This window comes from Rhea americana, unplaced genomic scaffold (assembly GCF_003343005.1).
Source record: "Rhea americana isolate MKP2758 unplaced genomic scaffold, rheAme1 scaffold_132, whole genome shotgun sequence".
NCBI classification, from domain to species: domain Eukaryota; kingdom Metazoa; phylum Chordata; class Aves; order Rheiformes; family Rheidae; genus Rhea; species Rhea americana.
Window position 1 is genome coordinate 401,946 of NW_028185395.1, and position 67,379 is coordinate 469,324.

The 67,379-nt window shown below is 40.4% G+C and overlaps 1 protein-coding gene across 1 annotated transcript; it reads left to right on the forward strand.

Moving 5' to 3' along the window:
• Nucleotides 1-17,986: 17,986 nt before the first annotated feature.
• On the forward strand, nucleotides 17,987-59,990 carry LOC146599789 (amine oxidase [flavin-containing] A-like). Its single transcript, XM_085297894.1, has 15 exons — nucleotides 17,987-18,120; nucleotides 29,997-30,091; nucleotides 31,718-31,855; nucleotides 40,839-40,943; nucleotides 42,079-42,170; nucleotides 46,224-46,365; nucleotides 48,464-48,613; nucleotides 49,974-50,133; nucleotides 51,462-51,558; nucleotides 53,528-53,581; nucleotides 54,504-54,561; nucleotides 54,978-55,075; nucleotides 56,496-56,607; nucleotides 58,084-58,146; nucleotides 58,640-59,990. The coding sequence occupies exons 1-15, from the start codon at nucleotides 18,075-18,077 to the stop codon at nucleotides 58,793-58,795; spliced, it is 1,566 nt and encodes a 521-aa protein (XP_085154020.1). The 5' UTR covers nucleotides 17,987-18,074; the 3' UTR covers nucleotides 58,796-59,990.
• Nucleotides 59,991-67,379: the final 7,389 nt, after the last annotated feature.

The window sequence follows — 67,379 nt, forward strand, 5'->3', positions numbered from 1 at the left end:
ATGGAATGTGAAACTCCACATCTTGCTTACTTTTTCCAGCAGCATTTCTCCTACTTCAGTGCCAGAGCACTTCTTCTAAATGCTGGGGCACACTGAGAAAGAGTCTTAAATTGTTCTTCAGGTCTAAATAGGACTCACAAGGCTTTGCAGCAGGAGTGCTACAATGGAGCAGGGTCCAACCCATTGCAGTAGCACTTCAGTAAGTAATATCATGTTAGGTAAAGACTGGTAGTATTTGCATGTCTTGTATTTCAGCCCTGTAATCTCATATCCTCATAGGAGCATGTTATATCTTGGCCTCCAGTCCTGCAACGGCACCTTGTAGGACCTGGAAGGAGTGACCCAGGTAGATTCTCCCACTAGCATTGTTCAAGGAGCAGATAAAAGACCAGGAGGGAAAAGAAGGCCCAGCTACATAGTTAGCATCCAGAAAGCCCGAGGACCTGCTTGTGCTGTGGTCACTCAGAGACAACTTGCTGTTTGCTTTGTCAGTTCTGTCTGTCTCTGGAAAGTAACACCTGTTTTATAGTACTAGTCTTATAATACCAACACAGTACATTATGTGGATCTTGCATAAAGTATTCACAAATATTGTGTAAATATTTTATATGCCTTATTATTCAGCCTGTGTTGTGATCTGGAAAGAAAAGAAAGCATTAGTTAGGATTGAGTGTTAGTACCCCAAGTGCTGTAGATTAGTACAGAAGGAGATTCATATTTTTAATTGTTATAAAACATCTTGTCTCCAAAAGCTTGTTCCTGGTGTTTCCATACATTTTTATATAAATGATTAGGTTTGGGCAGAAATTGTAATTTCATTTCAGGAAACACTATTTTTTTTTAACAGCTGTCTCAGTCCTAGCTGTAGAGAAATAGAAGCAAAGAAAGTAAACCTTGAAAGCTCAGGGGGTTTCTTCTAAGTGGCATGTCAAAAGTTTTGAGTGCTTTCTGAAAGTTACTACAATTGTTGGATTCTCCAGAGGGGCATACAATTGAGATACAAGTACTGCCTGTTATTATGACTCCACCAAGTCACAAGATGTGTTCTTGAAGCTTTGGATTACAGATTCTGGGGGGCAGGTTTAGCTCAGTTGGTTAGAGCATGCTGCTGCTAATGCCAAGGTCAATCCCTGTATGGGCTATGCTGAGGGTTGGACTAGATGATCTCCAGAGGTCCATTTCAGTCTTACCATTCTATGACTACATGCAAATCTTAGATTATACTGTTTTTAAAGAAGCAGGCTTCTGCCATTCATGACTGCAGAAAAGAAGTTGCAGCTATAATTTTGGTATAAGATAATGAAATAAAAGCAATAGTAGAAATGCCTCTCTTTTAGATTTTTTCCCTTTTTCTAAACCTCATCAATTTTAAGCCTATTTCATGAATTTGGAAGGTCTGTTGAGTGATACTTGAACACCTGTGGGCAATAGTCCTGGGAACTTTGTGAAAATAAGGCTACTTGTGCCCCCTGATTTGAAGGAAAATGCTGCCTGTATGGTTCCATTCTGTCATCTACCTAGTGCCAATGTCTACCCATTGTCGTGTTTTATACATCAATAGACTTTGTGTTACGGAACACAGAGTTGTCTTCACAGGAAAATCCTCTGTGCTCAGCACCACCTACACAAATAGATGTACAGTGATTGTGTAGCCATGGAGAGGTAATTTCTCTCAATTTATAAATTGTCAGAGGGGCGAGAGTACTGGGGCGTAGTGAACATCACATTCATAGATTGTTAGGCTTGAAAAAAGCTTTGGACAAACCTTCTGGGGCACCACAGAGACAGAAGTATGAGCAGATGATGAGTTCATGTATGCAGCATGGGGTGTCTTTGCTCGTTGTTCCTCTCCTCCTTCCCAGTAGGCAGTGGTACCAACCTCAATCCTTGGAGCCTCTGGGAGGAAAAGCAGATACAGGCTCCTCCTTTGAGAAAAGCCTTCTTTGTATTGTATCAGTGTCTTATATCCCCTCTTAATCAGATGAATTGTGACCAGAGATGCATGAAAATGTGAAATAATTGGGGAAAATTATTGCCTTTATCAGGTCAGGTCTCTCTCTGTGTATATATATATTTTGACAGTAAATAAAAGCATATTCCCTGTATTGTGTGCTGTAAATTGCAAGAGAAGTAGTACATTGCTGCCTTATGGCATGGAATAGTTTAAATTACAGCTTTTCATCTCAAATTTGAGGATTAAATTTTATCCTTGCCTGCATAGTCTCAGAAATGAGGCTAGATTAGGGAAAATACATTTTTGTTGATTGTTTACATTTATAGTAAGTGTTGCAGGCACCTAGCTGTTATTCATGAAAATGAGATAAAAGTTCAGTTTCTTCTGAAATCTCTGTCACAGCTAACTACTGCAGATATCCATACTAAAAGAGGCATTCTAGTTTATATTAAAAATTCAGAAATCAATGACCTTTAGGAAGCAAAAAAATTACCACTTAATTGAATGCTGATCAGGTACTCCAGGATCATGATATTTTGTACTCTCATGTAACCTCAGCTGCAAGTCTAAACAAGATAAAAGTATCTTCATTCCCTTTTTTCTTTTTTTTTTTTTTTTTTTTTTTTACAGATGCTTAAAAATATCCACTTCATTCTGGAATAGATTTCTGCTAGACAGTCAGAAAACACATCTCTTAATTATCTAAATATTCTGTTCTTTAATGTATTCGTTATTTTTAATAGACTTTTCCTTTCCTGAATTAGCAGTTTCATTTCAAAAGACTTTTTCAGGTTCTGGTTTATTGGATTGTAAAAGTAATCTTAGCATATGGACTTTGTTTATTCTGTATTCCTTCAAACTAGTGTTGGAGGAGGCTTAAGGAGAGAAGACTAACGTGTGTTTGAACTTTGAGGATTTTGTGTGCTTGTACATGTACACTTTTATGTGTGAATGAAAAAAATTATGTGCGTGCAGACCTCTGCTACAGGATCTGAGAATGATAATGAGTTTTTGACTACAATTGTCACTGTTGAGTGTATGCTAGATACAATCTTATATGATAGATTTTTGGCTGCAATACTAGCAGATTGATGGTTGACAACATCAAAATGTGGGTGCAACTAGAGCCCTGTAAAGTTGGACTGTTACCAGAGCCACCCAAATATCTAAAAATAAAAAAAACAATTCTATCTAATTTATTTAGAAAAACTTGGTGTTGGGCTCAATAAGAAATTACCCAGAGGAAGTGAATAAGGTCAGTAACTCTCTTGGGAATGATACAATATGAAACGTTTCTAATGTAATCTCAGCACTTCCCTTTCCAGCTATGCCAAAGAAGCACAAAAGTACGTGAAAATGTAGTAAAGAAAAGCAAGTAAGTAGAAAGCAGTAGTCCTAATCATGGCTCCTGAGCTCTTGCATCTCACCATCTCCTGTATGTCACCATCTTATAAGCCCAAAGTGAGGGGAAATTTGGAAGTGGTGTCCCTAGGTACTATGCAAGAATTCATCTGTTCCCATGTAATTTCCCTCTAAACTTTTGGTGATGCTAGAAGGAGAGATTATATTTTCCCACAAGATCTCTAGCACAAGTCCAAGCTGCTATGGCTTGCACTAGCAATTGAGTTTCTGGCTTTGATTTTGCTTATCTGCTATCTCCACTCTCCATAGCTGACTTGCTGATATCTAACAGAGAATGTGAGGTGAGGTATCATCGGCAGAAAATTTTTAACACTTATTTTGTATTATGTCTTTGGAGAGATAACACGAACCACAGAGTTGACTCTATCTATCCTTCACTATAAAGTGTGGACAGGTAGATCAATTGCAGTCCTAACTCTTAGATGACAAAAGCCAATGAGGTGACTCCTGTACTCAGACAAATGGGAGGACACCTCTGTAACAGGGAAAACACATTCCACTGTGTACTGTCCTCTGTTTTTTTCATAAGGATGTATTCTCAACTCCCAAAATAACAAGAAAAAAATAACAGGTCAGGTGTGAATAAGTTTTCCAGGCTCATACTGGCAGGAATAACTCTATTTCTGTCACAGACCAGAAAGATCTCCCAGTACAGCGCTCTTGACATCATAACCCTTCATTTTGTAACCTCATCCACATCCAGTCAAAAAGCTCCTGAAAGGCTGTTCCTTATCTTTTAGGTTAAATTTAAAACTTCAGGCTGATCCTGGCACTGTCAAAACTTTGTTACATAGGCCAGAAATGGTGGTCTTAGGTCAAGCACAGGAAAGAAAACATTTTTAGTGTTTTACATAATGTTAGGGTCTGAGAGGATGAAAGAAAGAGAGAGCCTTGCAGAGCCACTGGAGTAAGTGAGGAAAGGGGCTGCGAAAGGAAGAGGAGCAGTAATGGGAGGACTTTATGTTCCAGACCATAGAAGTGGATCTTAATGCCAGCACGGCCTCAAAAATATTTTACATTTAGGATTCCGGTTAGAGTTGAGAGAAAGAGAGAGCACAGAGGCATTGTTAGAGTGTATGTAGAAAGGGGCTGCCCAAGGAAGGGTTGTGGTGCCAAAAGTGCTGTGCTGAGAGGACTTTCTTATCTGGGCCACAAATGTTGGTCTCTTGGTACCAAGAGGCCTGAAATGGTTTTTACGATTAGGATAAGGATTAGTGGTTGTGTTGAGAGAAAAGGAGAGCATACAGGCATCATTAGAGTAGGAGGAAATTGGCTGCTAAAGCACTGTGGTGCTAACAGTGCTGTGCTGGAAGGACTTTTTGATCAGAGCAAGAAATGGTGGTCTTTTGACAGCAAAGGACCTGAAATGAGTTTAAAATTTAGGGTTATAGTTAGAGCTGAGAGAAAGAAAGCGTGTATAATCACCATTGAAGTGGATGTGAAAAGGGGCTGGTAAAGAAGTTATTGTGGTTCCAAGAGGTCTGTGCTGGAAGGACTATCTAGTCTGGGAGAGGAATGGGGCCTGTAGTGTCAGCGTGAATTGGAAAACTTTTTTGACTGTTAGGGTTAGGGTGAGAATTGAGAAGAAGAGAGCGCGTAGAGGCATCATTGGAGTGGATATGGAAATTTGCTGCCAAAGGAAAGGAATTTGGTGCCAAGATAGTGGTGCTAGGAGGACATTCTGGTGCAAAACAGACAATGGTCTTTGTGCCAGTGTGGTGCTAAAAAAAACATTTCACAATTAGGGTTAGGTTTCGGATTAGGAGAAAGAGAAAGCGTAGAGGCACCGTTGCAGTGGATATGGAAAGGGGCTGCCAAAGATGTGTATTGCCAAGGGAGCTGTGCTGCGGGCACTCCTTGTTTAGGCAAGAAAGAGGACTCTGTGTCAGTGTGAACCTAAAAAATGTTTTCACAATTAGGGTTGAGAGAAAGAGGACCATGGAGGTGCCATTGGAGTGGGTGTGGAGAGGGGCTGCCAAAAGAAGGTGTGTATTGCCAAGAGTGCTGTGCTGTGAGTACTTTCTAGTCTGGGCCACAGAGTGGACTCTTTGTTCCAGTGTGAGCCTGAAAAACACTTTCACAGTTAGTGTTATGGTTAGAGTTGAGAGAAAGAGAGAGCATGAGGCATGACTGGAGTGAGTGTGGGAACTGACTGCCAAAGGAACAGAATTTGGTGACAAGACAGCCATGCTGGGAGGACTTTCTAGTGTGAACCATGGATGACAGTCTTTGTGGCAGCATGGACCTGAAAGAGAGAGCATAGAGGTGCCACTGGAATGGGCGTGGAAAGGGGCTGTCAAGTAAGGTGTGTATTGCCAAGAGAGCTGTGCTGGAGACACTTTCCATTCTGCGCCAGAAAGAGGACTCTCTGTGTCAGTGTGAACCTGAGAAATGTTTTCACAATTAGGATTAGAGTTTGGATTGAGAGAAAGAGAAAGTGTAGAGTCATGTGAAATGGTTGTGGAATAAGGTCTTCGAGACAGCATGGTGCTGAAAAAACATTTCATAATTAGGGTTAGGCTTAGGGTTAGAGGAAAGAGAGAACATAGAGATGCCATTGGAATTGGTGTGGAATGGGACTGCCAAAAGAAGGTGTATATTGCCAAGTGAGTTATGCTGGGGGCACATTCCGGATTGAGCCACAAAGGAGTCTCTTTTTGACATCATGGGTGTGAAAAATGTTTTTGTAGTTGGTATTAGGCTTAGGGTTAAGAAAAGTAGAGAGTGTGGCAGTGCCCTTGGAATGGGGTAGGGTTAAGGATAGGGTTAATTTTAGAGTTCAGAGGTACAGGGAGTGTAGAGGTGACATGGAGTGGGGCTGCCAAAGAAAAGGATTTTGTGTCAAGACAGTGGTGCTTGGTGGACATGCTGGTGTAGATAACAAATGGAGGTCTCTGTGCCAGAGTGTCTCAGGTTTAGGGTGAAAGAGAGAGCGTACCGGCGCTGTAGGAGTTGATGTGGAAAAAAAAAAAAAAAAAAAAAAAAAAAAAAGTATTGTGGGAACTTTCCTATCTAGAGGACTATCTATTCTAGACTGGCTGGCACTATATGTGCCAGCAAGGGCCTGAAAGACACTTTCAAATTTACAACGACACTTCAGATGGAGACGATGGAAGCTCTGTTGGAGTGGGCATGTAACGGGCCTACAAGAGAAAGGGACTTGGTGCCAAGAAATCTGTGCTGGGAAGACTTTTTAGTGTGGATAAAAAAAAAAGGGCTGACAGTGCAAAAAAGAGACTGAAAATAATCTTAACAATTAGAGTTAGCATTACAGTTGAGAGAAGTAGAGAGCGTACAGGCGCCACTGAAGTGGGTGTGGAAAGGGGCTGCCAAAGAAGCTGTATATTGCCAAGAGAGCTGTGCTTGAGGTGCGTTCTGGTGTGGAGCCAAAGGGGACGGCTGGTGCCAGCATGGCCTGGAGAATGGTTTCCAGAATGAGGGTTAGGGTTAGGGTTGAGAAACGCAGAGAGCGTGGAGGCCCTGTTGCAGTGAACATGGGAATAGTTTGCCCGAGGAAGGGATTTGGTGGCAAGCAAGCAATGCTGGGACGGCGTTGTGGTGTGGGCCCCAAAGGACAGAGCTGGTGCCAGCATGGCCTGGAGAATGGTTTCCAGAATGAGGGTTAGGGTGGAGAAACGCAGAGAGCGTGGAGGCCCCGTTGCAGTGGACATGGGCATAGTTTGCCAGAGGAAGGAATCTGGTGGCAAGCAAGCGATGCTGGGACGGCGTTGTGGTGTGGGCCCCGAAGGGGACGGCTGCTGCCAGCATGGGCCTGAGGATGGTTTTCAGAATGAGGGTTAGGGTTGAGTAATGCAGAGATCGTGGAGGCCCTGTTGCAGTGAACATGGAAATAGCTTGCCCGAGGAAGGGATTTGGTGGCAAGCAAGCAATGCTGGGACGGCGTTGTGGTGTGGGCCACGAAAGGAGATGGCTGGTGCCAGCATGGCCTGGAGAATGGTTTTCCTAATGAGGGTTTGGGTTAGGATTGGGTAACAAAGAGAGTGTGGAGGCCCCGTTACAGTGGACATGGGCATAGTTTGCCCAAGGAAGGGATTTGGTGGCAAGCAAGCGATGCTGGGAGGCCTTTGTGGTGTGGGCGCCCAAGGGGATGGCTGGTGCCAGCAGGGGCCTGAGGATGGTTTTCCGAATGAGGGTTAGGGTTAGGGTTGAGAAACGCAGAGAGCGTGGAGGCCCCGTTGCAGTGGACATGGGCATAGTTTGCCCGAGGAAGGGATTTGGTGGCAAGCAAGCGATGCTGGGAGGCCTTTGTGGTGTGGGCGCCCAAGGGGACGGCTGGTGCCAGCAGGGGACTGAGGATGGTTTCCAGAATGAGGGTTAGGGTTTGGATTGGGTAACACAGAGAGGGTGGGGTCCCTGTTGCAGTGGACATGGGAGGAGTTTGCCCAAGGAAAGGATTTGGTGGCAAGCAAGCAATGCTGGGAGGCCTTTGTGGTGTGGGCCCCAAAGGACACAGCGGGTGCCAGCATGGCCTGGAGAATGGTTTCCAGAATGAGGGTTAGGGTGGAGAAACGTAGAGAGCGTGGAGGCCCCGTTGCGGTGGACATGGGCATAATTTGTCCGAGGAAGGGATTTGCTGGCAAGCAAGCAATGCTGAGAGGCCTTTGTGGTGTGGGCACCAAAGGGGATGGCTGGTGCCAGCACGGGCCTGGGGATGGTTTTCCGAATGAGGGTTAGGGTTGAGAAACGCAGAGAGCGTGGAGGCCCCGTTGCTGTGGACATGGGAATAGTTTGCCCGAGGAAGGAGTTTGGTGGCAAGCAAGCAATGCTGGGACGGCGTCGTGGTGTGGGCCCTGAAGGGGACGGCTGGTGCAAGCACGGGCCGGTGGATGGTTTTCAGAATGAGGGTTAGGGCTGAGAAATGCAGAGAGCGTGGAGGTCCCGTTGCAGTGGACATGGGCATAGTTTGCCCGAGGAAGGGATTTGGTGGCAAGCAAGCAATGCTGCGAGACCTTTGTGGTGTGGGCCCCGATGGACACAGCTGGTGCCAGCACGGGCCTGAGGATGGTTTTCAGAATGAAGTTTCGGTTTAAGGTTGAGAAATGTAGAGAGCGTGGGGCCTCGTTGCTGTGGAGATGGGAATAGTTTGCCCGAGGAAGGAGTTTGGTGGCTAGCAAGTGATGCTGGGAGGCCTTTGTGGTGTCTGCACCAAAGGGGATGGCTGGTGCCAGCACAGGCCGGGGAATGGTTTTCAGACTGAGGGTTAGGGTTAGGGTTGAGGAAGGCAGAGAGCGTGGATGCCGCATTGCAATGGACATGGGAATAGTTTGCCCGAGGAAGGGATTTGGTGGCAAGCAAGCGATGCTGAGAGGGCGTTGTGGTGTTGGCGCCAAAGGGAACGGCTGGTGCCAGCACGGGCCTGAGAATGGTTTTCCGAATGAGGGTTAGGGTTACTGTCGTGACATACAGATAGCATGGGTATATCGGTGTTGAACCGTAGCGATAGTTTTAGAATTGTACAGGCATTCATTCTGCTTCATACAGAGAGCCATTGAGGTCGTCGCCTTCGATGCCTCCCAAGAACACTACCGGCACCACAGCCAAAACCACACGTCCCTCTCGCGAGATGGACGTAGCAACAGCTACTGCCAGAGGTCTTTCTCCGCACTTGCAAGAACCAGCGGCACCCAGTGCTATGCATCTCTCCAAGTCCAGGTGGAAATCCACAGGCCTCTCCACATTGACAGGTAGCGATGCATACCGAGAGCCAGCTACAGCTAGGTATGTGGTGCCCGTGAAATACTATTGTCATTCTTGGCCACAAGGGCACGTTTCTTGCTCATGGTTAGCTTGTTCACGAAGACTCCCAGGTCCTTCTCCGTAGAGCTGCTTTCCAGCAAGTCAGCCTCAAAATTGTACTAGTTTATGGAGTTATTCCTCTCTACATGAAGGATCTTGCACTTGCTGTTGCTGAATTTCATAAGGTTCCTCTCTGCCCATTGCTCTCGCCTCTCAAGGTCCCTCTGAAAGGCAGCAGAGCACTCTGGTGTATCAACCACTCCTCCCGGTTTTGTATTATCAGCAGACTTGCTGAGATGCATTCTGTCCCATCATCCAGGTCTTTAATGTATATATTGAACAATTTTGGACCTTGTATTCACTCCTTCAGGACACTGCTGGCGACAGGCCTACAACTGGACGTTGTGTCACTGATCAAAATCCTCTGAGCTTTGCCATTCAGCTAGTTCTCAATGCACCTCACTGTCCACTGATCTAGCTGGCACTTCCTGAGCTTCTCTATGAGGATGTTATGAGGTGTGGGATATTTCTGGTTCAGGTGAGAAAATCCTCCCAGCACAGCTCTCTTGATCTCATACCCCCTTTTCTGGCACCTCCTTTCCACATCTACTCCATCAGCACCTCTGTGCTTCGTATGTCTCTCAACTCCAACCCTAACTATAACAACATTTTCATGTCAGTGCTGGCACTAATAGCCCCATTTGCAGTCCAGACCAGAAATTCCTTCCAGGACAGTTCTCTTGGCACAACACCTCTTCCTTTGGCAGTTCCCATCTAGCATGACCACACATTCAGAACCTCCTGTACTGCTTCTTTTCCTCCATTTTGCTCTTTCATTCCTGCAAGATAACGCTCTTGTACTACCTAGCAAGTTCCTGTTCCCTGAAGTTCAGACAAATGAGCTCTGGGGATTTAAGCTGTGTCTGTAGCCCTTTGGCTAAATCTTCACTGCAGTCTCTCCACCACCATTTCTTTATATTGTAACTGGAAGTATTGGTAGAACTAATGATCTAGATGAAATTATTGAATTTCAGCTTGTTGAAATCATTTCAGGGCTTATTTCAAAGCAGAGTCGTATACTTTCTTATGAAATCCTTATTACTAGAATCAGTGAAAATAATTTATTGTATGGTTATATAAAAGCAAAATCCCTTTGTAGGCAAGTGAGTCATGAAAATAGAGAGAAAATAAAAGACTTTACATCCCTCTTATCACTAACAGTTTAACTAATGTACATAATCAAAAGACAAAGGCTAGTAAGCAAAAGGAATTAAAAATGAGTTACCGATATAATCTTTCTAGGCACAGATACTAACTTTAACTTGAACTACCTCTATTTGTTTTGTTAGGTTACGAGTCACATATCTGAAATAATGTTTCTTTTAGATCTAATATAAAATAAAACATAAGGATTGTAAATTTTTAAAAGTGACAATAATCTCTTGTGATCTGCTAGTATAGAACCTAGAGTATGTTTATCAAGGAGTTGTTTGGGTTTTTCTCATGACACTGTAATGAAATTAACTACTTATTAAATGATAAAGATATCTAGAGATAGTTGTTTTCTTTCAGAAAGGCTGTATGTGGGAGAAGGTTGGATTTTTAGGAAAAAATAGCTTTTCATACTTCATCTATTTCTTCTGGAAGTACTGTTTAGATGTATCTAAATACTATGCAGCAAATTTTCCTCACTGTCTCTACACTCATATAGAATCCCCATTTATTTGCTGACAGATGCCTGGAAATATCTGAGTTCTTCTGACTTACTGAGATTTTGGCTTCATTTCACTCACTGATTAAGCCTGTCCAGTATTCTTAATACAGTGTTTGAGTTTTCAAGATCCATTTCAATTAAAAATACTTGAAGATTGTGAATCTTATATGAAGAGGTGATTTCAGTACTGTTACAATGTCAGCAATTTTATAGAGACTGGACAGTCATTTAAGGAAGTGACTTTTTAAATTTTCAATAAAGTAACTCAGTTTCCTTCCCAAACTATCTTGATGAACTTTGGTATCTCACACGGTTAGGTATGTAGCATTGCCATAAAGTGAAATAAAAGTTGGAAGTGTTTTACAAAATTATATTATCAATAATAATATAATTATTATTATATCACAGAAAGAAAACATTTCTGTAACTCTTCTGTGGCTGAAAATTCTTAAAATTTACATAATTTATAAAATTCCACATTTTTTCTGAGGTCAGAATATATTCTGGTGGCCTGAGGTAGTCATTTTTATCCAGTGTGCGTACAACAGGATTTTTTTAGGAAATGACAATGTTAATTGTATACAGCTGATGGCATTCCCCTTCCAGATATATATCTCAGCTTTGGTTTTGTTGTTCTGTTCCCTGATCTAGAAGGTCACTTTGTAAAGGTATATGAATGTTTTAAATATATTCTAGTAGATTTGTTTAGGGACATTTAAGTGATAATAGTTTACCTTGACATTATGATTTTAAGAAAATGCCTCATATTCAGTCATTTATTTTCCCCATCCTCAGTGAAATTTTCCATGCCCTCAGATGAAGTGCAGCCACACAAGTGATTCATTCAGCACCAGCACTGCAGAGGGAGTAAAATTAAAATCTCTGGAGAGGTTCAGAAGGAAAGCATATAGGTAGGTCTAGTGTGGCTCCACCACTGAAGAACAGAAACTGCCAATGACTGACGCTCTCCAGAAGGCCCTGGCACCCCACAGCACCATATTCTCTGCCACATCCCGCTGCCACCATCAAGTATTTATGATCTCACAGCTGGGACAAATACTGCATCAAAAGGTCTGTCTAGGTTCGGGGTAATTAAGGGAGTAGGACGCTCTAGCCACGAAGAGGGTAAGCACTGGGTTCTTATTGTCTATGCATTTATTTTTCAAAAGACTACTGGTTATGATCATAAGATAAAATGAACTAATCAAATGCTAACAACCACAGAGAGCAACACATTGCTTCAAGATGCTTATTCATTGATTAAAGCTTGGCGCAGTATCTGAAGTAGAGCTAGCCAAGAATCATCAAGTCACTGCAGTTGTTGAAAGTATGCCATTAAAATGAAAAATGATGAATAAACATGTCATAGCAATCTTTGTATACAAAAACATTTTTCATACCAATTAGGACCGTTTTACAATATCAGATTGGTATGTTTTCTTGTTTCAAATAGCTATCTAACTATGAAAGTAGATATGAAAAGCTGAGAATATGTACCCTAGTAAATAAAAATGTTCATTAATAATCTACAATGCAGCTTGATTCTTACTAGCTTTTACCAACCTGTAACAAACACACTTTTAAAATCTCCTATTGGGACCATTCCAGCTTACCTGAATAATTATCTATTCAATGGATGAGAGGCAGAAAGAAAGATTGTATGAACACCTAATGGAGGACTACTAAGGACATCCGAAACAGTCAAGCAGAGTAACAGACTAATGTTCAAAGCATTCACCTCATAGGTGCACTCCAAGGTACACAGCAATGGGACAGGACAACAAGAGAGACAAGTTGGAAACAAGGGAAATTCCAACTTAACGTGAGGAGAAATGTCTTTACCATGAGGGTAGTCAGATCCTGGAACAGGTGTCCGGAGAGACCCTGTAGTCTTCATCCTTGTGTATATTCAAAACTCAGCTGACAAACCTGAGCCACCTGCTGGATCTGCCATGGGCATGAGGTGGACTAGATGACCTCGGTAGCCGTTCCTTGCTATTTGGCAATACAGGTTTCCTCAATGGTTTTATAAAAATCCTGGGGAGAATTTGGATTGGGATTTTTTGTTTCAGAGGAAAGTGCTCAAACAGTTGGAACAATTTTTGAACAGCAAATTCTCTTCTTTTCCACTCACGTATACAATGTTGTATATTTATATGTGCTATATTGCCTTTTATCATCTCCCATACTGATTAAGATCCTGGGGGGAAAAAAAAGAAACAAAAAATACTGAGAAATTTTGTAGGCATGAACATTGTAAATTAAATGAGAAGACCAAACTTAGTCTAAGATAGTCTACGATAGTGTTCGAAAATGGAAAACTGTTCTCAGGAAATACAGTATCACCTATAGCAGAGGTTTGAAGTTCCCACATCCTATACATGGTGTTGGTCAGCAAATAAACTCTCAAATGAACTGATGAGTCTGATTTTGGAAGAGTTTGGGTTATTTTTTTCATTTTTTTATATTTCAACTTGATGCAGTCCAGAGTACTAGCCATATAATTGCTAGAATGAAAATGTGTGTGAATGTATGTGAACTAAGTTTTGCAAAAGGCTCTGACACCCTCTGAAAGCTCAACCTTGTGTCTACGCAATAGACTGCTAATCATCACAGTTTATAAGTCAATAGCAAAAATTTCAGCTGGCAGTAACACTTAAGATGGTAAGTTCTAAAATATTTCAAATTAGATCTGTTGACCTGGTTAAGATACAAGAATGAAACAGGTTTAGAGATGGTGAAATAGTGATAATTATGATCTTAACGATGACAACCTTTTAGTGATAATGTAATTTTGCCTTACAATGCTTAAGTGCTCTGTATGTACTGGTCAAAAGACATTTTTAATACAAATAAAGAACTACAAAATTATCCTGTGTATTTAAATGTACAACAAATAGTATTTTTATTCTTGACAAAACCATTTTATTATAATGCCAGCAGGTTTTGCCCAAGTCTTTGTTCCAGTTTTTGGATACATTGACAAGATACAGTAATAATGAAATCAGGACGAAATACAAAACTGTATGTCTTCCACAGTGTTTATGACTGATTTTACTCGTTGTTTAAGGTACTGTGCAGTTGCAAAATAACACAGAATTCTGATTACTGATGGCTTGACTTGAGAAGCTTGACTTCCTCACATCAGTCATTGGTAAAACTGAAGGAAAAATACACACAGTACAATGAAGAACTTAATGACAGTACTGATCTTTGGATTGCTTTCTTTATGTTTTTTGATCAAGAAACTGATGCAGCTTGGTTGTTCATAGTGCTACATGGAAACTTTTTTCACTGATAACAAAGTTGTAATCTCGAATGACAGGCTTGCTCAGAATGCTCCACTGCATTTCTCAGCAACTTTTAGCAGTTTCTCCTGGAGAATGTCAAGGTCTACATCAGTTCTGTGACCTTCTATACCTTCATGTTAATGATCATGCACATTCTGCAATTTCTGCAAATTATTTATACTACTCACTCATTGAAGGAGATATAAATCACCCAGACAAATTGCTTGGGAATGGTTTCAGCAAAGGTAGCTGTTCTGAGCAAAAATTAACTTATTTCCAAATAATTTTTTTCTTCCTAGAATAATGTTAAAGGGTCTGCAATCTTTTTTTTTTTTTTTTTTTTTTCCTCTGTTGATGACTAGATGCATTTTAAGTTTCTCTTTGAGAATCTGGTCAAGGAGGAGGATTACTCACAAAATCATACACCACATGCTTCCTCTCCTCTGGCTTGTATTTTCAACAAGTCCTCAGCAAATTCTGATGGATCCAGCTGGCAGACTGATGAGATCTATTTGACCATCTCCAGTTTGGTTCCTCCCTTTGTTCTCAAGCAGGGTTTCAGCATTGGCTTGTATTTTTCAATTCCTAGATAACTGAAGATTTGCATTAGTTGATGTAGAATTGTCTTAAACAGATGCTAAGTGCTTGACAGTTACACAGTTCTGACAGCCCCTAGATGTTGCCAATGCCTGAGACAATCTCTGGTAATCCCTGCAATATTTATTCCAAAGGCTGAGGTATCCATGCTGTATACATTTTATACTTAGTTGTCATATCCCATTGCTAAAGATACTCTAGGTAAAACCTCAGAGATCTCTATTGCTCTTTAACATAACCGTTTCAGCTCCATTTAACACTAGACAATTTTTGGTGAGCTGATGTATCAACAAGTTGTCTACATACACACAAATTCCCAATTGTTGTCACAGAGGACATACTGTTTTCCTCCAAAATGGGCATCTAGATTGAAAGGGAGATGCTTCTTAGTGAAGCTTTTTATTTGTTAGATGCTATGTGACCTCCTACGTGGAGCTTGCATAGCTGTGAGAGCAAGTATTGTTATCACTTCCAAGAAGCAAAGCCTATTTCCTCTACTGAGCACAAGTGGCTGTTGATACATTGCATTTTCCATTTCAGAATATTTGTCACTCTCACAAATACAGAATCACAGAACCAGAGAATGGCTGAGGTTGGACGTGAACTCTGGACATCATCTAGTCCATGAGCCAGCATCTAGTCCATGAGCCAGCAATGTGCCCTTGTGGTCAAGAAGGCCAATGGTCTCCTGGGGTGCATTAGGAAGAGTGTTGTCAGCAGGTCGAGGGAGGTGATCCTGCCCCTCTACTCAGCCCTGGGGAGGCCTCACCTCGAGTCCTGTGTCCAGTTCTGGGCTCCCCAGTACAAAAGAGACATGGAGCTACTGGAGAGAGTCCAGTGTAGGGGTACAAAGATGATCCGAGGGCTGGAGCGTCTGCCCTATGAGGAACGGCTGCGAGAGCTGGGCCTGTTCAGCCTGGGGAAGAGAAGACTGTGGGGGGACCTTATCAATGTCTATAAATATCTGAAGGGAGGGTGTCAAGGGGATGGGGACAAACTCTTTTCAGTTGTCCCATATGACAGGACAAGAGGCAATGGGCAGAAATTGAAGCACAGGAAGTTCCACCTGCACGTGAGGGGGAATTTCTTCACTGTGAGAGTGACAGAGCACTGGCACAGGTTGCCCAGAGAGGTTGTGGAGTCTCCCTCTCTGGAGATATTCAAAGCCCACCTGGATGCAACCCTGTCTAACATGCTGTAGGTGACCCTGCTGAGCAGGGAGGTTGGACTAGATGATCTCCAGAGGTCCCTTCCAACCTTACCGATTCTATGATTCTAGTCCAACCCCCTGCTTACACAGCGTCACTCAGCAGGCTGCCTAGGACCATGTCCTGATGACTTTTGAATATCTACAACGAAGGAAACTCCACAACCTGTCTGGACAATCTGTTCTAGTGCTCTGTCACTTGCACAGTAAAGACATTTTTTTCCTTATGTTCAGGCAGAGGTTCCTGTTTTTAAATTTGTGCTCATTGCCTCTTTCCCTGTCACCGGGCAGCACTGAAAAGGGTCAGGCCCCATCCTCTTGACACTCTCCCTTCAGTTATTTATCCACACTAATAAGACCCCCCTCTCAGTCTTCACTTCTCCAGGCTGAACAGGCCCAGCTCTCTCAGCTTTTCCTAATATGAGAGATGCTCCACTCCCTTCACCATCTTAATAGTCCTCCACTGGACTCACTCCAGTAGCTCCAGGTCTTCCTTGTATTGGGGAGCCCAAACCTGGACACAGCATCCTAGGTGTGGCTTCACCAGGGCTGAGTAGAGGGGCAGGATCACCTCCCTTGACTTGCTGGCAATGCTCTTCCTAATACGGCACAGGATACTATTGGCCTTCTTGGCCAAAAGGGCATGTTGCTGGCTCGTGGTCAGCTTGTTGTCCACCAAGACTCCCAGGTCCTTCTCTGCAGAGCTGCTTTTCAACAGGTCAGCCTCCAGTACTGGTGTTGTACCAGTACATGGGATTATTCCTCTCTATGTGCAGGATGCTGCATTTGCCTCTGTTGAATTTGAGAAGGTCCCCTCTGCCCGTCTTTCCAGCAGCTCTAGGTCAATCTGAATGGCAGCACAGCCCTCTGGTGTATCCAGTCTTAGACTGTGCCCTTTTTGTCCACTTCAGTGTCATACAATCACCAGCCATATGTATTTCTGTTGGTAGACAATCTTTCTCAGAAGGGTAAGTCTTGTTCATCTTCTTTACTATATCATCTGGCACTTATGTATACTTTTGCAGGTAGTGCACACGTTTGTCATCTACCTAACTTTTTCAAGTATCTGTTTTTTATTTTGGAAGTATATCCATCATTCTGTCTCTCATAGTGTTGTTCCATTTGGAGTTTAGTGACTTCCTAGATGTTTCTGCCTTTTGTCACTGCTACCTTGCTCATTTGACACAATGAGCAGAAACCAAAAGTCTTATTTTTTCCACTGTAAGAAAGCCAAAGCACTTCCAAGCATATTGAGTGTATAGTATTGCACTCTCATTCATTTTTTTGGTCATACCCAGACTTGAAATACTACTGCAGAACTGGACAACTCTCAGAACTTAAATCAATATTTAACGTGAAGTGGCATTAGGATTTCCTACAACTGTGTGAATAGCAAAGGTCTTTTGTGTTTACTTGGAGGGGAACAGACATACTTTTTTTTTTTTTTTTTTCAATTTAGCTTCAAAGAAGTGATATTTACAGCTCTGGGGAAAAAAAGGAAAAAAAAGAAAAGAAGAAAAAGTGTGAGCTGTAAAATGCCCCAAAACACAAGCATCATGAATTGCAAATCAGCAGCTATAGTAGAAGTACAAACAAAACTGTTATTTTGGTGGCCAGTTATTATTTCAGATACAGTCTTGGGAAAGCTGTTTCTGTGTAAAGGTTAGCACTTCACTCCCCAACTAGCAGACTGAGTGCATCTGTTTGATTCCAGAGAAAGCTAAGACTCCTACATTGCTGCAGCCTGTAATTGTGCGACCACAGATCTCCTCCTCTCCCAAACCACCGGCAGCATGCATTCTAAATGCAAATAAATAAATAGCTTTTACTGATGGAGGATGGCGGGAGCTCTTGCACCCCCGCAGTGGGTGCGCTGCTGTGTGCTCTCTGCCCCCCCTCCGCCCTCCCCGCTCCTCGGTGAAGCACCTCCCCCGCGCACGGCCCGGCCACCTCCCCTCGCGGGGGGGCGGGGCGAAGGGACGTCGCCACGCCCTCTGAACGCGCCCATTGGTGGAGAGGGCGCGGGGCCCCGCCCAGGGGTGGGGCCCGCCGGCGCGGCGCTGTCCGCCCGCCGGAGCCGCGCCGGGGCCGCGGGAGCTGCCGTCGGTGTCGCCGCGGGAGGGAGGCAGCGCCATGGCCGAGAGATACGATGTGGTCGTGGTCGGCGGCGGCATCTCAGGTGGGTCCGGCGGGGAGGCGCAGCCGGGGGGGCCGTGGGAGCGGCGCCTGGCCCCCGCCGTCCTTAGCCGCAGGGGGGTCGCAGGGGCGCTAGGTGCCCCCGGGGTTTCAGGTGCGTGGAAGAACGGGGGGAAACTCGGAGCAGTGTTCCAGTGCGTGTTCGCGGCTCCTTGCGCTGCTTTGTGCTTCGTGCTTGGGAGAAGGTCTGTGGGAAAGCGCACAGGTGTGGAGTGCAGCCTGGGGTTTCTGCGTCACAGCGAAGGCACTGGTTTTGAATTGTGGTTTTCGAGGTGGCTCTTGCGTTGGTGGTCCTTGTGTTCTCCTGATGAGTACTGCAGAAAGACGTCTGGAAGTACGTGCAAAAGCAGCTTGGGTTTTGTTACTTTGAGAGGAGCTGTACCGGGAGATGGCCAAGTTCCCTAGTTGTGCTGGAGGCTTCACGCTTTACCCCAAACTTCCTGAAATATTGTTCAGATCTTACTTTTAGCAGTATTGAGTGCCTTGCTGGTCCCTTCTCTCTTTGCTTAAGAAGAGAAGCCATTTTTCTGATGGTACCTCAGATAAGAATGTTGTTATGCTACAGAAAATCTGTATTTGCATTGTCCGTCGGATAAATACTGTGTTAGCAGCTTTGGCCAGGCTTCAGTTTTCAGGGAGTCTTTACTTCACTAACAGTTCAGAAAAGGTGAGTTGCATAACAGGGTGACTTCAGTAGTACTCCAATCATTACTGCTCCTATTGCAGGGATACTAACAGTTTCTATTAGAATTGAGATGCAATCAGAGGCTTCCCTTTCTTTAAACCGCAATGCATTAATGCATAAAATAGCATGTTGTTTACTTTAAAATTATGTCGGTTACATAATTGCATTATTGTAAATTATTATTTAAATAGTTACAGGTTTTTTTAGTAAATAAAATGATCTGTAGTATCCTCCAGCAGAAAGGAAGAGTTCGGACCTAGGTTCAGCTTGCCTTTTTGTTTCACCAGATGCCTGAGTGTTTTCATGGTAACGTAAGTCATTTGCTCTTTGTCCTTAAGGTTTCTGTAATCCACAGAGCCCTTTGAGGGAATTACAAACCATACTGTGTGCAGCTGATGGTGCTCTGTTTTTAATACAGTTACTAAGTTCTGAGAAGCTCCTCTTCCCTGGAGGATGCCTTGCTCTTTTGGTTTTCTAACCTACGGTAGCATTTTTGAAAGTGCATTGAGCGTTATTTAGCTGGTATCATGGCACACTAGTGTGAGCACCAGTAAGTTACTTCAGAACACTTATTCCTTGGATTAGAGCCTACTCTGGAGTCTGAAATGGATCCAAGCAGGAAATTATGAGGTATTACAGTCCCTGAAAATTTGTAAGCAACATTTGGAAAACAAACAAATGTGTCACAGGACTCTTTGGATACAGGAACATTTTTCTTGCCAGTGGAAACTCTCATGTCATACCAGTTGCATAGAAACTGGTGTTTACCTTTTATGAATTTGAACAAACATCATTTTAAGAAAATGTCTTAGAAAAATGAACAATAAATGCCTTATTTCATGACTAATTTCTCTGTAGTATGTCATACTATTTATGGCTGTGCACCCTAATTCCTATCACCTTTTACTTTCTTTTGCTTTTCTTACAGCTTTTCTGTCACTACTGTTTTTGTATCAACGTAGCAGCTGTGTAAGAGGGCTAGACAGTGATGCTTTCTGATCTTAAAAAAATAATAATAATAAATAAGCTGTTTCTGGAATTTTGGTCCTTGTGAGGTAAATAGTAAAACTTGCTCCAGTGTGCGCAGGGTTTCACCCTCTGCATTTCACTGATTCAAACCTTGACTTGTTGCTGCCAAGACATACTTGCAGCTTTCTCAAACGGACAAGTTTTCTCTCTTCTATCCTCCTACTATGAGTTAAATACTCCTTGCCTGATGCTTACAAGAAAGGATAGGAAATGTTGGGATAAACCTGAGATAGTCATTTACTGGAATTGCATGAAATATATATAAGGCATACTGCTTGTTATCTTAAGTATGAGCTTCCCAGTACTGAGATTAGGCTTTTTAAAATGTTTGTATAATGCCTAACAAAATGAAGCTCAAATCCTGACTGACATCTCTGGAGATCTTTATTTTTCACTGAAAAATAGGTAAAGGTCTTCACAGCCAAGTTCTGAACTAGCAAATGCATTCTTCTCATGCACACTACTGGCATCTATGTGCACACGTGTAGACATGAGGTCTTTCACAGGGACACAATCTACTCTGCACTTAGCAAGTCACAAGCTAGGGTTTTGCAAAGAGTATTTCACGGTGAGGAAAGTACTTGTAGGAAACAAGCAGGCTCTGGTAGCCTGTACCACTATTTTTTTTTTCTGATACACTCTATGGAACTGTGTTCAAACTGTCCAGACTGCGTGAGCAAGTATATTTGGACCCCTAAGGAGAGGGAGCTACCAAATTTGAGCTAAATTCATCTTTCTAGGTGTCTGTGCGTGTTAATAATGTGCAGGTGACCAGGAATGGCCTTATGAACGTGTTTTCGTCATGCTTTTTTGATAGTATCTCTGATACAGATAACAACAGTTATAACATCTTAGCCTCCGTCATATTAAATGAACCGATACATAAAGATCTTTCCCTACCTATGGGAAATTCATCCATATAACTTTTGAATCTAGTTTCCATCCCTTAACTATAGGGTCTTCTAGTGAACTGAAGAGTCCAGTTTGGATTGATTTTGATCTTTTCCTCATGTATTCTGGTTTCAGCTATGTAATTGTCTAAGTTGTTGAACATAGAAAGTTGACAACATGTGACACATTGTGGATGTGTGTTTGACATTCCATCAGACAGACCTCTACCAATTCAGTTAATGCGTTACTATAGTATTAGTAAGTTTTTAACTTCTGTGTGGACTAATTACTGCAGTAGTTATTGAAAAATTCCAGAAGTTGTCCATTTTATGCAACAAATTATTATCCATACCTTCTGATTCATTATTACAATTGAAGTTTCATTACCTGCTTGCTAAGCTAAGGCCACAATTAAAAGCAAAGTTATATTTTGTCTCCAAAGCCATAGGATGGTGTATACCCAGTTGCTTTGAGATGTGAGAGAGGTTACAAGGAGATTTGTCTTTTTCGGTCACTCTTTGGAGTCTGCACATTAACAACTGGGCAACATTAAGTGCTCTGAGAGTTTTGGAAGAACCCTCAGATATTTTAGTGTTTAAGATCTAGAAATTGGCTGCTGCTTACATATGATTTGTAATTCCTCAGAGCTTTCTAACTAACCTTATTGGGTTATATTTTCACATGGATAACAAAATGCACTATGTTGACTCAAAGACCTTGCCAAATTTGAAGTCAGTGCTAGAACTTCCAAAACAGAAGAAGAGGGTGAGGAGGGAGAGAAGGTCCGTTGTTTTTCAACATCACATAAGAATGTTTGTATCCTAGAGGTTTACAAGTAGTCAACCGATTTTAGCCAAGATTTTTCAGGGAAAAAAAAATCAGACTGAAAACACCAGCAAAAATTCAAGCTTAAATAGTTAAAATTTGTCAAAAGAGAATGTAAGTGAAAACCCTAACTGATTCACTGAAAAGTTTTGGTAATATTCACACCAACCTCACCTTAAGCATGAATTTTGGATACTGAAAACTTAGCTTATCAAAAGAGCACATGCAGAATTAAGAATGAGTTATTACATGATGTAAAACAGATATCCATCAGATTTGGATAAATATAGCCAGAAGCATGCAAGTCCAAAAGAACTTGTACTAAAATATATTTTGGAAGAATTTTGAGTACATTGTTACAAGAACAGAGTGAAACGGAAATGTAGCCATAACTGAAACTTGCACTGAAGGTTATCGTTCCTTGACATGGATAATTTTCAATGTGAAAACACACTTGTTCTTAGTTTAAAGCAGAGAGATCCAATGGCTGAACAAAGGGGACTCTTAGATTTGCCAGCCACATGCAGGAAACAGCAGTGTTTCCTATTACAGTTATGTACAAGTCCAAGGACCACAAATTATAGGAGAAGTGGGAATACAAAAATGTAGTAATTAGTCTTTATATTGAAAGAAAATGTATGAAATGCCATTAGGGATTCTTTTTCTCTCCGTGATAGAGTGCTACTGCCTTGGTATCTCCTAGTGCATGCTCTGTGATCAATAGAATTACTGCTTGAGTTATCCATGCATTGGCTGTGGTCTCTGTGTGAAGTACTGTCTAATGAGGAAATATAGGTTTTCCTTACTTGCTCTAACAACAGCAGAACTTATGTTGCATACTGTGCTGTTTGTTTTGACAGCATGCCAACTTACTGGTGGGTGGTAGTGTTAGATAAACTGTCAAATACACAGTTACTGATAGAAGATATAATCCATCACACCTTTTTAAATTTGGAGTAATTTCCAGTAGCCTTTTTTTGTGTTGCTTCCAGATTTACTCAGAATTTGACCCGCAGGCATGCAGTAGGTTGTTCCTAAAATATGGCCTGGGTTCTGCTGTTTATATTCACTGTGTGCTGAACTTTGGCTGCTCAGTTCCTCAGCATTTTCTTTCTGGATCTAATAGGAACACTGATATCAGTGATAATGGCATCACATTTGGTACCATTTTTGGATGCAGAAATAAATAGCATTGTTTTACAGAGCTCTCAGTTCCCCAACCTGACTGTCATCAGGTAAAAAAATCAATGCATAATCAAAACAGTTGAACCCATATATAAAGTTTTATGGACATTGTGGACAACACCTGCAAATAAGCAGAAATACCTCCCTTTTTGTAAGTACTTAAAGCCCATGATAGCATTTAGTTATTACACATTCTAATATTTTGCTAGTAAAGGTACAAAATGTGACATGTGGCACGCTTTTCGTTTAAGACACTCCTTTGTGGTATGCTCCGTGCTAGATTATATATAGTTGTGGTCAAAATAAAATTATTAAAATTACTAATATTTCTGTATCTGCTTATATAATAAATGTGTTGCATTTTCTTCATCTTTCATCATTTTCTTCCTCATGCAGTTTTCTATGGTGAATGCGTCATTTATAAAAGTTATCTAACTCAAGCAGTAGCCCAAACAGTTACAGCTGGTCCTGTTACTCAAGGAAGAATGTGCTGATTTTGTCTGGCACGAATAGTACATACACCAGTGTGACTCATTACCGAGCAAATTCAGAGTTCCTAAGAAAGCACTGTAAATCTACAGTTTGCTCTTGAAAGCTAAACTTTGCACCACGCCTCAGATTTAGTTGAAAGTTGTTGAAAGGTAGGAACAAGTATTCCTGTTAACTAGATGCGTCTGAAATCTTTGAATTATTTACAACCACTAGTAAAAGGCCTAGTAGTTAGGACTTAATACTAAATATTCCAGCATAATGAAAACATGCAGACGACTGGCATTAAATGTTTTGAGGGAATATCACTGCTGACTTCTGTGATATTTGTGGAAATTATGTTGATCATAATTTTGTTGTAACCTTTTTTCACATACATGTTTAGTTGAAGAGCATCATTTTAACAGGCAGGAATTTATTCTGCCTGCTGTCTGATTTGTACATAAAGATAGGACGGGTGCTCCATTTTTAACTCTGTGCTTCGTTTTATACTAGTTTACTTTTTTCTGTGATTTTGAACTTGAAAATCACAGTGAATGTATGTGTAAGGGTCGAATCAGCCTAAGCCTATAATTCGCTTTTCCTGTCCACTGTGTTTCTATTAATATTTGCCATGAGAAACTGTCTTTGTACACTTCAGAACAAGGTTTGCATTTGTTCAAGTTGTTTAAACAATAGCACCATTTAAACCGATTAGACTGACTTGTTCTCAGTTAAACGTTGTACTCTGTGATAGAAAATACATATTCTCTTTTGGTTGAAATCTTAGATGAATCAACTGGGTTATTTTTGAGGAGGGAAAAAAGCACTGACATATAGGAAAATCATTTATCTGAAAATGGCGAAAATAAATAAATGCAGTCTCATCCCTAGTATTGAACAGACTTGAACAAGGATAATGAAAGAACTTAAGGAATTATAAAATGTGGATTTTTTGACAAACAAAGTTAGTGGTATTATGGTATTAGGCAAGACTGAAAGAAGAAATGAATGTAGACTTGTGGTGAGCATTGTTTATCTGTTACTCAACTTGCTGTTTTGTGCAAAATTTAATGGGTTGTAGTTAAGTTAGTAAGTTCTTTTGCTCATCTTTGCTGGTGAGTGATCTTTTGTATGCTGTTGTCCATCAGTGGTTTCTCTGGAGTTAACTCTGGTGAAACAGTGTATATTTTGCCAATATTCTAAAACTTACGTAAATACCATGGTGTGTAAGAGAACTCTAAATAGAAGAAAATGATGTGGGGAGGAGGAGGAGATGCAGAAGGGACGTTTTACCCTAAGGTCATAGTAGAAATGTTTTCCATCTCATGTAGGCAGGTTCATGTTTACTGGGCAAAGAGACTTCTGCTAGAATCAGTTCTTGTTATTCAAAAAGTTGCCAGATTTAATTATTCAATTGTATTTGGAAACAATTAGGTTATCTATCAGTGAAACAGTAAAAATAATCGCAGCACTAGCATGCTGTTATAGTGGAACTTTATTGAGCCTATATTGAAACTATCTTACTTCACTGATGTGTATTAATGAAAGGAAAAGCTTTAAAAATATTCCACTGTTAAAAGCAGAAAAAAATAGACTTTTGCAAAGATCTTTTTTCTTAAATTATTCAGTTAAAGGCTGCCAGAACACTACAATAATGAGATAGGAGCTTTTCATGTAAAGTTATTGTCTCACTTCAAGTACAGTAGAGTGGATTAACAAGGATTTTAAGAAGTAATATCATATTAAGTTGTTTTTGGTAAACTTTCTGTCCAGTAGTAGATACATAAAGGCAAACACATTTTGTCAGACGAACTAGCAACTAAGGAAATGATGCATCTAGAAAACCTGGAGACAGTTGCCTTTAGAACAATAACAGTGAATTTTCCATGCCTTTGTTTTGCTGTGTTTGACATGGCAGATACATAGTGGTCCCCATTCGAAAGGTTAAAAGTTCCTTAAAAATCAAGCCTCTCTAATATGCTGAAATGCCTCACATGAACTCACCAGCACTTTTCACACTTTATACCCGTATTATGATCTTCATCACCAAACATTTGGGTGTCTTGAGGCAGTGTGATGTTTTTACATTGTGCTATAATGTCATAGGCACACCAGCTGCTACTAATCCAAATGGAAGAACTCCTCTAGCACAGGAATTTGCAGCAGGGGGACTTTACTTGGCATCGAGAAGATAGACTGATGACAGAGATAAGACTGTGCTCTTCAGAGTGTTTTTGACGAAGCAGATCACTTGTACCTCCTGTTCCTCCAGAATGCTGGTGGACCAATCTTCAGCTCTGATATCTAGTTACTTGCCCAGCTGATCCAAGCAATCTGAAAAAGAGGAGTTAAGAAGTTGAGTACTTCCAGGTCTGATATTATGATGGGCAGAAACATTCTTTGCTTGATACTGTGACATTTTTATGGTATCAGATTGCCACCACTTTCCTTCACTGTCCTTCATTACCTTGTGTGGGCACTGCCCTTACATGTTTGGGTGTGTTCAGTATGCATTGTAAGAAGTCTTATCTCTAAGTAAGATACCAATGATTAATGTTGCTGATTATGGCGTATCAGTAAATCTGTTTATACTGGGCTTACAGAGTCCAGATGAAAAGATATTTATGGTAGAATGTAGTATTATTTTGTACTGTCCTACCATGTTTTCAATAAAGTAACCTTTTTTTCCCCTCTTACCATTTATGCAGCGCTCTGTTTATGTGCCCTATATCAACCTCACTGTTGAGGCAACTTGCTATTATTCTCAAAAATTTCCTATGAAATGACAAAATGCTTTCCATATTCTGTGGCTCCATTGGCAAATGAAGTTCAGGTCTCTTGTCCTATCTGTAGGGATGAACCTCCCTCTCCTATAAGCTAAAAACATACTTTATCTTATTTTCCTTCTGACTACATACAAAACTCGGTCTTATTCAGCATTTGTATGTTTCAGCCATGGTATTTATTTGGTACTCTGAAGACTGGCATAAATTCATGATGATTTGATGCACCTGAAACTAGTTTGCATGATAGGTTAATGCCTTTTTTCAGAAATGGAGGCAGCAGCAGTACAATCTGTGACAGCAGCAATTTTAAGTCCTTAACAGCACTGCAAAATCGATTGGAATAGTGCTTGCTTGTATGGTGTCTTCAGAGAGAGGGAGCTCAGTATGAGATTGCCATAGAAACCCTTGTGGAAGATGTATAAGTCGTCTTGCTTTGTTTATGCTGATCTAAAAACAAATGAACTTCTATAGCCAGGTACTTCAAATGAGGCCTGGGTTTGGCAGCCTCCCTTCATCATACCATGACAAGTAGTACATTTCTAATTCATAGCATCAGAGTGAGATCTAGAAGGAGTATGGCTATGATTTGGGATGGCTTGCAGCTTTATCTCTAGGATATGCTTGGAGGAGATAGAGGAGGCAAGGAGACACAACACTAGTCTTGGCTGCTGGGAGCCAAACTCTTGGATGAGAGAGGTGATGACAGCATCGCCTTGTGAAGCATGATGAAAAGGGACAGTCTGTGAAGCAGTCACCACTGCAGTTGCAAAAAGACCCCAGCACATGCTCATCCATGCAGCATTTTCACCTAGCACAAGCATCAGTTCCTAACTTAGGAAGGAGAAGACACCCATGTGTGGTAGCTGTGATAGGCCTGCCCATGCTGCAATAATATAGGCCTACACAAAGGAGCTTTAAAATAGCTTGCTTGAGCCCTGACTATGACCAGAGAGATTGCAGCACCCAGCTGGGTTTTGGCTGATCTGTCTTGCCTCTGGCAGCGTACGGTGGCTGGATTTGGAGTGCATGTATGCCTGAGGGCTGCCATGACTCCACAGTGATGCTTGCGTTGCAAAAGGAGAATGAGAAGACATGCCCTCCCTTGGCAACTCCCCAGTTGCAAAGAAATGCATCAATCTCAGATGTTTGTTCTACGGAGAATACTAGGACAATGACAAAGCTCTTGGGAAATTTAAGCTGTGGAGAAGATAAAAGGAAAATATGCAATGCATTTTGAGGATGATCATACTTATGTATCAAAAGCAAATAGGCTTCCTGGTCTGTGGCGTTGTTTAAGGTACACATATATAAAGCTTGTATCTAGTGCACTTCAGTTCAAACTAGAATGGAAGGATGGAGTTCAACAGACAGATACATACAAATATAGATAATGTTCATGTGCTCTTGCTAGTCCCCTATTTTGAAAGAAGATTGTTCCCATTCTTTAAATATATAAATAAAACCCTTCAGTCAACATATTTGGGTTGACCTCTACCTCTTCTCCCCACTTCCATCTCCTGTCTTTTTTGGTGGTTTTATTCAGCTGGGAAGATAAAATTGTTTTTATCTTGGATTGAGCTATTTTTTCTGCATTTTCAATATAAATGCACAGTTTTTAAATTCAGTCTTCCAGGTCTAATCTTCAACTTTAAACTTTTACAATGTCAGAGGTTAAAATCATTGCTGCCTCTGCTTATGCTGTCTCACTGGGCCTGCAAGATTTGTAATTGGTATGGCTTTTATTTCTCAGTTGGGCCCTCTGTCAATAAGCATCTTTGTCCTGGTGCAGCTTTTGCCCTTTCTCAGTCTCTGAGCTCAGAGACCTTTTTTCAGAATTGTATCTACAGCAACACTTGGGTTGACAGCAATGAAACTCAAAATTTGTAAGACTGGAGGGCAAAGAAGTACAACAGCAGGTTGTGCTTCAACCTTCAAGCAACCAGGTTAGCAAATTTCAGTTGTATTATCCCCTGTTTTCCGCCCTTTAACTGTCTTTGTTTGAATGCATCATATAATTAAGCTATAAACTAGCATTAAGTTCTAATGCAGTGCAGCGTGACTGTTATTCTTTCTAAGAAGGGGTTACATGTATATAGCTATTAGATATAGCATGAAATGACAGATAAGGGCGACAGCCCTTTCTAGGAGTAGAGGGAATGTGGGCAATAGTGGAGTTGCATGCAATTCTTTTTTAGTATCTAAGCCAGATTTTTCTTTGCTTCATGTTCCATTGGGTAACACGTGAACATGCTATGCATTCTTCTCAGAAGAAATATATCTATAGTAAACTTTCTTATAAAAGAATTATCTGCTCGTGCCTGATTGTACAAAGGTATTTATTCAGATAAGGTAACACGTGAACATACCATGCATTTTTTTCAGAGGAATATGTCTATAGTAAACTTTCTTGTCAAAGAATTATCCATTCATGCCTGATTGTATAAAGCTATTTATACTGATAGAGAAACTCAAGCTTCTATTTTAGAAATGCAAGAAAACCATTTTTTTTATCAAAGCAGCCACTGCATATTTTGAAAAATCATTTTTCTTAACATGAGTATATATATTTGAAACAAAACACTGCAGTTTGTGTTTACAACATTAAGCTTGTGTTTTCTATTTATGTTGAAGGGGAGGAGAACATCATCACCGAAAGGATTAAAGAATTAAATTATAAGTGTTCTACACCTTTCATGCAGTAAAAAACCCAAACTTTTGATAGAAATGAGGTCAATTTGGAAGATGTTCTCTACAGTAACAATTGACTAGCATTTTCAAAAACTAGAGTATTAAGTAGTTGGAAGTATTAAGTATACTTCTGGTTCATCAGTAATCTAAATATGATAAAAGGATCTAAAGTTATCTTCAGGTGAATGTGGAAAATATATATCACTTTTGCCAATGTAAGATGTATGGATTTCCTAAGTTCTGGTTTCCAGTGAATGCTGTTCTGCTTGTCTGTTAAAAGACTATGTGCACCGAAGCTTATGGATTATTCTGTATAAATGAACACCATTAATGTTATCCAGAACCTTAGAATCATTTCTATCCTCTGATCTTTTAAGATGTACTTTCTTTGTGGGCTTATGAACAGTTGCTTTTAATCACATTTCTAAGTAGTGTAATAAACATGAATGTAATATTATTCTTTACTGCAGGGTATCTTGTTGGAAAGCTCTGATCAATACGGCTGGCTTTTGTATACTTAGGGAGGGGAAAGAACTCCAAGTAAACAATGCTTCGGTGCCAAATTGGCCCGCAGGACAATGGGATAATCTGATTTCGCAAACTCATGATTGCTTTTTACAATTTCAGTTCACATTTATCAAAAGTAAAGAGGACTGCTGTCCTATTGAATTTTTGGTTGTCGCTAGTGCCTCCATCACACAGTCTCATAATTAGATGATTTCTACTGAGATGGTAATTCCTTTTATAATTTTCTACATACAGCCCATTTGACTGTCGTGGTCAAACTCCACTGCTTAAAATGAATCTTGACAGTGAAGCAGACTTTCCTTCTGCATGTGAATGAGGACGATGGATAGGAATAGAGTGGAGGGTTGATAAGTGAGAGAAGAAATTGGAAGCAGACCTTGCTGAAATATCCCTATTCAGTATATTATTGTTTCTACCACTTGAGCACTGCAGGCCCCAAAGGGTTTGGTTCTGCCTTTCTATGCCCCACACACATTAAGAATTAGATGCATATCCCTTAATAATTGAGATTTTGATAATCTAGAAAAGGAAAATTCCGTCTGTGGAATGTTATTTATGCTGATGTTTATAAAATGCAGCTAAGCAGCAGCCATATAATTTCTGTGGTAAGAAGCCCTCAGACTTCTCTCAGGATTTTTGAAAGCAGTATTGAAATCTCTGTCGATGAAATTTGTGTTCTAATTGAATTGTTTATCTCAAAAGGTTTTTTGACCATGTAGGTGATTGATTGCTGGCACTTGCTTTAAAGGACTGTCTTTTTTTCTCTGGTAGGCTTGTCAGCAGCCAAATTACTGTCTGAATCTGGGCTTAACGTGGTGGTTCTTGAGGCCCGGAACAGAGTTGGAGGAAGGACATTCACTATTAGGGTAAGTGCTTCATGAGATGCCTAAATCCCTATTATACTGGTCTGCAGGGTTGGCATCGTCAGCAAGTGGGCGGAGTGGGAGAGAGTTCCTGAAGAATACAGATGTCTCAAGTTGTGGTCATTTTTGTAAAATAATAGAGCCCTGTTTGGAAGGGCTGCATTTCAATATATGCCAGTGTGCCTCCCAACAAGAGACACTATAAAATTGGTCTGTAAGTGACCCTGAGAGTCATCAAACAGGATCCGTGTGTCTAACAATAAGTGTGTAGTGCTGTTTTAACTGCTGAGGATGCACTACCTGGTCTCCGGTTTCCTTTTCAGGCAACTGCAGATCTTTTGTGGGTCCTGTGTCAGATTTGCCAGCCCTACACAGAAGTCTTGGATAACTTAGGCTGTTTAAAATGATGTTCAACATCTGCATTAAGAACTACCCACTTAGTCCATACTCTTTGTACTCGGCAGGATCTGTTGCACCTTTAACATTACAGAGAGAAACGTATCTGAGACCCTGAGTCTGAAAGCATTTCTCCTTTCACTTCCATCCCACTTTGTATGCCATAGTAGACATGACAACAAAAAACCTTATAGGAAACAGCCTGAGTAAGGTCAAACATCACTGTAGCTCAGACATGCATTTTAACACAGCTTAAAATTATCTGAAATAGCATTCCTGCTTCTAAAAAATGGACTGCAACTTGTTTGCCATGTAAAGGAAAAGTAAAGACACAATGAATCACCAGAGGTGCAAAGTAGTGGAATACAGACATTACCTCTGTTTCCCAGCCTAAATGTAGGGGAGGGTTAAATTATGTCAGATACCATTGCTTGGGAACTGGAGCTAAACAGTGGCGTTTCAACAGAACCCATTGTCCTAGAAACAAACATAAACAGCCTCTCTCTGTGACACTGAAAATGCCTAGCCTGAAATGCTCACTATAAACAGTGTTAAAAAGACTTACTGTCTTTGGGCTTCAGCCTGCTCCTAAGAGTGTGTGTCTGTGAAACGTTTCACTTTGTTCCCAGCATCAGACCCCAGATGCTGGTCTGAGGGACGTGTGGAGCACCTTTGCTGGCAGGCACAGCTGGAGGCTTCTGGCCAGAACGTTCTGGGCTGGAGCCAAAGCATGCTGTACAGAAAAGGAGATTACTCTTTCCAAATACTACCTGTGCAGTGCTCAGCATCTACAGCATTAAGTCTAAGCAGACATCTACACAGAGAGAGAAGAAAACCCTTAGTGAGACAGGTTGTGCAATGATGAAAAAAATAACATCAACTCTGAAAAAGTGGGGTCAGTCTTTTAATAAAAGAATTGATTCAGCTGGATATTTCTTCATATTCTCATGTCCTTTGTGTGAATAAAAAGCTAATTCTGAAAACTAGTGAAATTTAAACAAGAGTTAAACCCAGTTACACACAACTGTGTGATGGAGTGAAGACAATGTGGTGTCTGTGTCTCTGTCATTACAGGGAACAAAACTGTGTGCTCTTAAGTCAGTCAGTATGCTTTATCTCCTGTGCATATAGTTGCAGTGGTATGCAATATGGAATAATTCTTCCTAATTCTAGATACTTATATTGAAGAGTTTCCCACAAAGCTTCTGATTTTTCTGTTCTTTCTTTTGACAGAACAAGCAAGTGAATTATGTAGATGTTGGTGGATCGTATGTAGGACCTACCCAAAATCGGATTCTCCGACTGGCAAAAGAGCTAGGTGTTGAGACATATAAAGTGAATGTAGCAGGCTCTGCCATCCATTATAGGAGGGTAGGTACTATATCTTTCATGTTCAGATACCTGAAGATAACATTGAACTTCAGAAATTACTGGCAGTCATTAAAAGTCTTCCATTTAAACCTCATTTTTAGTAATCCAGTATGCATCTATTTGAAGTATTATTTTTTCTGTTTTGACTTATCAGCAGTTGGATCAATAATTCTTGTTTTCTTATGTAAATAGTACAATCAGACTGATGACAGTTAAAAATTGGGGACAGATTTGACACTTTTAATTATTTTTTTAACCATATCCTGTACAGAATTCTCCTCGGGTTTCTGGGAGGCTACCCAGACTTTCAGATCCTGCTTTCCTAACCTTCAAAGATCTGCTCAGAAGCATCTGAATCAACTGTGTTTAACTGCACAGATGTCATCTTATTTTTATTTTGCATTCTTCTGTTGTATTTTTGTCATAAAGTCTATGAACCAAGAAGAAAAAAACTTAATGTGATGCCTTCCCAACCCAAATAGCCAGAAGAAAGCAACATCAAAGACCTACTCCTTTGGCAGTAATTTATATTGTAGCCATGTCCATCTCTTAGCAAAATAGTAGCACTCACACAACTTCCTTTTATTTTTATTTTTTGTTTTGTTTTGTTTCCTGGAGGCCTTCCTGAAAAGCCTTTGCATTCTAGTGTGGTGACACCAAAGACAATAGGCGATCAATTGTCTAAGTTTCCTGCTGTTTGAGCGAGTGCCAATTTGCACTTGGGAAGCCAGTCTTATCACTGAGCATGCAATAATCTAGCAGACTGTTGATTCCTGCATGCTGTCCCTCCTTTCCCCTTCCCGGGCTACCCCATAGAAACAACTGGAAGTCATTCAGGAGAAACAGAAATTTTTGACTGAAACTTAGGGCAATTCTAGTTCTGAAATCCAAGCCCAATGCAAATAAATAATAAATTTCACTTTCTTAAGCTTGACGTAAGACATGCCATTTATAATATGATTTATGTCCAAGGGTATGATACTGTTAGATAACACAACGTTAGACAACATAATGTTATAGGACAGTTGTATAACTTATTTCTCCCAATTACGCAACTTGCTTCTTTTCAAGCCTATTAAAATCCCTCCCAGGCCCTTAGAAAAGGATTCATCTCGCTTAAATTTGGATATCTAGAAATTGAACATCTAATTTGAGACTAATTTAGATTCTCTCTATAGTTAGTGATGAAAAACAGGCATCTTCCAAGGCTTATTCTAAGCTGCATGTCTGAGATATGGGGCAGAGGGATTTTTAGATAGCTGTTTTTGAATAGGTAACTAGCATGTAAGTGACTAAAGTGAACTGAAATGAAACCTATCTTCAGAGAAAATTTCTGACTCGTATATTAGTTTTTTAGCCCTCACCTTTATTTTCAGGTCTTCCCACTCCCAGGCTATGCATAGCAACTGAGATGCTGTGATTCTGTTCTTGCAGAGGGCAGTGAAGTGGAAACATAATTAAGGAAAATTCTTGAAACAAAAGATTATCTATGTAGTACCAGCACCTCTGCAAAAATGTTTTTAATTAATAAAGAGATAATATAATTATCACTTCGTAGCTTACCCCCTTCTATATGCAGACTCTGGTATATTGTACGTGTGTATCTAGAGAGAAAGACTGGGACAGGGGAGACAGACTTAAGATCCACAGGAATTAGGTGTGAGTGTCCATCTCCATATCCCATAAATCTTTTCTTTCACCTGCTTAAAGAATGTCTCCTTCAAAAACAACTTTTACCTTTTACCTTGCTTTCAAAAGACTGTTACTTCTTAACTTTTTTATACTCTTTGGTTTTGGTACTTATCGGACTTTGTCAGAACAGGGCTTGAAGTCTATAAGAGTTAATGTTGATGTACTTGATAGACAGTAGGCAAGGCTATGTTATGATTCCTTAACTGTTTTCATTTTTATTTTATTCCTGTAGATTTTTGCTGGAATTGGAGTAATGTATTCATACTGGGAAGTTTTAGGACATGGTACTCTAACTTCTCCATATAGGCCAGTTTCATGCTGTGCTCACAAAGTAGTCACATTTTAAATAATTGCATAGCCACTCCACAGTATTCAAAGAATAGATTGGACTGTCTGGTGTAAGATCGGTGTAGTTCTACAGCAAGGGAGCTGGGCTGATTTGTGCCAGCTGAATGTTTGGCCCATTGTGTTTAATTTAGGCTCAGACATGGGTCTCTTAGCTCCTTAGAAGGCATTTATCATCTGTGTGTTAAATAAAATGAGCTAATGGGTTACATTAATTTGAACTCTTAATCTATTCTGACACTGAAACTATACCTTTTTTTATCATATATTGTATTTTCATGTCCTTATTAATGACCATGTAATTTTGTAAGTTTTCTTTGAAGTAGATGCATGTTCCTAAGCAAGAGGCAGAATTACAAACTATTCAGCTACCTGATATGCTGTGAATCAGTTCTGGATTTGGCATAGTGTTCCTGCTGAACTAACTGGGGCCTCCAAGAAAGGCTTAGTTTTTGGACCTTAAGGTCTCCAAGTATGAGCAGACTTAAGCCCTAAATAAATAATAAAGGTACTCTTGTTCCTGTAAGTCTCTTTCTTCCCTTCTAAGTTTTTTTTTTTACTGCTTTTCTCCTTATTTCTTCCTTGAGAACTTGTGTAGTCATGGTGTTTTTAGGGCCCCCTTGCTTCTGAATCTTCTCCTTGCATCCCATTTCTACATGAGACCTATCGAAAACAAACTTCAGTACAGACTACTAGCTAGGCTGATGGTGATCTTTGGGGCTCTGTGATTTTGTGGCTTGTACATTTTGCCTCCTACTTATTGTTTGTATGCTTCAATGGTGAGTTGTCCAGGCAGAGATTTGTGCTCTCGTGGCTGTAGAGAGAGGAGAGACACCTTTCATATTCATTAAAGGTACTTCTGGAACCCAAACAGTAGTAGTATTTCCTAGATAATAGAAAATGTGTTAGGTGATTTGGTATTAAAAGATCATTACTCCAGAACATAAATATTCATCTGGAAGACTGATGTGTTGGACTAACAAACTGTCAGCTGTGGGCCAACTGCTGTCTTTCAAGTTTGAAAGGCATCACTGAAAACTTATCTTCTTGTATCTCATCTGCTATTTCTGTCAGTTAATGGCTGTCAGAAATCATGTAGCCAGGGTCAGCAAGGAAGCTTTATTCCCAAGGGTGTATCTCTGCAGTTTGCGATCCAGCAGCGGTTTTCTCAGAGACAAGAATGAGCATTTTCTGAATAATGACGAAACATGGCTTTAAATTTTGTGTGACAGTTATTCAACCATATATAATCCTCAGGATCCCCAAATGAAGAGGTTTTTGGTCTCTTGTTTATCATATTAATAAGTTTAGTTTTGCTCTTTCTGAAGCCTTCCAGGATGCAGCTTGGACCGAATTAGATGGAAGTGGGGAAATTGTTTATTGTAGAAGAGGAAGCAGCCAAGGGAAAGTGAAAATCTCCTGAGTGAGTTCATGAGCTGCTCTGCTCAGAAAGGATTTTTTCCCCATATGTATGTGAAAAAATTCCACATACCATGTGCTTTAAATATTGTGTTGCTTTGTGTAGGCAGGTTTCCTTTGTAGTCAGTTTTATTTGGAAAATCAGATATGTAGCTGCTGTTTATCTTTTTATATTTTTGTTCACTCTTTCCCATCAGTTAATATGGTAACATGTGGACTTCTTTTATATGAATCACAAATTTGGCCACATCCTGTCATTCTAAATCTGTACCTTCAACCTGTAGATTTTGTTACGAGATACTTGACTTTCTTTCCAGCCAAATTGCTCTGTGGCTACTGTCCCATAATTCAGAAAGCATGTTTTAGGAATGAGAAGAGTCAGGGGTGCTGGAGTTCCCCCTTTCCAAAAGGGGCAGATAGCTTTTTATTTTTAGGAACCTTGTCACACAGTGTGCTATTTTCATTTTCACATTAACGGAAGACTCTAGAAAATAAAGGCATTAGTGCCTTACTGTGGTATTAAACCTTCTCATATAACTGCAGTCCTTTATTGTCTGTCAATGCTCAGCTCCAGTATATGTAAAATTATTAAATAAGGATTTTTGTTTTGCTCACCATATTCAGTGCAAGGTAATGCTTTGACAGGAGATGAGCATTTGTATGTAATACTTCACATTTACCAAATAGTCTTTTCCTTTCTTCATCTAGCCTTAAGATTAAGACTAATGTGCAGCAGGTAAGCCTGTGATTAAGGATGTGCAGACTGCTGTAATTCTGCAGTTCAGGCACAGGAAATGCAGAAAGACCAAGACACTGCAATACTTTCCAGGTTATTTACTGGAGGTAGTCAGTGAGGGGAAGGGAAGGGTTGCAGAAGGAGGGCTCACATGTTAAGGAGCAACCGTGATAGCTGTGTGTGCTGTGCAAGGCCCAAGGGTAGTAGCAGTGCCTACACTTAGGGTCAGTGACAGCTCCTCCTGTGCTTCCTGATGGACAGGAACCATTTTTGCCTTTCTTAAGGCTGGGAAAACTGTCTGCTGCTCTTACCCACCTTGAAACTCAGGGTAGTATCGTACCTGTCTTAATCAGTTGGGGTAGTTTGGACTTAATTCCTGTAGCTTCAGCTACAAGCTAGAGGATAGCCCTGTATGGGGAAAAGACAAATCTTGCAAGGCATTCTTCCTAACCTCTGAGCTACAGTGCTTGGGGTTGTTGTTTCTTTTGGATCGATGCGGAGCCATTAATCTAGGCAGGCAGCAGGATTCAAATCTGAGGTCTACAGGAAAGCACTCAACACACTGGGAAATGAAAAAATTAGATAAACTCTGTGGGTCAGTCAGGCAGCCTTATGTTAGCATGGGAACAAAGCCAGTAGGTTATTTGCCTTTCAGTTAAGAAAACAGTAGTTCTCAAAATAATCGAATCAGAACACTATAAACTTGTTTAAAAATGGAATATTGCAAGATCTTGCCAGCTGCAGTGAGCTTCTATGTGAAGCAGGCAGCCTGAGCAAGTCTGCTTAGTAGGAAGGCAATATTAAAAAGAAATTAGTAACTTAGACGGGGTGGAAGTAAGCAATGAACAGCCTGCAGTTGTGTCTTCCTACTGTTCTGGAGAACTAGCAAAAATGTTCATGGAAGCCTCTAACTAGAAGGGGGAAAACAGAAAAAAACCCAGCACTCCTGACCTTTCTTTGCTGAATAGTTTGTCCTTCCCATGACTTTTTTGCCTGTTTTCAATAATTCAGGGTATAGAGAAGAATGGACCAGACTCTTCTCAGTGCTGCCCGCCTATAGGATGAAAGGCAGTGGGCCCAAACTGAAACATAGGAATTTCTGTCTGAACATGAGGAAAAGCCTCTTTACTGTGAGGGTAATAGAGCACTGGAACAGAAAGCCCAGAGAGATTTGTGGAGTCTTCTTTCCTGGAGATACTCAAAGGCTGTCTGGACACAATCCTGGGCAATGTGTTCTAGATGACCTTGCTTGAGCAAGGGGGTTGGATTAGATGATCTCCAGAGGCCCCTTTTAACCTCAACCATTCTGTGATTCTATGATTCTGTAACTTAGTAGCCCCATGTCATTTGGCCTAGATTTATCCCCTCTCATGGATGTATTTTTGTAAGACAGTTGAAAAACTGATGTGGCCAAAGCTGTTTAGCTATTTATCTCTCTGATGGATGCTAGGAACAAATTTCTTAGAACTGAGCTTTCTTCTGATCACTTTGGGACCTTTTATAGGTCTAGATCCCTTGCACAAAGAGCTAAAGCGTATATGAACTATTTCAAACTTTCTAAGCTCAGCCTTAGTCTCTCCAGGGCTTTATGACTTCATTGTTATTTTTTACAGCTTTTTCTGCCCTGGGCTCTAATCTTACTAATGTTACATCTTTTTTTTTTTTTTTTTTTTTTTTTTTCCCATAACGAAACCAGCAGGTAATCCAGCTGAGGACTATATTAATTATCACTTGATGTTTCATAGTTCTGAAAGAATGAAATATATGTTCCCATTGGTCTTCCTGGGCTGTACCATTGACTGAGCATATAGGGTCAATAGTATTTTCAGGTCAATAATAGAAGTATATATATGCCTTTTAAAATAGCAGAGAATTGAATCTCCAAAGTGACACATATCACACCAATGGCTGGTATCATAAAACTTCGTGATCAGTCCTCAGAAGAGTTTGTGGTCATGGTTTTTAAAACTAGCTCAAGAGCTAGTATAGTGGTAGGAAAATTACAATAAAACATTAGCTAGCCAGACAGTGAGCAGATTCTCTCTGCCTTACCAATCACTCCATCTGCAGTAATCATGATCATTTGGGAGTTCCTGAACCTGTTGCTGTTTAACACAATAGAGTCAAGACCAGGAGTTGGAAAAGCTGTCTTGGCATGAACCCAGTAGTAGAGTTACTGAGAAGTACTTGTCAGGCTAATCAATAAAAGGAGTAGATTTAGTTAGAATGAGGAGGTGGAGAGGAAATGAGAACAGCTTTTAAAAATCACCTTAGAGTAAGTTACTTTTTTAGCTTTATTTTTTAAATAAGTAGTGCTTTTTCTTCAGTAAAGTAAGCCCAAGGGTGTGAGAGGTATGTACAAGTTACATACATACTCATATGCAACTGCGATTACCATATTAGCAAGCTGTGTGAAAAAAAGGGTCTTATTAAACTGTGAAAAATTTCAAGAAGTTTTCACTTCTACTCTTGAACTGAGGGCTTGTCTTTTCTCTTTATGTCCTTGCAATATTGGCATCACAAAACTTCAATAATAACTTACCTTTACTTGTTGTTAGGTGGCCTGACAAGATTGCACCTCATCTCTGCCTAAGGCAGGGTTGTTAATTTTAAAGCACATCAAGACAGACACATTGATAGCACCTGCATTCCTGACGGAAGTAAAAAGTCTAATAGGAGCAGTATGAAATGATCTTTTTGAAAAACAGAGTTATGCAATAAGAAGAAAACTATTAGCAATGTATTAATGCTTCCTATTGAGACTTCACCGATAAGGCATCAACTTTTGAAAGTAGGAGTTGTAGAATGCAGAACATGAATGTGCATGCATTTTTCTATCCTCTCTTCTGTGGCTGAACACACAATACTCCAAACTGACACTGTGAGAGCTATTGCTAAAGGAAAGGGAAGCGGCAGTGTTGTGTGGAAGATTCTCTTGCTGGTAGTTCATACAAGCATTTTCTCTGTTCTTACCATGGCAGAAGTGTGTTTTGCACATGCAGATGCATCTGGAGAAGGCTGGAGCAACCTTCCATGCCCTGCCTTCCAGCTCCAAACACACACACCATCCCTCAAGTTAACTCCCTGAAAGAAAAAGAAATGGAGAAGGGAGAGAGGGGAAAAAAGCGTGAAACAGAAGATTAAGATTACATATCCAAAAATCCAGAGGTAACCACCCAAATCCAGTCTTGTTAAAAAGAAGATTCAAAAAAAAAAAACAATATCCCACCACCTTCCGATCACTTGGTCCTCAAGCTGATTTAAGTACTGAGAGCAAGAGCTTGTGTTTTTGCTTGACCTGGATCCAAAACTGTAGTCTAGAATAAATGCAAGAGTAAGTTTGCTGCTACCCTCACTGAAAATGGGGAGAAGGTGCAGCATGTGTTCCTCTGGCCACCCAGAGTGGGCCTGAGCCTTCAGACATCCTCTGGACCTAGAGGACAACCACATCTGGGCTCCAGAGAGATAGACCACATGGCATTTACCACATTGAGACCCCTCTCCTCTACCAATATACTCTTCCAACTGCCTCTTCTCCATGGTACCTGCAGTAGGGATGACAGAAGTTGCCCTGAAAAAGGGCCTATCTTACTGCTATTTTACTGCTTTTACCAAGTTTGAAAGTTTAATATACTCTTCAAGTTTTGTCTTTCACCTTTTATTTTTCCTTCTGATCTCTGCAGAAACATATTCTGCAGAATATCTGGAATATATTTATTTGCACATGTGTGCATGATTATCAGTGAGAAAGACTGATAAATTCAGTGTGGGAATGGCACAGTTGGCTCTTGTTTCATATATGCCTGTCCCTAAGTCTGTGACTCATGCATATGCACCACTGTAGCCTCTTACTTAGGCTATGACTCCTATCTGCCAAATGCGATTGGTAGCATGGTACACATAGCACTAAACAGTGTATTATGTACAGCCTAGCAAAACATCTTATACCTGTCGTGATTCAACATGTTCACTGCATGCTGCCACATGACCTCATATATACATTTGTGACATCCCAAACAGCAAACACTGAGGAGGTCTAATTAGAGATTTGCTGTTGATTTATGTGGAAGAAGAATCAAAGCAAATTAATAAGAGAAAATATTGCCTGTTCATCCAGCCATCTTTCAGATTAAAGTTATCACCCTTTCAGATTAAATTTATCACAAAGAGCCAGCTGCTATTAGATTACTTCACTTATCATTGTATTACAGGATTATCTGAAACAGTCTATTCCTGTTACAGTTCTGTCATACATGTTTTAAGTATTGATTACATTTTTTTTTTCAAATGTACAGAACATCATAAAGATGTTTTCTTTTTATAGTTGAGATACATGGTTAAGGTACTTAGATAATTTAAAAATTTAATTGGAGCCCCTGCAAAATTTTAGGATACGCATTTTAGCAAAACAAGCAAGCTTCAGATTCATTCCTATGTAATAATGAAGAAAGTTTAGGAACAAGGAATATTACCTACTTGGCTGTGGCTTGACTCCCCTTAACCCAGAGTTTGACTGCTTACTTAGAACAGATGTCCGCCACTGGGAGAAGAAGAAAGAATTATTGTCCCCCTTTAGTATCAGCTCAACTCTCTTTTTTTTCCTCATGCTTATCTTCATGCATTCTGTTGCTTACTTGTATGCAGCAAAAAAGAAAACAAAAAACTTGCTTAAATTTTAGATCTTTTAGGACAGACGGTGACTATGTGATCAATCTGGGAATTGTATCTTGTTGAATAATGCAGATGTGCTCTGTTGTGTTTCATTTGCTTGTGTTCTTATGTGTATTTTAGGGAAAATCACGTAATTTAATAGGTATTTCTCCTCCAACATGGAATCCTTTAGTTTATCTGGATTACAATAACTTCTGGAGAACCATGGATAAACTGGGAGAAGAGGTAAGCTGTATATATAAACTGTATGTATTTCCTACAGTACCGATGACATCATGGATAAACCTTGCAGAGGGGTCTGGCAGACTTTTTTCGTTATTTGTTTTGCTGTTATCTCACAGCAAGGGTACAAAAAGTTCCAGAAATGTCTGAAAGATCTAAAAAAAAAGATGTTGAGTCTAAATACATGTACTTTCTCATGCCTGGTGAAAACATTCCAGCGACTGAAAACCTATTAGGACAATGATAATTCTTCTTTATAACTGCCTGAGCTGGGTTCCGGTTTGGCTTCAGAGTAATTTTGTTTCTAAAGTTCTCAAATAGTAAATGTCTTCAGAATTCGAGTAGTATAAATGCAGAACTTCCTGTGTACAAGAAGCAGCCCCTGGAGAGTCATGTTATCCTTCAAATGTCCATCACATGCTGTAAAATGTTGCTGCAAACCAAGGGTCTCACCTTACAATAACTTCTCACCTTACAATAGCTGAGAAGCATAAGCAACTGTATTCCAGCCAAGTATGTTCATCAGGTGTATGTGCTTTTGCAGAATCATATTTGTGCATAATATGCATGCTTTTCCTCAAATAATATATATTTTGGAAAAGGTCAAATATACATTAGTGTCTTTGTGTGTTGTAGTACTTGCATGCAATGGATTACTATTAAATCTTTAACTGTCTAAAAATCACTTAATATTATCTAGTTGTTTTTGTTCCCTCTCTAGTCAACAGAGAGGCATACATGCCTTCAGATACCTGTCTTACAGCTAAACGTATCTCTCGCTGGAGAGAGAAATTTTCCCTCACCTTGTAAAGGAAACCAAGAAACTGAATTTGAATGGAAGCCTCACTTCTAGATGGCTAAGAGCCAGTGGAAGTGATTCCCAATATAAAGGCTGGTTATCAATATAGTTCATCGGTCAGATAAAGCAGACTTAGTTGTCATGGTATAACTCATGCCAAAGATGTGAATGGAGACTGTTTCATTTAGTGGACTTATTAGAGGTTTGCAGCTATGTGCCAAGGGCAAAAGTAAATCTGGGCCAGCATATGAGTCCCTACTGCACTACAAACCAGCTATGAACAGGTAGTGGGTGATATAGTACTAAATAATTTCTTGAGCATTTTGTCTTTGTCTTTAGATTCCTCTTGAAGCACCATGGGATGCTCCACATGCTGAAGAATGGGACAAAATGACCATGGAACAGCTGATAAATAACACTTGCTGGACCAAGTACTAAACTCTTTATTCACTTTGAAATCTGGCCTTAGAATGATATTGACTTCATAGCAACTTTTGAGACACAGCTGCACAAAACTTACTTACTGAGAGCTGTTCATGTTCCCACTGACTTCAGATGGGATGTGATTAAATCTTCTGTGGGCTAAACATCCATGGGCAGGAGGGCTACCAAAAACCTGGAGACTCCAAAAAGCAGAATGAGCCTGAGAAGTTAGAAATGCCTAAAGTTGATGAAATGTGATTCAGGATGGACAAAGGCAAGGGTGGTTGTATAGCACAGACAATGGTAATGTAGGAAAGGAAACAGAAACAATGTGGATGATGCATCGAATGCATTAACAATGTATGGTGTCATAAGTGCCATATTACACTGCTCTAACACCTGATATCCCATGAATAGCAAGGTAAGCAATTGTTCCTTTTTATCTAGTGGTATGGAGGCAGTAAAACAATAGCTTTTGAAAGTGGTAGAGAAAAGGAGACTGAAAAATTAAGGCAGACACAAAGATCAATAAAAATTAGTAGATGTTTGTAGAAAGACATTGTAGAGAGTTTGATAGCTGTCACAATGTGACATGAAATCTTGGAAGGAGGGGAAAAATACTATGGTCTTCAGTGAGATTAATAAATATTTCAGTATAAAGTCTGCAGGACGTTATTAGAAAAGATGAGATATAAATGAGCACGTATACGAACCATAATGGTATAAAACAGTTTTAAATACAGAACATCAATTTCAGCCAAGTCTTTTGAAATATTTTTGCGTATCTGAGGGTGTGCTATCCATAAAGGATAGATAAAAAAAAAAAAAAAAAAAAAAAAACTGTTGTTAGTAACTTGAGTTGTCTAAGCTTTATTATAATCTGTTATTTTTCTTATTTTAATGTCTTTGTGTTTTTATCACAGACCAGAACCCCATAGTGTTAGATGCTATGTAACACACAACAGAAATGTATTGCATCTCTCCCAAAGAGTCCATAATTTAAGATGGGAGACAGCAGATATATTCAGGCAATGAAGGAGTAGAAGATATTTGAGATGAGACTGACTGTTGTGATAGACTTTTTTTTAGGCACTGGGTGAAACCCTGTGGAGGATAAGATAGTACACACTGCCTGTATGAGTTAGTAGGTATGATTAAAGATGCTGGGGAAACCTAGAGTTTGTCTCAGCATGCAGATCCCTGTGAAAGTGACAGTTGCTGCTCTTCTCATTAGGATTTCAGTAAACTCAGTTTTGGCTTTAGAAAAAGCATCACCTTATAAATAAAACTACACTTTCTGCATGTGAACAAAGATCACCTGTAGACGTAGAAATGAAGGCAAAAAGGATTAAAAGAACTGAGAGGGGCTTCCCAGGCCATTCAGCAGGCTAGAAGGAGAGTTGATGTCCTCCGACTCCTGGCTATGCCTTCTCCTGTAAATATATGTGATTATAATATGTGCCTGCTCATAGAACTCATAGAGCTGTGTTGTGTGTGCTGTGGAGCAGGAAAATGAAGCTGACAGATTAGAGAGCAGTACGCTATGCCACAGGGCAGCTATTTTCCCATTATCATGCAGTTGGTAGGGGGAACGCGAGACCCAAGGTGCGGAGGTCAGCAGCCTTTGGCTCTGGAACTCCTTAAAAGTTCCAGTGCTGCCTCTTGTTTCAGCAATAGTAGCTGCTGGGTTTCTAAAACTCTTGTAGGGTAACAAGGCAACAAAGACGGTTGAGGCAACATTTGTTTTTTCCTTTTGCCTCCCTGGGTAGTTTCAGCTCCAAATTCGTTGACTTTCCTGATTCTACGCCTGTACCCACGGGCAATGTCTTTGTCTTCCTCCCAAGTATCTTGGCCATGCTTCCTCTTTCTGTGTACCGTGTTGTATCTGAGCTTAGTCAGGAGCCCATGTTCACCCATGCTGGCCTTCTGCCATGCTTACATTGCATCCTCAAAGATTAGCAAGTTCTCCTGGGCCCTTCTGCCCTCCAGGGGAGTTTCCTATGGGATCATGCCAAGCTGATCCCTAAGGAAGCTAAAATCTGCTCTTCTGAAGTCCGGGGTCCTAATTTGCAGTTTTTCTTGCCTATTCCTCTCAGGATCTTAAACCACACGGTCTCATGCAACCAGGGTTGTTCTTTCCCTCTACATCATCAGTAGTTCTTCCTTCTTTGTGAGCAGCATATGCAGCCTGCCTTTTTTCTGTCTATAAAGGATCACACTGCATTTTTTGGTTGTTTTTTTTTTGCAGAGAAGAGGGTGATTTTTTTAATACATACAGTGTGAGATATTGAGTGCCAACAATTGGAAATATTCTTTTTTTTTTTTCATTTTTCAGTTTATTCTCATTATGAGGCAAAGAGAAGTGTGCTCATACTAGCACTTTTATCCCCCCTTTCTGTGCAAGTCCCCTATGCTATTCTAAAATACCACCCTTTCTTACATTCAATATCTATTATTTGTTCGGCTGTGTTTCATTTGCCTTTCATTCTGACTATGGTTGAGCACTGTGCCTGAAACTTACTGACTAAAACTTTCCCTCTGAAAATATGCTGGCTTAAATCCTGCTCTACATCTGTGTGATGTGAGGTATGCCATCTGGGCTTTCTCTTGCTCACTGTTCCATTGTAGTTTTCTTTACAATGAATTTTATGAGCCATTTATCTACAAACACAGTCACTTTGAACTACCCTTTCTGTTGCAAGTGTGCTGGCTCTTCCTCTTCCAGTTTTTACTGTTCCTCTTAGTAAGTCAGTGAATTAGAAGCAGAACTGGGTTTATAGTGATCTATGTTGTATCATGCTGCTCTGCAAGACTGCTTCTACTGCTGATTATTTTGTGGCACTCCAGTTTTAATGTACACATTGAACAGAGACATATTCAAAAACTTAGCAAAAATTCATTTTATATTTTCAAGTCACACCAGGCTTTCATAAACGTAGTTAAAAACCATAGTTCTCTAAGCAGAAATTTTATCTTTTGAGTTGCCATTCAGCTCTAAGTAACTTCTGCTATAGAAAGACAATAGTTCTTTCCCACTACTTTTAATATGATTTGGGTCAAGATTATAAAAGAACATATGCTTGTCATGTGTCACAAGTGAATACCTACTGATCCTGGACACTCCCTTTACATTTCTCAGACCTGAGTCTGCTACAGTTGTTTAGTGTCTTGGTGCCTTCAGACTTGTTAGAGAGGGTTTTTGCATGCAGGACACTTTCATATTTTTGCTAATGAAATAGAGGCTGCTGTACTTAATGCCCAAGGAAAGGAGGTTATAAAAGTTTATAAGTTACATATTTTAGCACAGATAACTTGTAAAGTTGCTTCCTTCAGCAGATTAGAAATCTGTTTTGTTTTATGAAACTTTATCTCAGTCAAAGACCTTTGGTTATCTTTGCTGAACGATCTCAATTTTTTTTAGTAATCTATGATCTCAAATGAAATAAATGTTAATACCGAGGTCATCATTTCCTGCTGTTGTAACTTTGTTTGTGTTCAGAGGAATTACTTCAGTAGACAACTGGCCCTTTCTTTATATTTATGGTGATGACTGCCAATTTGGTTTCCATGGATTACTTACCACATCTGATTTTTTGCTTTACAACAGTGCTGTGCAGCAATGTTAGATGGGAGACTAGGAGTGTCTTTGGAAATGTGGTTAGTTGAGTCCCTCAGGACCAATCAAAATTTGGAAATGATGCTCTGATGAGTTCATGGAGGAGAAAGGCAGAAGAGTTTCCTTAGCTGGTTACCAAATGCATTCTCCTGTTGAGAAAAATATTTGTTTTGAGAAAAGTAATAGCAACTATTTAAAGAAATAACTAAGTTGGAATCAGTGGCATTTCACACTAATTGGGGTAAATGCTTTAGAGGGGAGGGAGGCTGCTGATATAAACTGATTGAAATGATCTCGCTACAGGTTAAAAAAAAGACAAATGAAAATCATTTCTGCTTTTCTGATTTTGGAATAGCACTTCTTTTCAAAAATAATAAAGATTAATGAAAGCAATCAGAAAGTCACATTTACTTACTAACTGTTTCTGTCCCTGTGTTTCATGCAGAGCTGCTAAAGAATATGCCACCTTTTTTGTAAATGTCAATGTCACATCTGAGCCTCATGAAGTCTCAGCTCTCTGGTTCCTGTGGTATGTGAGGCAATGTGGGGGCACAGCCAGGATATTCTCTGTGACCAATGGGGGCCAGGTACAAAAATGTCAAATATTTGTCCTCTCCTGAAACCATATAGCAAGTGGAGTATTGTTGTACCTGTCAAACCTCTGCAATTAATGAAAAGAAGACACAACAATAAGCTATATGGCACCAGAGATGATTGTGTTCTCATGGGAATGAACAGCCCTCTTGGCTAATACTGTACAATGGGGGATTTCATTAGCTAGGCTTTGGGGTAAATCGGGACAATTTAATTATTTCTTCTTTCCTACATTTCCTTCAGCACAGTTCTTTTGTTGCTGTTTTGTTGCTTTTTGATTTTTCAATATCTGCCAGTTTGTTTTCTCTGGGTTACTTACCATGTCTGAATATGTGTAGGAGTACAAAGCAAGCATGCTTCAAACTGTAATATAATAGTAATAAGCATCTACTTGAAAACTTCTTTGTGAGGTTTTCTTGGAAGTGTTCTTTAAACAGAACAGCAAGTTCTAGAGTATGAGAAAACAGTGATTTTATGATTGGCTGTGATGACTAGCACCATCTGAATTCAGAGCATGGGAGCGCTGTGCCCACCAGAAAAATGTTTGGTCTTAGAGTATTTTCCTTTGTGGCATTGTCTGTTTTTGTGGTTACCTTTAATGATAGGAGTTGAAAGTAGGTAGCAAAAGGCCCTTGTTTCTTGAGACAGCTCACATAGTGACACATTTAATGAGCAACTTTAGACTTTTTCACCTTGGCTGTGGCAGGCATCTGGTTGCCTACGGAATCTCACATTTTTCATGTGGTTGTTCTAGATAAGCTTCTTACAAGGAGACAGGGAGCTATCAAAAGAGATTGGATGTGGTATGTTGACACCTTTACCTCTTACTTCAGTTAAAACAGCCTCAGAACACAGGCATACCGTTTCAAACTTAAATGACTAACAAAGAAACTGGAGACAGGAACAGAAGCTTCCAAGTTCTAAGGATAGGGAAGCAATAAAACAAATTGTTTGGAGGAGAGTGAAGTCTCTGTTAGTGTCTGTCCTTTAGGGTGAGGATAGACAAGCGTGTACTAAGAAAGACAAGAGTACATGTAATGTTGCACTGTTGGAAGTGAGGCCCAAGAGCCTTCTTTGCCAGGGGCCTCCCAGTCCTGCTTTCTGCCCAGTGTCAGCAGCTGCTAGACCTTACAGCTGGAGCTGGAAATAAAATGAATTCCAGGCTACTGATAGCTGAACAGAAGAGAGTGGAAAGCTAGACTGACAAGGGCAGATTTCCTTTTCACTGGGCATGGATCTGACAAGCTATCTTGGTTTCTACCCTCCTTCCCTCTCTTCTCACCCTCATTAAAAAAGAAAAAAAAAAAAAAAAAAAAAAAAAGGAAGAAGAAAAAATAGTTGGGCAAATTGATAAGCATTACTGACTTAGCAGCCAAGATAAGACTTATAACACGTCTTCAGGCAGCCATTTCAGTCCTTTAGCACAAGACTTTGTTGATTTTTTTTCCTCCCTGACATACCAAAATCTTATATGTGGAATTGAGCTACCTGGTATAATGGTGGTAGTTGATAGATGAAAGAGGGTTAGTGCTTTCACGAGATCTCTGCACAGACATCACAAAGAAATATATGTCATGAATTTTGCTTCTTCCAGGCAACAGTGTCTTTGTGTCTTTCCAGGGACAGATGAAGCTTATTGCCTGCTGCATTTAAGGCTAGATTCAGTTAAAGATCTGTCTTGCTTCTGGGCTTGTGCAAGCTTTAGCTGTGCAGAAGCAAGCTAGTATCTTTGTCACATACGCAGGTTTAGATAGCACAGAGATAGGTAAAACAGTTAAAACCTCTTTTTTATAAAGCGGTTCATTTATACTAGCTAAAATATCTGCATTAAGAATTTTTTTCTCTAGTCTTCCTAAGTCTTTAAGCCAGCAAATTAAACAAGCCATTGCAAAATTAGTTTGGATAACAATCTTTGCTGGGGTTCAGACTTGTGACTTAGGTCTTGGGAAAGCCTAGGCAACTTAGCACTTCCTTAAAACTTGCAGTACTGGCCTGGAAGTTCCTGCTTATGAGCAAAAGTTATACTTAAGTTCATTTTGGTTAATGCCAGTGAATTTTGTTTGTTTGTTTTCTTTTTCTGTTTGTTTTTAGGAGAGGAAGTTTATTGGGGGTTCTGGTCAGATAACGGAGAAGATAATGGAACGCCTCAAAGGCAGAGTTAAACTGGAGAGTCCTGTGGTCCGTATTGATCAGACAGGTGATAATGTCATTGTGGAGACTCTAAACCATGAGATATATGAGGTAATTTGATCAAAATGAAAGTGGAGTATGCATTTAGTGGGGGAATACATCTGCTGTAGCAGTTAGCCAGATGTAATCAGGAGTATGCATTTGTGTGTGTGTCTATTTCTCAAACTGTCCTGGCTGTCTGTGAAGCCTGCTTTACAGATTCACATCTCAGTGTTTTCTTGATCGGTTTCTGTCATTAGTCTGTCTTTCCTGTCTTAGCTGTTTCTGTGTTTATATAATTCTATGCTTTAGTTCCTTGTCAAGGCCATTTCAAATAAAGAAAAATAATGTTCCTGTTCTTATCCAATACTGTGGTTTGCAGAAAGAAAAAGACAACATTTCAAATACTGTTAATAAGATTGCAAGGTCTGCTTGTTGCAAGTTTGGAGAGGCCAGAGTTCAACCTCTTTTGTGCAGCTGCATTGTGAAATAATCTCTCAGCACATGATTGCACATAATGTTATCTGCAGGACTGCAGTTCCATTCAGTATACAGGATGGAGCCTGCCACAGAGGAGAGTCAGGCTAGTGCAGGACAAGCATGGAGGGACTGTAAGAATCTTCTCTCACTGACAGCAGCCTTTGGAAGACTTCAAGAAAGTTAGCAGAAAGGCAAAGGGTTGTTTGACAATTTAAGGATATTGGGACTAGATTCTTCTTCCCTCCCTCCCCGCCCCCCCCCCCCACAGGATTTTTAAATCAGATTTCCCCTTCCATAGTGCAGAGCAGCAGCAAAGTTGGAGGAGAGAGGCTTCCTGCACTCAGCTGCTGTGCCTAGCCCCACCAGCATGACAACAGCTGAAAGCAGTGGTGTCTATAGTGATATAGTGCTACCCTAAGCTGTGAAGCAGAGCATCCTTTGTCATTCCAGTCACATATAGGACCTGTGAGATGCATGGAGCATTTTCAAGAAAGTTGAAATTACCATAGGTGTTCGCTGTCACTGTTGAAGTTGTATCTCGCGAACGTGTGCAAAATTGATTTTGCTGTTTTAACAGCTTATTATTTGGATGAAAAATAGGTCATATTTTCTTGGTAGTATTAAAAGGCATTTTATCTGTGGGATGTGTGTCCTTTCTCATTTCCCCGCCTTTCTCCTGCCAAATTTCAAATTTCACCTCTGTTACTGTAGTGTCCAGAAAGCTATCAAGAATCGTCTAATCACAAAACAACTTATTTTTCCCTGGCTTCATTTTCTAAAATGGCAGAATTTTTTTGGCAACTTGGTAGGATCTGGGTAGGAAATCCAAACAGCAAAGCCAGGCATGGGGAAGTTATAAACAACAGGAAAGAAAATCTTTCAAATGTGTAATGATGGGCAACCTCAATGAGAGGTAGTACCTTGTGCGTACTGACTGTGTTTTACATTTCAGTGCAAGTATGTGATCAGTGCTATCCCCCCTATCCTGACAACGAAGATTCATTACAAACCAGAACTGCCACCAAAGAGAAACCAGCTAATTCAGCGTCTGCCTATGGGGTCTGTCATAAAATGCATGATGTACTACAGGGAAGCCTTCTGGGAGAGGAAGGGTATGTAGGAAAATTGAAGGACTTAGGAAGACTTAGTGCTAAACTAATTTTAAAGCTCTGCAGTCTATCGAGGAATAAAACCTCGGGTTTAAATGTGCAAACACCCAAAATCAAACACACAGAAATAACAAAGGTAAAACTCTTGGGGAAGAGAGCTCTTCTTCCAAACTTAAATATTTACCTTTTCGCAAAACACGAGTCCAGACCCAGATGGGATCCTGAATCTCAGAGATGCTAGCCGACGAAGTGTTCTTGCAGAGGGCTGCTAGGTTACCTGTAACACACAGAAACTGTGACACTGCAGGAGCAAGGCACTTCTCTACTTCTTCCTGCTAGGGACAGAGTTAGGGCAACCAAGGAGATTTTATAGTAGAAAACAAGAAGAGCTTAAAGTATAAGAAAGACCTTTCACTATTTTTAATCCTCTATTCTACAGACCTGATATCTCAGAGGACTGGAAAAAGTCAGTTAGCTTTTTGTTTAACTTGAGATATTTTTTTTCATATACTGCAACACCATATGTTTCTGGGCTCTAACTGTTAATGAATGATTAAAAAAAAAGCTACCCTTTCCACAAGTATTTGTAGGAACATGTTGGTTTCCACTTCCTATATCATATTGATAGCTACCTTGAGTAAGAGTATTTTTTTACCAGAAAGACTATAAATCTGAGTATTGCAGGGCATAAACCGGTCATTGACTGGGATTAGACAAAAATGTGGGAAGGTTTATGCATTGTTATCCACACAGGTTTTTTTTGAATGTTGCTCTGGAACGTGTAAGTGGCCTCAGTCATGGATCTGACACTAGATTAGATGGCCTGTGTTTCTGGTGCATTATTGTTACTGGACACCATTTCTGACAGTCTGATCCTCGGCAAAATCAATACAGAGTTTAAACCTGAGCCCACAGTGACCAGACATAATTACATTAGGTTTCGCTGTTGCTTTTGTTGTTTTGGTCAAGCTACTGATGGAAAGAATACATCCTAGTTCTTGCTAGATACATTTATTTGTAATATTTATTGCAGCCAATAATAGAAAGCCAAAAGTAATTGCAATAAGCCATAAAAATTCCTTGCTAAGTAGTAAGACTCACATTTAAATTTCATTACAATGCCTGTGTGCAAAAATTCTTAGAATCTAAGGGAAGAGTGAGGGTGAGACACTGGGTTACAAGAACTCTTCTGACTTTGTAGGTATTATCAGTGACAAAGGAATTACTGTACATTTCCTCTTATTGATAATTTTCCCTGCTCATGCCTATAGGTAACCATGATCATCGCCAAGTCTGTCTGACAATCATCTTGTTTTCTCTTCTTCCAAAAGGTTATTGTGGTGCTCTTTTCATTGAGGATGAAGAATCTCCCATTGCAATAACCATAGATGACACTAAACCTGATGGATCTTTCCCTGCCATTATGGGGTTAGGAGCTTCTATTCTGTACTTACAGATGTTTATCTGTTTTTGTATAAAAGACTGGGAGGAGGAAGAAGAGAGGAAATAGTCAGACCTCATGAGTGATGCTGCTCCCATAGAATCCCCATATATGGAGGAGAACGTTCTAAAACCCTCCTGAGCTTCTCTTGTCCTTGTAGATTTTTGTCACGTTTCTGCCAAAAAATAGCCTGATATCGAATCATAGAATCGGTAAGGTTGGAAAAGAGCCCTGGAGATCATCTAGTCCAACCCCCCTGCTCAAGCAGGGTCACCTAGAGCATGTTAGACAGGGTTGCATCCAGGTGGGCCTTGAATATCTCCAGAGAAGAAGACTCCATAACCTCTCTGGGCAACCTGTTCCAGTGCTCTGTCACTCTCACAGTGAAGAAATATAAAGGAGATTGTTGGGAAAGAATTGTTGAATTCAGCTATAGTTCATTTTCAGCATTCAGTTAGTGTTTCACTTTGGAATACATTTAGAAATGAATCCTTTTTTGTAGTTTTGTGAGCTTGTGCTCTGCCTAGGTTGGGCCTTCTATTTTGGGCCTAGGCCCAAAGGAATATGCATTCTGTCCAAGAAGTCCTCATTTCCTTCTTTTACCTATTGACCTGAAGAGAGACAAGAACATCAGCTTCTGGTTAATCTAAGCAATAGCCATTCAGTGAAAAAATTAGGATTCTGAAGAAACTGCCAAGTAGAAGAGCTGTAGTTTAGATGGAAATATGTGTAGTAGGACTTACTGGCTTCAAAGGTGAGGTGAAGCCAATATGAACAAACAATATGTACAAATATTTCCACTTTAGTCTAAGGTGAACCTGCCAAAAAGGCTAATATAGGTGTCAGGGAACTGCACTTGAAATATCTGACAAAGAAAGCCTGCCACTTCTACTGAATTGTGCATGTTTGTGGGCACATGGAAGAAATTCCATGAACTGCGAGCAGTAAGCCTCCTCCAGCTCTCTGAATGGCAATGCAGTTTCTTGCTTTCTCCTTGTGGGTATATGCAACTTTCTAAAAGTGTGAGGGAGCCTGTTTCATTCAAAACTGTTTTCTTAAACCTGAATAAATATTAATTCCATTTCTTAGAGGACTGATCTATGACCCTATGTAATGCTTGTCAGAGCCACAGGCTCCCTGTTGCTTATTAACACAGGGAAAATGGCATGGACAGGGATATGGCCAGCTGTTTGTGAGAGTTCAAAAGCACAAGAAAATTCAGTGCTCCAGGAGCCTGCACTGTCTCCTGGTCTCAGCCCTTTTGGAAAAGACCTAGATATAAGCAGCAAGGCAGTGCAGGATATTTCATTGATCACTGTGCCCAGTTTGTGTTTACCTTTGCTTTCCTGAGTCAAAGGGGATGTAGAGCTCATTCCAATGGCAGCAAAATGAGACCATTGCTGGCAGCTTTGGAAGCCTATGTGAGATCTGTAACTTTCACAGATGGTCGCAGTCTTCAATGCATGCTCCATGCAAACACATATTCTTCAAAACAGCTCTGCAGAGTGCTCCCCAGCATCTCCCTTTGCCTTCATGACAGTGCAGATCTTGTTCTGCAGTCTCTGGCCTGCTCACCTGAATTGCAATGACGTGCATGTGCACAGCCTACTTAGGCTGATGGCCTCACTCCTGCTGCCTGGGGTGAGGCCATCAGCCTCAGTGGGAATGTGAAGGGGACCCTCGTCTGGGGCTGTGATTGCTTCAATCTCTTGATGCAGAAGTGCTTGAGAAATGATAGCTACAAAGGAATAGTTGCTCCTGTGGCTCAAGGGCCCCATACAGTCCTTTTCATCCATGTGAGATATAAATATTTAGTGATGGAGTATGATGAAAAAATGTCAAGCTTGTTATGTACTGATACCGACCTTTTTTTCAGAGTCATTTCAAGCATGAGCTTGAAAATCAACTGGGGCACTGAAACTATGTGATGTTTATATGCTGTATTTTTCTCTTCAGTTTCATCCTTACCAGAAAGGCTGTTAAACTGGCACATCTCAGTAAGGAAGAGAGGTAAGAGTTCACAAACAGTGAATATTTCATAAATAAGTGAGCTCTCTGGGATATTTCACCCCAGGAATGTGCATGTGTACCTATGTGCATATGTGTATATATATATACATATATATATATACACAAACAACTACAAATACTGGAAATTAGGTGAAAATTGAGCTTTAGTGAAAACAGGCTGAGATGCTAATATCCATCTAGCTGACAGAATTTCAGAGTTTCCAAGTCTTACCTACTGTTCTGTGTTGTTCCTTGTCAGCTCTGTTTTTAAAGTAACCTGAGAAGATTTTTCTGGAGATATTCTCAAGCTACATCCCCACTGAATGGTATTTGTCCTGTAGGATGAAGGGAGCATTGACATACGGGGTTTGGGGTGTCCTTTGCATTCAGACTGGGTGACAAAATTTAAACTTCCATGTTTGCAACAGTATTGTTTCTACATTAGTCCATGAAGTGAATGGACAGTAATTTATAAATATGATTTTGGTACAAATCTAAGAGAAACAGGAGTTCTATTTAGGAATGGGTGTAATACTCTCCAGCTCACATTCTGTTTTCAGTTGTAGTAAATCTATAGGGTTTCACCGTTTCGTATCTGTTCTTTTCTGGTCTTCCACCAGTGAACATGAGAATGAATTGACTTCTCATCTGAAGATAACTGTACAAAGATTCATTTTTTCAGAACTCAGTGTCAGCATTGTCCTTCATTTCCTGTTTCTAGGGTCAATTTTGGATGTCACATTAGGCATTGGCTTTTAAAAGCATAGATTAAGATAATAATTTTAAATCAGATTAAAAACAAACTAAAACCCATCTTTCTTGCCAGTGTATTACAATACATGTGATTTTTTTTTAAGATAAGAGTGATAGCTGAAGTTTCTTTTCCATCCTTTTTTTTGATTCTACTTGTATTTTCATATAGGAAGAAGAAAATCTGTGAGGCATATGCCAAGGCAATGGGGATGGAAGAGGCCTTACATGTAAGAAATGAATATTTATTTTCACCTGTTTTGTTCGGTAACATTGTCTTTTTTCTGGTAGATTGAACCCAAAATTCCCAGAACCTAAAATAGATACCTAAATTGTAGGTTGTGCCTTACAATCTCTGATCCCAAGGGGAGGGAATTGCAGGAAGAAAAAAGCCAGCAGTCTCACTCTGTACAAGAAAGGAGAAGGCAGTGCATGGTTTAATTTGTCCTATCGTTTACCCATGAGAGGCCAATGCTTCTGTAAACTTGCCAAGTTGTTTCTCTTGATAGATAGCATTAACCAGATAAGATGGCACTCCTTTAACAGGTATCCTTACCTTGATTTTTCCCTCTTCTAAGGATATTAACTCTTTACTTTCATTTTTTCTGCCCCTGTTTCACTCTCTTATGTTTTTTAATACTTACAGCCAGTGCATTATGAAGAAAAGAACTGGAGCACTGAACAATATTCAGGGGGCTGCTACACCGCCTACTTCCCACCGGGTATAATGTATACTTATGGAAGGTAAAACAGAGAAAGCTTTGCTTTTTAGTTTACATTTCTTAGCTCTTGTTACAATGATATTCGTTATACAAAAAGCTTGCGGGATGTGTAGGATAGTGGGAGAATTTCAGTCCTTCTTTTTCTCTTCCTTAATCCCCAGCTCAAGGATTTTGCTATTGGCTTTAATAAGAGCATGACTTTTCTTGTTATTTTTAGGGAAACAAAACACAGTCCCAAAGGGACATGCTTGAAATATGAAACCTTTCCCTGCTAGATTACTTACAGTATTAGCTACTACACCGTATTTACAGCTCATCTCTTATTACTCTCGAGCCTCTGCTAACTTTCAGGTGCACCACCAGTTCCTGGCAAAACCCATTCTTCCACATCACCAGGGGAATATACAAAACTGTTATATGAAAGCTCATTCTCTCCTCCCAAAACCTGACATATTCTTCCCACACAGAACTGCTATGTTCCTAATGGAACGTGCTAGATAATACTGATTAATACTAGATATATCACTCAGAATCTGGTGGAGAGCTCAATTACAGAACCTGTTAGGAACAACCAGACAAATTGCATATCCATAACCAGCAATCAGACAAAGTATGCATATCACATCAGTGTGAGAGCTCTTTAGCACATCTTTTTCAAACTCACTGTTCCTTGTGGAGTTGCACCTTGCTCTGTGCCAGGATGAGACTGGGAAGGAGTCTTTCTACACTCAGATTTTTCTGCTATATCTATCTGAATGATTGGGAAGTGATGGGTGAAGCCTGTGACCTAAGGAAGCTGGTGTCAAGCAGACAGGGAAAACCTAATCCAGGGTTAGATGAGAGCCATGAGAGCAGGCACATCCTTCTGTGGGAAGGGAGACTAATTAGCAATGGCTGGGTTGACTAGGATGCCTGTACAGCTTTGTACGACTGATACAATCCTAATGGGAGAAATGCAACTTTCCATTCTGGATGCAGAGGCATTTAGCTGCCATCCGCTTTAGCAAGCCACGCAAGTTGAATCTCCAGATAGAAGGCACTGCAAAAACATCATTCACTTTCCATTGTAATGGCAGGATAACAACAAAGCTGCCATGCAGAGGACATAAATCTAACAGCTGCATGGCATTTCTGGAGACTGTTAGGATTGTCCCTTGTCCAGCACTAAAGTAAGACTCATATTACTTTGCATGGGAGCTAGGTACACTGATTTGTGCCTTGGATTTTCTCTGTCTTAGATCTTGAATAATGCTAGAGTTTTGTGTATAAAAGCAGGTGAGCTATCCTGTGGAGACAGCTTATCGCACTTTGCTCCTCGGCCCAGATTTGCAGGAATTCTAGAGCAATTAAGTTGAGAGTGCTATCACACCCAGTACATTGCTTTTAGAAGGATTGTCATCTTCCTATTACTTGTCATCTGACATTCTCCATTTGTTTTGAAGGATTATTCGCCAGCCCATTGACAGGATCTACTTTGCTGGCACAGAGACAGCCACCCAGTGGAGTGGATACATGGAGGGGGCTGTACAGGCAGGAGAGAGAGCAGCTAGAGAGGTACAGACTTTTGGTTTGTTTTGATCATCTCTATCAAAAGGCTAAAGAATGACGCTTGTTGGGTCCCAGGAGAATCTCAGAAAAGAAAGTGAGCCAACACCCTTTTCTTAAAAATAAAAAAACTTGATTTAGTTTGTTGTTGAATAAAATGAAGCCAAAAATATTACAAGAATTGGAACATTATACAGTATGTTGCTGCACTAGAGATTTGAAATGAAGTTCATACAGTACAACTTGATGTCTGTAGAAGAAATCCTCCAATCTGATGCTGCCCTTAGATATACTTTCAAAATTTCTATCAAATTAATTATGGTATGTTTTAAAAGTAATTTAAGTCATTACAAATGCTTGCAGTTATTCTCTGTGCAGCAAAGGGGAAATCTGAGCATTGTTCTTACTTTTTATCTATCCTTTCTGCTTCTCTTATGAGAGAGCACCGTTAGCTAGGCTTTATGAATCCATAATTGGCAACTCTGATGATGTCTGAATCTCCTCAGAATGACACGCGTTGGGCTAGTTTCCCAGTCACAGTAAAATCTCTTTACAGCAGTCTAAAGGGAGGGAAAAAAAAACATTAAAGGGTGTACATTATAGTTACAATTTCTGTATGGCAGAATCATGGAGTTGTTATTTAACTGAAAATCAGCCCTTTGCTTCTGTTTGACAGAATGTCATATTCCCTCTACAAGCCTCATTACTTGTTCTGTTTCAAGTCACCTAATTTGTCTTTTCTTTTCTCTGTGCCTACAAATGTTAGTTACAAAAACTCTTACCTATCTCTTCTGGAGACATTCATTTGTCACTGTATGATTGTTACAATCAGTTTATTGTCAAAAAAATCCTTGCTGAACTTCATACTACCTGAACAGCCAAGAGAGAGCTTCATAATCCTAACCTTTGAAAGCCCCGGATACGTATCTCTTCTCTCTTCTTTCCTAATTTTGATTCAAACAGTATCACTCTTAGTAGACTTTGACTCAAGAGAGCACAGCAGGAGCCTCACCTTAGAATTTCTTGGCCTGCCACATGAAAAAGCATTTTTATTTCTACTGAAAAGAAGTTTGAAATAACCAAAATCAGCAGTTTATGTGAATTTCTGTGTGAAGCCCTACTTTTTACCAATAGGTAATTACACTGGAATGACGCCAGAACTGTCCTTTTATCCTTAAAGCATTGGTTAGGCACATGATCATTTGATGACCAGCTACTGAATTAAAGCATTAGTTAGGCACGTGATGATTTGATGACCAGCTACTGTATTTTCACAACAACTGTCATAGCTGCCTTCCTTCTTATTCCTTTGCTGATATGAACAGACAAATCACTATATATTTTCTAGTTCAAGACACTTCCAAAAAATCATAGTTATGCTTTTTATCAATGTCACTTGCTCTGACTTGCTCTGTTTTGCAAACCAAAACATAGTTGGCATGTTTTTTAATTTTCCTCATGTGATACAGATAATTTTTTCTTTAGATATTATGCAATATGGGGAGGATCTCAGAGAATGAAATTTGGATGCCTGAGCCAGAGTCCAAAGTAAGTTTTGCTTTCTCATTGTCATCAGAGCAATAGTGAACCCCTCCTGGTCAAGATGCTATGCCTACGCAAATGACTACTGCAAGTTTTTAATTAGCTCACAAGTTGACGGCATTCACTTGTTCAATTCCTCCATGAAATATTGTTACCCTTGTCTAAGAGATGAATGACCAGATAAAGGTACAATGATCTTGTAGTCTGGATGACTGGAAAATTCAGGAAATTAGCCAAATTCTGCCCAGTCCCAGGTTATTGTTTTAAGTCTAATGTAACTGCATTCATAACCAGTCGTGGGTAGCTTCCATTAGTGACTCTACCTTCGCTGTACTGTGGCCTTACGGTGTAGCAGAAATTACACTGACCATTCTACCCCGCACTTTATCTGGTTATCAGTAAAAAGTTGTAATCTTTATAATATCATGGGAGACTTTTGCACTGTTGCCTCACACAGTGAGGGAGTCCCTGCAGTAATGCAAACTGACCTTTCTTCCAGGATGTCCCAGCCCGACCGTTTACTACTAGCTTTTGGGAAAGAAACTTGCCGTCTGCATCAGGACTGCTGTGTCTGGTTGGATCAACTGTTTTTTTCACCTCTATGGCTGCAGCGGGACTGTTTGCCTGTAAAAAAGGACTACTTATTCGAAACTAGTGTGCTTTAAATGCCCACTTTTTACCCCCTTTTGCCCGATGAGTGTTATTTTTGGAGAGAAATAAGATGGACAACTGGAAAGGGCAAAAATTGTTCTCCTGGTAATTTTCTTTTTCGTAATTAATGCTTTAAATCTTCTGCAATTGTTACCAGCAAAACACAATAGATCAATTGGGGAATGGAGGACATTTTTCAAATTTGCCTTCTCCTTGTCCTTTTTTTTTTAATTGGATATGATAATATAAATGGTATATTCCTAATACAGAGAAGGGAAAATGCAGATCAGAGCATTTTCCAAAAGGCAAAGAGGCCTTGGATAATGCATTCATTTCCACTTGCTCTTATATTTTTTATCACACGAGTTAATAAATATCTTTACATATTCACATCAGTGGCTCAGAATATTTGATGATTCCCATAATATCCCTGCTGCACAGAAGAGAATAACATGCCAATCAGACATAGAAATGTTAAATTAATTTTCAAATGCATTTGATTAATTATTAAACATCACAATGTGAAACCTAATGATGAGGTGAATGCAAAGAGATAATTAGCATGAATTAGATGACTAAACATCAAAAGAAGCATGTGTGGACTTTATTCTACCTGCTACTGAACAAAGAACTGTACTTATCTATTGTGAAATGTCTGTACTTCAGTGAGTCTTATACTTTGCAACATTTCGACAAATTGGCTCTCCATTATTTCCTGGCCCAAGTGAATTCAGTCCAGCCTGGCTATTTGGTATTAAAGTGGAGTAAAATGAATTAGTAAAGTTAAAACCCCTCTGATTTACAGCAGATGCTAGCTGTTATTTTCAGGATGTCAGCAGTTTCCTGGCTCCCTATCAATTTGCTGTCCCTCATTTTACTTGTAATCTGTACTGCCTTCCTACAATAAGTGGAAATATATTTGGGGCTTGAATTACTGCCTTGTAAATTACAGTAATTGGATGCATCTGCCTGTTCCGCTCTTGTTATGTACATTGCATACTTAAAATAATCGCTTTAGTATTAACTAAGTCAGAATGTATGTCTCAAAATGTACCATCATTATGAAGTCTTTCTGCCATGAATGTAAGCATTGTATGTGTCCATGAACTTAATTGTCATTCAATATCAGTGAAATGTGCCTTTAAATAGCCCTGAAACTTTGATTAGAAGATCTATTCCATAAACTTTTCTTCAAATTCTTTCAGTTGTGCTGTTTTTTTGTGAGTTTACTGAAGGAAAATTTTTCTCCACACCTGTGTTAAATGTTAAGGCATCTTATGCACAGCAGTAGCCAAAGCCATCATTACCTTACTCTGTGTGATCAGTATTTACAAGCCAATGGAAGTACTTACCTACCCTGCAATATGACTTCCTCTGGGCCTCCTTGTCAATACACTCATGTGTCCTTTCAACTCTTTGTAGAAAAGCTTTGTAGATGCTATGATTTAGTGTAGGCCAATCTCAGCATAGGTGCTGATGGGCTCAACTCTGGAAGCTATTTCCAAAGCAAAGGAATGGCCACGTGTTGTCAGATTCCTTTCAGAGATGAACAAACTGTCATGGCATCAGTATTAAACACAGTAGAAAAAAAGTTGTAGTGATGGTTTGTGCCTCCTGTGCTCCCTATTTCATCATTTGCAACTATTCTGTGCAAGGATCAACCAGCCACTACCAGTTTCTCTGGAAGGAAAAAAAGACAATCCAGTCATAATAGAAAGCCCTTCTACATTTTTAGATTAAACTTTCTCATCTACCTTGAACTTATACAGGCACTTCAAATTACCTGTGCTGGAAAGAAGAGATTAGTCTTATAAGGAAGAAACAACACTATAGCTTAGTAGCTATAGTATTAAACACTTAATTAAAGAGAACTTGCATCAAAAGGATTTTTGATAGGATTTTAGAATCTACCCTAGCAACCTTTTAGGAGGGGAAAAAAGTGACTATTGTGCTGCTTGGCTGGTGGGATTCCCATAGTTTTTTTTTTTTTTTTCCTGACTCCAGCCATTACCAAGGAAGGATTCATGTGCACTAGGATTACCTCTGTGCATGCAGCCTGGCATCACAGCCAGTGTGAGCCCAAAGACTTAGAGAGTGAGCGCAGACTGTCTCCTGAAAGCCTTTTGTGGCTTAGAATGGTTCTGTACTGTTACACATTTGCCCCAGGAGGAATAATTCACTGTGTGAAAAACACTATCCCTATCTGTTCAAAAACATTCATGCATATGTGCATTTACAGCAGTTGGAATCATTCATTTATCTTTTGACTTGATAATTGACTTCTGATTTTCACAGCAAAAAAAGAGCTTCTGTGCACATAGAAGGGGGAAGCCAGATAGATAAACTGAAGTACATCTGTGGCTGACACCATCCAGCCCATCTTTTCACTTTTTCCACACACATTTATATTTCAATTTGTTTGGGTTTTGAAGTGCAAGTATAATTCAATTGAATTAGACTCAGACTGTTTAACAAGCCAGGTACAATGCTCCACACTTCATAGGGAAAAAACACATCTCACTGCTGTGGGAATGGTAAAAGGCAAATGAAATGAAAGAGGTAGATTAAAATTGGCATTTCTGAAACTCTGGCAGCTCCTAGGCACCATGCTGCTACTGAAAAGGGGCAGCATTTGTGCCTGTCAGAGATTATAGACCAGTTTCCATTCTGCCTTAATGCCCCTTTGACAATCCTGTTTAAACATTAAACATTTAGCTTAAATATTAAACAGCCAGGTATCTTAGACCAATTTTGAAACAGAATGGGACTGAGTTTATCACCACCGACAACTCCTAAGAAGAGCCATTGCCATTATAAAATGAGAGAGGCTGAAACACTTCTTTCCACTGGGAGCTAAGCAGAGTCTTCACCCAGGCTTGGGGTGAGGGGGTAGGAGAGCCTTTGACACTCTCTCTGGCATAGGGATGTTTTTTTGCCACTCTATTTCTTGGAGGCCGAGCTCAGCAGCTGCCCTGGTAAAGACAGAAGTGCTCTGTCCTGTCAAAGCAAGAGGTGAGGTGGCAATGACAGGCACCAGCAAGGGAGTGGTGGCCCTTGTGAAACCCCTGAGCACTGGGGTGGGAGCTGGATTTCATTTATAGCTCTGGAGAAAGGGAGAGAGGCAGCTAAAAACGCTGCTATTTGCTGCATGTAAATAAAGCAAAGAGCAGAGCAAGCAGTGGCTGTGGGAGCAACAGATGGAAAAGGGAGGAGGAGGAAAAGAAAAAAAAAAAAGACTCCAGACAGACTCATAATGAAATAAGCAGCACAGCTGCATGTGGAAAGGTGGTGCAGAACTGCCCTGGCAAGCTCTTTTCCACCCTATCTCCATCATAGCTTTCCTTCCTTTCCATTCCCTGCCCGTCACACAACTCCTCCATACAGGCAGGTGGCCCAAAATGCCCATTTTGGCACCTGATACCGAGCCGCCTGGTTGGAAATCTACTGCGTGAGAGCTTGAGGAGGCACCCCACATCCCAAGAACCACGCTGCGCTGAGTGGCACAGCATTGCATGCCTATCACAGCAGCAGGGCATGGGCACATATGGCCCAGCTCCAGCAGCTCCCTGACCATGAACCTTGCTGCCAGTACAGTAGTGTCCCACCATCTCTGCTCCTTGATGAAGAGGGACAACCAAGTCCCCATCAGGTGATAAAGGGCAGCAGAGTCAACCTTAAAAACTGCTCCATGAAATCACTCCCTGCAGTCTGTGCCTCACCTCTTTATAGCCACTCATCCAATCAGACCATTCTGTGTTTAACTAGATGCTGGTTTTGCTCTGTTTGATCACTTGTCCCAGGATCAAACATAGCCCCGACCTTAGTCACAAATTATCATATATGTTTGAATAAAATACCACCCAGAGGCATTTGACTGATGTTATACAGCTTGCAAGAGTCATAAAGTGCAGATTTCCCACCAGTCGATTCCCACACCCTATTGACCAGGTTCTGCTGCCTACCAGTAAGTGTTTTCCTCTAGACAGAAACCATGCCATGAACAAGCTGGAGACTGTTTTTATGTTCTTTATACAGAACACAACTCAGTGTTCATACCAGACAACAAGCAGTAAGAAATGTAGAAATGGACAAATCTAGAGAGTCCAGTTCTATAGAAATGTAATTTTAGTCAGTTCTCTTTTCTGCTTTTGGGTTGTTTCTCCTCCACAAACAACCAATTTTACTATGTAAATGTTCCCTGTAACAGTTGCTTTCCACACACATAGAAAGCAAATTTCACCTTGGTGAGAATCCAGACAGGGAAATTAAATGTGCTCTTTCTTTGTTAGTGAACTGTAACTTTTTTTTTTCCTCCGCTCAGCTCCTGCATTTGGCAATCAATGTTTTGGGCTCCAGTTGCATTCACTGTTCTGCTATTCATTTGTAGCACTTGGCTTCTGAGTTTCTGTTCTCCCTTTTTCTTTTCTCTCTCTCTCTCTTTTTTTTTTTTTTTTTTTTTTTTTTTAATGTGTGTCCTCATCTTACATCACAGAGGCAGAATAATACCTCGGAAGGGCAGAGAAAAAAAGTTTCCTGAGTAGAGAGCCATTACCTATAAAAGGAAAGAGTAGCTTTGACAGAGCGGCATTGCATGCTTGCTGAGTCCCAGAGAAGGCCAGCAGTGTCTCTGAGCTGCCCCTGTCTCCTCTTCCAGGGGGTCATAGAAAACGTGATTTTTTTTCCTTCCTTATAGTCATGAAAGGATCATATGGGGAGGGGGGGGGAGGTAATTTTTTGCTGACTATGACTTTATCAACACACTACAGATGTTGTCATTTATACCTTCACACTGTTAGTCTTCATCTTTCTGAAATATAACTGTGAGCCATACTGCTGCAGTTTAAGAAGATAAAGCTGTTATTCAAGATGGTATTGAAAACGAAGCAGAGGACTTTTTTAACTACAGGCCAGTCAGCCTCACCTCCATCCCTGGAAAGGTAACGGAGCTGCTTACTCTGGATGCCGTCTCCATGTACATGAAGAGGATGATCAGGAGCAGTCAGCATGAATTCACCAAGGGGAAATCATACTTAACCAATCACCTGAGAACCTTCTATGATGGAATGACTAGCTGGGTAGATGAGGGAAAAGCAGTGGGTGTTGTCTACCTTGACTTCAACAAGGCTTTCAACACTGTCTCCCATAACATCCTGCTAGGCAAGCTCAGGAAGTGTGGGTTAGATGAGTGGACAGTGAGGTGGACTGAGAACTGGCTGAAAGGCAGAGCTCAGAGGGTTGTGATCAGAGGAGCAGAATCTAGTTGGAGACCTGTGACTAGTGGAGTCCCCCAGGGCTCAGTACTGGGTCCCATCTTGGTCAACTTTTTCATCAATGACCTGGATAAAGGGGCAGAATGCCTCCTCAGCAAGTTTGCTGATGATACCAAACTGGGACGAGTGGCTGATACACCAGAGTACTGTGCTGCCATTCAGAGGGACCTTCAGAGGCTAGTGATGGGCAGAAGGGAACCTCATGAAGTTCAACAAAGGCAAGTGCAGGGTCCTGTATCTGGGGAAAAATAACCCCATACACCAGTACATGTTTGGCACTGATCTGATGGACAGCAGCTTTGTGGAGAAGGACCTGGGAGTCTTGATGGACAACAAGCTGACCATGAGCCAGTAGTGTGCCCTCATGGCCAAGACAGCCAATAATATCCTGTGCTCTATTAGGAACAGCATTGCCAGCAGGTCAAAGGAGGTGCTCCTACCCCTCTACTCAGCCCTGGTGAAGCCATACCTAGGATGCTGTGTCCAGATCTGGTCTCCCCAATACAAGAAAGACATAGAACTACTGGAGTGAATCCAGTGGAGGGCTATTAAGATGGTGAAGTGAGTGGAATATCTCGTATTAGGAAAAGCTGAGAGAGCTGGGCCTGTTCAGCCTGGAGAAATGAAGACTGAGAGGGTGGTCTTGTTAGTGTGGATAAATACCTGAAGGGAGAGTGTCAAGAGGATGGGGCCTGACCCTTTTCAGTGCTGCCCAGTGACAGGGAAAGAGGCAATGAGCACAAATTTAAAAACAGGAACCTCTGCCTGATCACAAGGAAAAAAAAAATGTCTTTACCGTGCGAGTGACAGAGCACTGGAACGGATTGTCCAGAGAGGCTGTGGAATCTGCTTCCTGACCATTCATGTCAAAACTATTTGGATCATAGCCTAAACACCGTCATTTTAATCAAACCTCTGGTTAAATCCAGAGTTTCCAGCTAAAGTATAAAAGGTAGAGCCCAGTATTTGAGGGGGACAACTGGTCAAACACATAGGCCTCCAGGCTCTAGGCAGCTGTGACATATAGGATGGCAAGACATCTTTCTGCATGGAAGCACAACACAGCAGTATTGAACACTGAAATAAATGGGGCCATCTTCTGGCTAAATAATATATATATTTTTGTTCACTTCACAAACAAAAACATGGCCAAAGCTTAATGCTTTGATTTTCAGAAAGGTCCCCATGAATATTTCTGCATTAGTTCTTACAGTTCCTGCTAGGCATCCAAAATATCTATCTGGGATAAATCTGGGATAAAAATACACTAAAGGAAAGGTATGCAATCCTAGACGTTAAGGCTTGGTTATCACCTGTTTCCAAGCTCCTTTATGTTACACTGGAGAAAGCAGAGAGAAGTAGGCTCTAGCCATCTGGTTTCTGTGTCTGAGCATTTGAGCATTTGCCAGATGCTGACATAAATCAGAGCAGTGGAATGTCTGCTGCACCACCTCTGTGCCGACTCTGCAAGACTTTCTCCAAGGGACAGCTTAAGTCTTTCCTGCTGTTTGGCGACACCAAGGAGTTGGAACCAAAGTGTGAGTGAAACCTTAAAAGCACATAAGCACTCTTTCCCCCTGCAAATGGGGTTGCTCTGAGGCCCATTCTAATTTAAAAAGATAGATAGGGGTGTTGGTTCAAATATGCCACCTTTAAAAAAGCTCTCTAACTGGCCAAGGTCCAGTTCATAAAGAAATCACTGGGAAATAACATGCTTTCTAATTTATTTTAATATTTTCCTTCCATTTTGGGCTGAACTGGCATATGCAGGCTGGAGTAATAGCTCCCCTTGATTTTGATTAAGTGCAAGCATACATTTCAATTGTTTGCTAATGACTGCACAACGTGATGGGACATCTCACTACCTCAGATCTCAAACAGTAGTTTCCACATCTGAAATTATAATGTAATTTCTTCTAAATGCAGCACTGCTGTGCAAAGTATTTTCTTACAACTTGGAGCATATGCAAATTGCAAGTGAACAGCCTGAGAGCTGCCAAGGATGCCTCAGTGCATTATTAATTTCTTTTCCTCATTTCCTTTCCTTCTAAGTATTAGAGCATATCTGAGTGCCATGGCAAATGTCATTAGGCTGCAGTGCAGGAACATATCGAGCTATTTGACAAACCCAGTCAGCCAAAGGCTGGTGGTTCTGCTGGGTATCACTATCTTGACTGCAGCTTCAGCAATTCTCTGCTGCGCTGTGGAAGCTGCATTGACAAGAACCCACAGAATTACTATTGGTGTTCAATGACATTATATCCGTGGGTAGATGAGAATAAACTTTATTTGCCCATACTTGTTTTGCTCTAGATAAGACAAATGGATTCCTGGATTTGGATGAGTCTTTTTTTGCCACCAAGTTGAAGGGAGGACTCTACAGAACCTGTTGACTGCCAAATTAAATATAGTTGGATGGTCACGGATTACTTTTTGTTAGAGTCGTTCCACTAAGAGTGACTCTAAAAATTTCTAACAGAGAATTTCCTGTGTGCATAGCAGAAATCAAACCTTGGCTAATAACCTTTTATGTCTAAAAGCAAAATGATATCTTTCACAGTATGTTAAAACATGGTGTGAGACTGACTTGGCCTACAATGGACATAAAAATTTAAAGCAATCTTTCAGCAAAAAAAGTTTGCTTCTTTTCAGCAAGACTGAGAACAGAAAATTGGGATGAGCTAACATTGCACCAGCTAAGGACCCGACAGACTAGACTTTTAATAAGTCTTTTACACTTTATTGCAGCTACTTACAATTCTTTAAAAAACTTTTCCTAGCCTAACTTCAAAACAGCTTGCTGCTACTGACTGTACAAATCATTCAGATTAAAATAAACTTAGAAACTATCTTACTCTGTTGTATTACTATTACAGCAGAAATTGGGACTTGACTACTGAGAGCTCTACTAGCAAATCCATATACTCTCATTAATTAAAACAGTATGCCTTTTTTTTTTTTCCGGGGAAAAGCAAAATGACTATATGACCAGTTTGCATAGAGGACAGCTAAGCATAAGCATTAGCATACTAGGTATGCAATACATGCTAACATACAATGCATTTACTTACACCAGAGAAGTTCACACCATCCCTACTTTCATTTCTCCAAAGTTAAACATCCCCATGAAGCATTTAAGTATCTGTCATCAGTGTTTGATGAGAGGTGGAAGCTGTCTTATTTTGTATCAAAGCTTTGTCTGTGACATCTGCATGGGACTGTTTTACAGCACATGGCCACAGCCTAACGAAGACTTGCAGCCTTCTGGAGCAGCAGCTGGAGGCCAGACAATGTACCCTCAGATGTCTAAAAAGCACA

Excerpts from the sequence above, each read along its gene's own strand:
- LOC146599789 (XM_085297894.1), top strand. The coding sequence starts at position 18,075 with ATGGCCGAGAGATACGATGTGGTCGTGGTCGGCGGCGGCATCTCAG. Across the intron at positions 42,171-46,223 it reads AATAACACTTGCTGGACCAA|AGCTGCTAAAGAATATGCCA; the intron begins GTACTAAACTCT and ends TGTTTCATGCAG. Across the intron at positions 53,582-54,503 it reads CATCTCAGTAAGGAAGAGAG|GAAGAAGAAAATCTGTGAGG; the intron begins GTAAGAGTTCAC and ends ATTTTCATATAG.